This window comes from Seriola aureovittata, chromosome 12 (genome assembly GCF_021018895.1).
Source record: "Seriola aureovittata isolate HTS-2021-v1 ecotype China chromosome 12, ASM2101889v1, whole genome shotgun sequence".
NCBI lineage: Eukaryota > Metazoa > Chordata > Actinopteri > Carangiformes > Carangidae > Seriola > Seriola aureovittata.
The window spans coordinates 22,977,668-23,049,756 of NC_079375.1; the positions used below are offsets into that span (position 1 = coordinate 22,977,668).

Genomic DNA, 72,089 nt, shown 5'->3' on the forward strand with positions numbered 1-72,089 from the left:
AGGCTAATGGGGTCCACTTCAGATAACTGTTGTTTGACCAAGTCTGCCTCCAACCTTTAATAGTCTGTTTCTACAAGCAAAACACCGAAAACAAACTTGAGCAAAGAGGTAATATGCGCTGCACTATCCCCGTGGCTGCACACACTCGGAGGGAAGTCCACACAGAAACACATACACACATATTTATCGACACATTTTCACCTCTCTCTCATGATAGCAGATACCATGGCCTGGCGTTGACTTAAACATTTTTTCACACGAAGCTTTGAATGTGCCAAATTAATGATTCATGTAAATGCTGATTATTTTTTGGTTTCTGGGTCATTCAGGGGTTTCACTCATCCTCTCTAACTGTTCACCTGACTGACAACATAACCCACAACAAATGGATTAACTCTGATCCATTTTTAATAGTTTTCCATACCACTGATACATGTTGTGGTGGTTCAATCCCCGGCTCCTTCTGTCTATGTGTTGAAGAACCCTGTCTTCTCCTCCCTTGCCCTCCCTTGTCAGTATTTGAGTTTTGCCCCTTGTGCGTATGGGTATCCGTCTACCTCTTTCCAGGGCTTCATGGTAGAGAGGAAGTCATGTGACTCACACTGTGTCGACACAGAAGGCATAGTGAGAGTAAAAAATGGTGAAACATTGTTAATCAAAGAAGAAGAGAGTGCTCATTACTCTCTATAAGTGAAACATTTGTGTAGCTTATCGGTCAATCGGACTCTCTCCTGTCAGGCTCTTGGAAACAAAGCCTAAATATTTTTATCAGACAGCATTTTTCAGACCGTTGTTTTGAGCTCATCATCCTGTAGCTGTTATTATTGGCTATTTTATTGGCTTGTTCATTTCTGCAGTAAAGACGTCGGGAAATCCTATAAACTAGTTTTTTTGTCTTTTTTCATCTGTGGCAGCAAAACATTTAAGACCTTTTAGAAAACTGACTGACTTACTACAGCGGTTTTCATATATACACACAACCGGGGATCATCCGTGTCAGGCCTGTTCTCACTTACTGGAAACACTTTTAGTTTAGACGTTGGGTGGTGTCTGGATAGAAACATCTCATCAAAACGTGTACTCGCTTGCTTCCAATGCTCGAACATCAGCATCTATAACACTACGCACAAACGAGGGTTGCAGCATTATCATCTCATATGCAGACTAATACGGCAAATTAAAAAATAAATACTCGACTGACTGAATTTAACCATGCTCCCACAGTGTGTGTATGTGTTAGTATCTGCCTAATAATAATGATATGCTGTTGCTGCTTTGTCTGTGTGTGTGCATGAATGTGTGCCGTTTCAAATTAATTAATGTGAATGTGTTACCGGTGTGTGGAAAGTCCCACATTAGTAGTAGATTGTTTTCCTTAATCAGTTTGGAAATAGGAAGATGGGTTGATTGACTGATTTCTTACTGTTTCTGTGAATGATGCATGACATGCATTTCCAAACATAGAAGATCTGTGCAAATGAATTTGAGAGAGAAAATTCTTTTTTACAATGTCTTTTTTGGATGTAGTTGTAGTTCATTTCTATGGAGAAATGATCATTCCCATGCTAAATTCCTCTTTCATCTGTCTGTACATGTCCCTGATCAGTTCTCTGTTAAGTTCCTATAGAAAATTGCAAATAATGATAGTAATGATTGATTAGGGTCCTATAGGTGAGAAGGTTTCTGCTCATCAGCACAATATGCTTTGTCATGTCTTCTAAGAATCCTGTGTGTTGATCTGTGTTATCACCTCATCCACTTAGTACATGCAGAGGGATGGACAGTTCTTCATAGCTCTTATCAGACCTTGGCCTCTTGGATTTCGGTTAGAGAGAAGGCGTTATCTCACCTAGCCTTTCTAAGCTGCCTGGCCTGTCCGCTTCAGATTAGCAGAGATGTCATTCAGTTACAGTCTACTTATTGCTTTTGTTCCTTTGCCTTCAATTGCTCATTTGGTTATTGTTGAAGTGGTAGTTTTATTCATGTACATTTTGTTTCTGTTTCTTTTTGCTCAGCAGTTTCTTTACTTTCACATTGAATATGTAATTTGCTTTCATCTCTCTGTTTGGAGCTGGATTGTTGCAGCCAGAGCTTGCTGTTGCTTCTCTGATGAGCAGTTATGTAACATAAACATGTCGTAATTTTTCCACAGAACGTGTTTGGAAAGATAGTGACAGTGATAAAGTTGACTATTACAAGAGTTGAAAAGAAAAGTGAGTATTATCTCTCTCAGATGCAAATCTTTTTCCAAGGCTCACATAAACTGCATTAAACAACAAACAGGGCCGGGGGTCGTTATCTTTTCATCTTCTCGCACAGGTTCTGTAATGCTTTGAGGAAATATTTTCTGTCTCTCTGTTGCTTCCTTAAATGCACATTTTGTTACTTTTACTTTCGATTTACAATTTGAAACACTGGTGAATGAAATGTGGTCATGAGTTTAAAGTTTCTATGTGGGACCATGATGAAAAATGTTTGGACGAAATCTCAAAGTTTGAACATTCCTTCATTAATTTTTATGGGAACAAGAGTATTAAAAAGTTTTATATTTGTAAAAATTATTTCACACCATGTGAGTGTGGTGGTGGTCTCAAATTGAATACCAAACTAACCAACAGATTTTCCTTTGTGTATATTGATCGAAATATTCAGATAATTAATGCATCATCACAAGTGAGATTATGAGGAAAGAGCGGCTGGCGTGGCTCGTGATTATGTTTTCTTCTTTGATGAATAAAGTGTGTTTGTGATGTGAAAAGGTAAAATAAGCTGTATACAGGTATCATGTCTAAAGTAGGCAGCACATAATTTTCCATCAAATGTTCACACAGTCAGGAAATCATGTGTCTTTTTTTAAACAAGGCTTTTGATGTGAAGCCTCATTAGACGACATCATGTGCTTGAGTTGTTTTGTCATGTACCCGTTGCTTTGATGGAACCTGCAGAGCAGTTATATAATACAGAATCTGCTGTGACTAGTTTTAATTGTTTTGGCTACACCTTTCCACAGTGGAATCAACACTTTGGCATGTTTATGATGATGTTGCATGGCTACATGTTCATAGGTGTAGCTGCATAATGATCTTCCAAATTAAGCTATGTTATATAACTGATCTGGTGTGTTCTCACTTCAAAACTAAGCTTGGTGTTTAATCAACAACAACATCCAACCATCAAAATGGACACGCACCAGTAACAGTATCAAAATAGAGCCGACACAAGACTAACACCTTACAAGATCCACAAAGAAAGCTTTTTCTTCATTGTCAATAGATAGTATCTGATACCATTTATTTTTGGGAACTGTAAAAATGTAAGGTTTTTAAAATGTGACTTAAATTTCAGTCAGGTTCTGATAGGAATGCCATTAGAGAAACCAAATGCTCCCTTTTTATTTGTATCAACTATAGACTATAAATAAAAATGGACGCAGCCTCCGTGACATCACCCATAGGCTGTTGAAGAGCGGTTTTAAAGCTCAGAGTGAACCGCTTCGCCGTCGCCATCTTGGCAGCTCACCTTCAATACAGTTGTCATTAAGGAGGAAATTAGCTATAGCGACCAAATCTTTTTTTGTACCAGGCTGTAAACATGTTTATTTCTGCTGTACAGTTGGGCATTTTAACATGGGAGGCTATGAGGATTGACTCACTGTTGGAGCCAGACCCCACTGGTCATTCAAAGAGCTGCAGTTTTTGTCACTTCCGTGTTGGCTTCAACCCTGGAGGTTGCCTCTTGGTATCAATAAGGCCTCCAACTAACTATTTATTACCAGTTTCATATGCTTATTATTTTCTTGACTGACACATTAATTGTTTTAACCATAAAATGTCTGACAATAGAGAAAATGCCCGTCACAGTTTCCCAGAGCACAAAGCAACTTTATCTTCAGATGTTTTGTCCGAACAACAATCAAAAATCCAAAGATATTTAATTTATGATAATGTTAAACAAAGAAAAAAATAAACTTCTTACATTCAAGAAGCCATGTGTTAAAGACATATACACTGAATCCAAAGGAAGCAATGTACTGTAGCTCTGTTACACACCCACTCATTAACAGCAAAAGCAACCACTGCAGTCCAGTACGTCACAACTGCTTTATTGCCAGACCACACATTTTGCCAGAGAGGAGATTGGCAGTTGTTGTTGTTTTTTTCTATTTTGTTTTCTTCCTTTCTATTGGTTGGGTCCAGAAATGGCGCCTGTGGTTTGCAGATAGCATCTCTTGCTGCAGCCACATGAAGAGAAAAACCAACAGTCAATTACACCATTAGTACTGATGGAGCAGGAGCAGGGCAGATGACAGATGACAGTGATGAAGTTCAGTCTGCTGTGTCATTGCTGGCTAGCACACACACACACACACACACACACACACACACACACACACGGATATCAGCATGCTCACACACATTTTCATGTTCCGGCACAAAGTTCTCACGAGGTGGATTCATGCATTTAAAGACATTTATCTGATATTCAGACACAAATTATACGACTAAAATCACCTATTATGCAACTAAAATTATATTGATCATATTTAAGTGTTGAACAAATGATGCTATGAGTTTTGCTGGAATAGCTTTCCAATGCCAACGCAGCAAAAATAAGGTGCAAATAAAAAAGTCAGTTTGTTGGTCTCTATCATGACATCATAACAGACGAGTGCAGAACGTGCAGCAGTAACACAATAGTCCCTTTGTTTTAATGGACTCTTGGGTGGCGCAAGCATCAGAGAGAAATCGTGATGGACAAAAGAGAAAAATCTCTCCCATTAAAGGTGAGTCACCTCGGCATGATGAGCATTGCTGTTTTCAAAGAACAGTATTTTGTCCATCCCTCCCTCCGTCAAATTCACTTTTGTAATATCCATCTCTTTCAAAAGAACTAAGAGGGACGTGAAAACAAATGTTCTGTATAAACAACGGCAGCAGTTTAATATTATTTGTCTCATCCTGTTCCATCTGTCAGTAATGAATCACTGCAGTCGTGGAAAATCAACAGTGGAGGCGACTATTTAAAAAGAAGAAAGAAACATTACGAAACAAATGAGTATAACATGACTTTCTAGTAAGATGTTGCCATGGTAATTCTACCTGAGAATCATAAAGACAAAGCAAAACAAGTTGGAAATGTTCAAGATGGATAAAATAAACCACTGTCACATGACATCATTGAAGGTGCTGTATACCTACGGGAAAAGGTGGGAATATCATATCAGTGTTAGTGTCTGAATGAATCTACCTGTGAAATCTTTGTTTATGAAAATACAGTCAGCAGTTACCAGAAAAGAGGCTTTTGATCAAAATCTTGATAATAATACAATAGAAATAACAGAGATTTTCAGTTATTTATTTTGTGCAGCCTACATGATGCATTTGTGTTCTGTTGTCCTAGGCAACAATCTAATCAAGTAAATCAATCAAGTCTCCAATCTTAGGGCCCATTTACACTTAAGGTTATGGTTTCATTTAATTTTTACTGTGTTTTTCCTTACTGGCAAGCCACAGTGTTCATTATGTTATTATGTTAAAACCATAATAGCCTAAAGAGATTTATTCATTTCTGTTTTACAAAACTGAAAATAAGATTGTGATATTGAAAGTAAATCCAAGCCCTGCGTAAAGTCGAAACAGCTGATTGCTGAAGATAAGCTGTGTTTTACAGTAAGTGTGATTCATCAGTTAGTAATGTTTATCTGTTTATGTCTGTTTATGTTTTCTATGCTTTATGGATCCATCTTTCATGCAAATTTTTAAACTGTAAAATGATTGTGGGCATGAATGTGAGTGTGACAGTTTTAATTGATGCGTTAGCTTGTGGCTAGCAACCAGTCAAGTGTTTTCCCACATGCATACTATACAGGCTTAATCATGAGCATTCCATGTAGGTAGAGAAATAAAACATGGACAGGTGTTACAGTACAAGTGAGAGTAATTCAGATGGTTGTCATCACGAGACATGCCGTGACAAATCTGGGTATAGTCACTCGGAAAAGCTTGACTGATGCGGTTTCTGCTTGTCGAAAATGATCCAATAGTAGTAACCATAACACAGTTGCCACGCACAAATAATCATTCAACATCGACATTCTTGTCTGGCAATAAAGTGGACGCAGTACATACTGTTGTATTAAACTATGACATTGTATTTACAGTACAAATGTGACTGGGCCGCTGTTTCACTGTTCATTTGAAAAGTGACTTGTATGTAGTGGCATGTTTAAGGATGTAGAAACACTATTCAGTGAAATGAATGAATGAATGAAGAAATAACACAAACATTAAAGCTGCAAAAAACAATATTGACTGTATATATCAAAATTAGATCAAATTAGATAAAAAAAATTAGAGTGTTTAGCATCTTTTTTTTTCACTTTCCAGTTTTATCACAAGGAAACATCCCAAACAGAAAGTAATTCAGTCAGACAGAGAGACAGGTAAAAGTGATGACCAAGATACCACAGATGTGATATGCGCCTTATGCTGGTGCAACCTCATTAATCCTCCCCAGAGGCAGAACAGCTAACTGTTGTGGCTGGAACCTTTCTTTGGTTTAACGCCTCAGGCTCTCCCCAGACAGATGGCTCATTGGTTTCTTACGGGAGCTCATCCACTCTGGAAACCATATACCCTCTACCCCCCCCACCCCCCTACCCCACTAGCACGCGCACACACACACACACACACACACACACACACACACACACTCACACACACTCACATACACTCACACACACACAGTAACAGAAACCTGTTACCTTTCACTGCTGTTGTTTTGTAAGTTTGTCACAGTTTGTAAAATGAGCTAATTTTGGATTATTTCCAAGGGAAATTATGTGTGTGTGTGTGTGTGTGTGTGTGTGTGTGTGTGTGTGTACAGGACTGCGAGAAACAGAGTGTACCTGTTGTGCGTATGTTTACTGGCTGTTGGGATTGTTTCTGACTAAGTTTACGAGTTGTGCTGCTGACGTTCCCTCAGGAGATCTTCTACTTGACAATATGTTTTTGTCTCATCCAAAAGGACACCAGTTTCCTCTCCTACATGCACATCGTCACTCATCGGTTTCAGAAATGCTTCGGTGACAGAACTGTAATGTGAATATTGACACTTGTACGCATTTGTAAGTAGTTGTACGTGTACAAGCCAAACCAGATCAGGAATGTCTCACTAATGATTGACTGACAATCAATGAATGAGCCTTTGTTTTAAAAGCTCTGCTGCAAATCCAGAATAATCACCTCAAAGCTTCTGATGGTCTGATGTAGTAAAGTTAATGTGTGCAGTTTGGTTGTGTAAATATCCTGTATTAACAGTGTCTCCAATTAGAGAATGTGTGTCTTCAATACAACTACACCCTTTCGTAGAACTGCTAAGAATCTGACCTCCAACTAAAATGGTCACATCTTAGTTGACTGTATGAGATGAACAAACTTTTAATCTCCATGTAATTAAACGCTTATAGTCATTCTCAGAAAGCATTAAAAGGTTGTAAAATTAACCCTGGTATCGATGTGAATCACTGCACAGCGAGGTTTACCGAGACAGGTGAATGAGTTTCACCCGAGCCTGACGGATAGCCTTGACCTTTGCCCTCTCGACACCTCGTTTGCCCCGAGGACAGGAGGAGTTAAGTCAGAGGACACCTCACATAGTCCAGCAACACGTCCTTTACACTCCTCGTCCTGCTTCAAGGTGTCGTCTCTACTTTTCCTTTTATCCTCTATACTCTAAAACTTGGGTGTCTCAGGACGTATATATTGCAACTAGGACAGTTTTACTTAACTTTATACTTTTTTTTGTGTACAGAAATACAGAAGACAAATTAATACTATATTACACTGTTAAAGATGTTTTATTTGGAAAAAAATATTGAAAAAATGTATTTCCATGTAAGTGGAGAAACAAAAAAACCTTTTGTGTGCTGAATTTAGGCTTGTTTTGGTGTTTAGACAGTAAAAAAAGAACATATTAGTGGTCAAAACCTCAAATGAGCAAAAATTATATGGAAAACGTGATGAAATTTGGTCTCTATGTTTGGGCCAATTTTTTTTTTTTTTTTTTTTTTTTTACAGCTTCTGAGAAATGGCAGTCACACTCAGCTATAATAACACTTTTTTTTTTTAAGTTATGCTATTCAAATTTGTTTGGGTTTAATGTCTAAATGTCAGGCAGCTTTTCAACACAAGAGCTTAGCACTGTTAAAAACCGTACAGAGTAAAACTAAGATTACTAAGATTTACCTTGATGGATCTTGTTTTTTTATCCCATGTTAATCCCATGGGATTTACATGATCATGACCGTCATTGCTTTGGACGACACAAATAACAACGTTGCCATGGATTAGTGAATTAACTATGGGCTACACCTGTTTTTGTTGAACGGTACTACTTTTGATGAATCAGCACCTGAGCTTTCTGTTGACGCCGTCACCATGGACCAACGGGCAACAGCTGGACTACTCAAGATGCGTCTTTCTCATATGGACATTTATCCTTGATGAACACGAACAAAGATATTGTTACCACTGTAAAGAGAAAGCCGTGATTCCAACACGTCATGTCTCTGGGTTGACTGAGGAGAAATGGTATAATTTCCGATGTCAAATGAGATAAAATAATATATATATTTATTTATAAAATATGATTAAAAGTTTTATATTATTAAGACTAAATGTGTACATGTGTATATGAGTGCTACTGTGTAAATACTGTATCTGGAGATTTGATATCATTTCTCATTATTACATCTTTCATTGGAAAAATCATGTGACCAGGAAATTATGCAGTTTATAGCAAAACTATAGAGCAGAACTGAAACTTGTGTTACAACAAGTATTTGAAGCTAAAATGTAAGATCATTTTCCGTCTTGTCAGTGAGGAAGTGGTCCTTTGAGCAAAGGTACTGACCTTACATTGTTTTTGTTAGAGTACAGCCCCTCAGTGACATGTTATCCTCTGCCTGTGTTACACCCCTTTATAACTCCTGGGCCCTCTCACCTGTCACCCTGTGACAGTGAAATGCAGCTCTTTGGATGGAGTGACCTCTCCATCCTTTTTTTTTTTTTCTTGACACTTTGTATTCTCTACCTACGTAACCAAAGCCCTCCAGAGTAACCTCTCACTTCCTTCATCTCTCCCCCCTCCCTCTCTTCTTCATTTTTCTCTTTCACCACTATGATCTGTCCAACTCTCTCTCTCTTACTCTACTTCCCTTTGTTTCTCCCTCTCATTCTCCAGCGCACTGCTCTCTCCGTAGGTGTCATCACCTGCTCTGCTGTATTCTCAGGGCTGAGCCTCGGGATCAAAGAGAATGCCTTCACATGTCAAGCCAATCGGAAGTGGAGGAATCCTAAAGCCCTTAAGTAGTCTGGTTACTTCCTTGAAAGTCCTAGGAAGCATGTGTTCTCTCTCTCTCTCTCTCTCTCTCTCTCTCTCTCTCTCTCTCTCTCTCTCACACACACACACACAAGCTCCTTTCATTCATGGAAGGGCTGGATTCAGTTAGTGGTTTTTATTGTTTACATAAAGGACTCCCAAATAGAAAAAAAAAAAAAATCATAAAAAGTTTCCTTCCTCCAGGACATGACAGTTTAAGATACAGCAGATTAAACATTGTCAGTGATTGCTAACAGCACGGCTCTATAGATAGCAATGTCGTTGGCCAGTCAGTCCACCACTTATCTGTTCCACTCTGAAATATCTCAACTACCATAGGACAGACTGTCATCAAATTTGGCACAGAGATTCATGATCTGCAGAGGATGGATCCCCCTGACTTTCCCTGCAGAGCCACCAGCCCATCAAAGCTTACACTTATCCTGTGAAATATCTCAGTTTGCACTTTTTAGATTTAGTAAAATATCTTTAGAGCTATTGGACATGAAATTCGGTCCAGACTTTCATGGTCTTCAGAGGACAAACGATCCTCTGAACTGACACTGTTTTGTACAGACATTCTAGGTGACCAGACATTTGTGATTTTGAGTGAAATGTCTAAAGAAAAATTGGATGGATTGCTATGAAATTCTGCATGGACATTCATGTTCCCCACAGGATGGAGTAATAAATTTGGTAATCCCCTGACACTTCATCTAAATGCATTATCAGGAGAAAATTTCAATTCATCCAGTACCTTGGTTTAATACCAAATACTTGAAAAGGTAGTATAAAATGTCTAATACAGTTATTGAAAGTCATAAAAGATAACTAATAAAATGTGTGTTAGCATGCTAACACAGTAAACATATCAGAGAAACCAGGTTATGCAGGTAATTGGAGATCAACATTAAATGCATGATAACCCAATCCTGTAAATCAATACATACAAGCAGCGTCAGTATTCAGCTTTCTCACATACTGCTGGAGTTATTTTAAATACAAGGGCACATCGCTACGTGAAGTGATCTCTCTTTCCATTCTGCTCTTTCACTGGTACTTTGCTAATGTTACGTAATACACATGTAAAAGGATGATTAGAAACCCAGTTATACATATATATATATATATATAATATATATATATATATATATATATATATATATATATATATGTATATGTATACACTACCGTTCAAAAGTTCGGGGTCACCCAGACAATTTTGTGTTTTCCATGAAAACTCACACTTTTATTTATCAAATGAGTTTCAGCATTGCAGACCTTTGGCATTCTAGCTGTTAATTTGTTGAGGTCATCTGGAGAAATTTCACCCCACGCTTCCAGAAGCCCCTCCCACAAGTCGGATTGGCTTGATGGGCACTTCTTGCGTACCATACGGTCAAGCTGCTCCCACAACAGCTCAATGGGGTTGAGATCTGATGACTGCGCTGGCCACTCCATTACAGATAGTAATTGTTGTAGGAGGAAATTGGCTCCAATTAAGCGCTGTCCACAGGGTATGGCATGGTGTTGCAAAATGGAGTGATAGCCTTCCTTATTCAAAATCCCTTTTACCTTGTGCAAATCTCCCACTTTACCAGCACCAAAGCAACACCAGACCATCACATTACCTCCACCATGCTTGACAGATGGCGTCAGGCACGCCGGCATCTTTTCAGTTGTTCTGCGTCTCACAAATGTTCTTCTGTGTGATCCAAACACCTCAAACTTCGATTCGTCTGTCCATAACACTTTTTTCCAATCTTCCTCTGTCCAATGTCTGTGTTCTTTTGCCCATATTAATCTTTTCCTTTTATTGGCCAGTCTCAGATATGGCTTTTTCTTTGCCACTCTGCCCTGAAGGCCAGCATCCCGGAGTCGCCTCTTCACTGCAGACGTTGACACTGGCGTTTTGCGGGTACTATTTAATGAAGCTGCCAGTTGAGGACCTGTGAGGCGTCTATTTCTCAAACTAGAGACTCTAATGTACTTGTCTTCTTGCTCAGTTGTGCAGCGGGGCGTCCCACTTCTCTTTCTACTCTGGTTAGAGCCTGTTTGTGCTGTTCTCTGAAGGGAGTAGTACACACCGTTGTAGGAAATCTTCAGTTTCTTGGCAATTTCTCACATGGAATAGCCTTCATTTCTAAGAACAAGAATAGACTGTCGAGTTTCACATGAAAGTTCTCTTTTTGTGGCCATTTTGAGAGTTTAAATCGAACCCACAAATGTGATGCTCCAGATTCTCAACTAGCTCAAAGGAAGGTCAGTTTTATAGCTTCTCTAACCAGCAAAACTGTTTTCAGCTGTGCTAACATAATTGCACAAGGGTTTTCTAATCATCCATTAGCCTTCTAACGCATTTAGCAAACACAATGTACCATTAGAACACTGGAGTGATGGTTGCTGGAAATGGGCCTCTATACACCTATGTAGATATTGCATTAAAAACCAGACGTTTGCAGCTAGAATAGTCATTTACCACATTAACAATGTATAGAGTGTATTTCTGATTAGTTTAATGTTTTCTTCATTGAAAAAACTGTGCTTTTCTTTCAAAAATAAGGAAATTTCTAAGTGACCCCAAACTTTTGAACGGCAGTGTGTGTGTATATATATATATACACACACACATATACACGTACATGGCCAAGAAATGAGTTCCCCGGAGATATCTACATGGGGAAATCAGGTTTCTCTAATCCCCTGATTACAGAAAATGGGTAAACAGAAAAAAAGAACATTCAATAAACCAGTTCACTGGTGAAATCCAGTGCCGGTAAGGGGTCACACACAGTTTACACTTTTCAACCTCTGAGTCACTGCTAACCCTAATGCTGGATGTCTGTCCTGCCATTGACAAACTGCAGAATCTGAGTCAGCTGACTGACTCGGTTGAATTAAGACATTTATACTGACCAGTAGCTGCTATAAAGTCTCATGAAAAGGATATGCTCGTTTCTGTTCTGGTAACATTGTACAAGTGACCACACCTCCAAAATGTGATTAAGTAGATAAGCTTCAGTATATTGTTCATGTTATGGAAGAAGAGACTCTCTCCGATTCCTGTCCAAACCTTCCTGTTACAACTGACCCCACAGCAAAACATTAAAGGGAATTGTGATACAAGATATATTCTCATAATATATTTTACATTTTTATTCTAGTTGGAAGTTTAGTTGTTTTTTACTCCATATTTCCAAAATTTGCAGCCCGATAAATTAATACAACTGCTTGTCTTATGAATGATGAATGGAAGAGCAGGCTAGGCAAAAGGTTTCATAACCAATCACAAAGTACTCTTCTGCAATCCTGGTTGAAAAAGAATCAGCAGCCTGAAATTGTATCAACAATGTATGAACAATATCAAAATGTTAAAAACAGCCTGTGAGAATAATTACAAGGATTCTCACATAAAATCTTTTGTTGCGATGAGACAGTCGGATAACTGTTGTCTCTGTAATTGGACCTCTTGTCCTTCACAGGACAATTTTCCACACAAAACGTATGCTTTACATTCTCCTGTCCAGCTGCAGTCTGGATGAAAACAAGCCCGACAAAATCCATTCAGTTTTCAGGCCGTAATTTCCCTGAGAGTTTTGTACCCAGATACATTTGCTACAAGTGCTTCACTCTCCTGTAAATCAAATGATGGATGGAAACACTTCATGATTAATGGGGACGCTGCACGCTAACAAAACAAACGGTGATACATATGAATAGTGCCATGAGAAGGACAGAATAAAACAGTCATTAAATCTCATTGATTAAAAGGGCAAATGTGAGTCGTCGTTTGTGTCATTGTGTGTTTAGAAGGTTGTACAGCTGAGGCGGCTTGTTATATAATTTTACATCAACACTAACTGCTCGTGTTAATGAGTTTAACCAAATTACCTCTGTACATCCAACATGTATTTTTTGTGGAAAATCATCAGACACAAGATACTTGCCTTCATTTTGTCTGTAAAACAAAAATACAGTTTTGTTTTTAAGTAAAGTTATATCAACTAATAAAACTGTTAATGAGCCATGATATGATTCCCCCTAAAGCATCGGTGGAACAACCACTCAGACCCATTACTGAGATAAATGCAGTTATGCCTCTATGTAAAAATAATGTTACTATAATGATTATAATAATGTTCCTGCATTATTGCAGTATTACCAGAGGAATATACTACAGTATCAGTATCAGTACACTACAGTATAAAACGTAAAAATAGTCTCTTTCAGTGATTTTATCAATATTGATGTCTATATGTTTGAGCAGCAATTTAATGGTGTAGCTGGTCGATGGAGCTAAAAATTACTTTATACACTATTGGGTTTTAATCTATAATTGTGCATCAGTTTATTAGATAATCATGTGTATTGCTTGTAAAAATTACAACATTTCCCTGTGTAATGTAGTGGAGTCAAATCTAGCTTTTATGTTACGTTTGATAAATACCAGGCCCTGAAAAACAACCTTCTCATTGTGCTTCTCACTATGAGCGACGGGGTCTTGTGTTTATTCCAAATTCTGTGTCTGTATTTTTGTCTGTACTTTGCTCTTCTCTGTGGTTTGAAGTGGGCAGAGCTTATTGATTGATAAAATGGTGTCTTCCCTGCAGCAATCACTATTTAGCAATATTCAAATTAAAATGTGATTCAAATATTGTTTTTTGGATTGTTTGCTTTATTACCAGGCCACACCAACACCGCTGCTGTCATAGACAACCATATAAGATTTAAAATCAGGCCTTAAGGCGTTTAAAGTAATTTCTTTTCACTGAAAAATTACATCAAAATTATCATTTATATTATCATCCAGACTTAATGGAAAAAATAAGTATTGACTGAATACATGAGTGGTGAATGCCCTCTTTTTCTTTTTTTCCCCCAAAACGGAGCTTTTTCAAAAACGAGTGGCTACATTAATTGATCTTACAAAAAACCTGTAAGAGTAAAGTAGTAAAGTAACCTCGCCTGGTTAAGCTAAAATGACAGTTTTCTGTCCCCTCTAAACCTCCCTGTGATCATTCATTCTGAATGTCACTACAGCCAATCACGGGCCATCTGTTGTTCATAAGCTGCATTTTTGTCTGACAATTAAAATATAATGTTTCTCTGACAGGTGCGGCAGTGAAGGAGTGACTGTTTGGCACAGAGGAATATTGTTTGGTGCGTGCGTGCATGCATGTGTGTCAGTGTGTGTGTTCCATGGAAAATCATTTCAGCTGACTGATGAGAGATAATCACCATCACTCCAAACCTGCAACTCTCACTGAAAAGAGGAAGTTGCCAGAGTTCACAACAAGTCAGGAGTTCTAGGTGCAGGGTCATCTCACAGCTCTGTCTGATGATATAAACAACCACTCAAACATGGCTAGTACACCTGCAACAGGGTTCAAAGGTCAGTCTGCACACGCTAAGCGAGGCCCAGAATAGATTTAACTACTGGTCAAACTGCAGGGTGGGGCGGTGTGTGACATAAATGAAAAGTTATCGACATGGACATCATTTAAGTAGTTTGATGACTGTTAGCAGTCATTGATGTTGATTTGTTAATTACTCTTTGTAAATAGTCTTCAACATGATATCTGTATAATCAGTTCAAAGGAAACTACTCTGCATGTAACCGACCTCTACACAACAAACTGATGACTGCATGTGACTCACCAAGTATCTGTACAACGCTGCATGCAGGCCTTGCACTACCCTAACCTTACATGATGGGTCAAGCACAAGTTGAAGTTGTATTATCAGTGACGCGTGGGTCGATTGCACATGTGGAAATATCAATTGCCAGTAACTGCCAAAATCATTTCTAGTAGTCTATTCAAAATCTAGAAAAATAAAAATATAGTAACTTCTCCTTTATCTACCTCAACAGCAGAGAAAACTGGACCTTTATTTCAAATAGTTTTATATTAGAGACAAAATTTCCCTGTATGTAAGTATATTGTATCTCACTGTAATTTAGTGAGGAGGTGCCCTGCTTTGATTCTGTTAATGCAAAATCAAAACATGTTACAACTTGTAAAACTTGTCATCTTGATAAATTCAATTTACACCCTTGCCATTAAGAATTATCGGCTGGCAAGGTTTACTTTTAATAACCAGACACCTTTGATGACATTTGATTGCCACGCTTAACTCTTGGCAATGACAGTAAAGGTGAGGTTTGGTTAAAGAGCTCAGAGTCAGAGTTTAGCTAAGATTCAAAATAACCACATAGTCTCTCGCTGAGAACCCTGCAAAGTTAATTCCAGATGTGTTCGATATTTGTGTGAATCTGGACGTCTAAAACAACAAATAGGCCGGAGGAAGAAGGAGAGAAAATAATGCTGTCTCCAGTGAAGCTGATAGCCGGTTAAGTTTCTCCAAGATTTTCACTTTTGTACATTGTGCTAAATTCATCTGTGAGATATTAGACTATGGTTCATTCTACCCCTCTTCTGGGTTTTTTACTTGGCCTTTTTTATTTCTACATGTTAGCCATGCGCCTGCTGCTTTATATATGATGTCACTGCCTTTGATTTGTGCATTTTCGGTTTATTTATTAGTTACTCTGCAGTTTGAGAATGTGCCTGTGCAGAGAACATATGAGTCATAGTAAACTTGTATCCCTCTGTGTGGGACATCTACGCCGTGAGCCTCCTCTGATGAATCCTATGCATCAGTGTTTGCCTTGCAATAAGACAAACCACCCTGGAGACTTCTCCCACTCAAACTGACGAATAGTTCCAGAGTACGGGCTTCCTTTTTCTTACAGTAAACAAGGATGAACAGCAGGGGATGTACAGTTGGAGGATGAGTCAGTGTGTTAAAAGGAAAATGTATGTCATCACTTTAACGTTTACCCTCCAATCTATTTTTTTAATCTAGTTTGATAAACAGGTTTATCTAACTAACATTTCACCTCTTTTGCTTTATGCTGAGTCTGAATTGGTCAGACAATCATCTTTCATTGGCAAAACAAAGCTAAAATTAAATAGTAGGATTGTCTGATAAACTAAGTGTCACACCCAACACTGATCTCATCTGACCCTAACTATCTGCTATAACCCAAAATCTGATGCAGCTGTCAGGACTATGCGACGCTGGCTTTCGGACATCTTGCAAGGCTGAAATCATGGCATTCAGAATATGCAGTGACAGTGCACCTCGCAAAAACACACACTCTCTACTTCACATAGTTAGTGGCTTCCATTGGTCATGCCGTCCACCCATCCTGGACACACCTGAACTCAGCAAGGGAGCCAGGACCACACCTCCTCTCACGTGTTAAGTAGAGGGTCGACTCCACCAAAAAACAGTGGGATGCTAATTTACAGCTCTACTCTTTCTGCGCCTAGAGGCAAAATTCCTTGCTTATTACTACCTGTCCCGTCAATTGATTATGCATGCTCACACAGAGAACAGACTGATTTCTCAAAAGTATATTATTCCCATAATACATACCCAAAACATTTTTTTTTCAACCTCTGCCAATGAGGTTTATGAGTTTGGTTGTGTTTTGTTTGTTTGTTTGTTTGTTTGTTTGTTAGCAGGATATCTTGCATCAGTAACCCTGGTAACTAGCCATGCAAACATTTTTGGTTTCATGTGCTCACCTTTTGAGATATTCATGGTCGTATTAGACCACACCAATGAGGAGGGTAATAAGAAAATCTTTTTAAATATAATTAGTCTCAAATATTATATTGTTTTGATACCATTTTTCAATCACAATATTGATTACGATACCTGAACTTGTGTATTGGCCGAGTACCAAAGATTGATGCAATACTACTATTCAATAGCTGTAAAGGAAACTACTAACCCTAAATGGATATGATATGATTGTTATCATTGTTGTATGGCATGGCTCTGGGTAAACCCCTTGTAAAACATGAACAAATACATTAATGCCATAGACTCTTTCTTTAATTATCTACTTTGACTGTCAATCATAAAATACAAATCTTGGAATAAATAACAGTTCCCACACTAGTGCCATCCGTTGAAATTAAAGCCTTGCATACTGTACATGTTGCCTTTTTACTGGAGGGACTCTCCAGTGTGGCATGTTGCCAAATTACAGACATTTTGCTAATGGCTAATGTTACATTACATACTGGAAATCAATTCTTCTTCAATGCTCTAAAACAGAAGTTTCCAGTCACAGCACAACTTCCTGTATAGATTACTGTTTCAGAGTGACAAAGAAACATTGATTTATGGGAAATCTGTCATTTTTTCCAGGTATGAAACTATAAAGTTTATCAATAGATTACATCGTATTGGATTAGTGAATAGACTTGCATACTCACCGATACCGAGCAGTATCGGGGCATCTGAACAAATCTAATATTCAGTGATGAATCTTCGACCAATCAGGGACAGATAGGAGGAGAAACTTCTCAAAGTTCACCTTTACACCTCCAGTCCTCCACATGGCAGGAGAATCTACAGTTTACAGCCAGGGTTGTTTCACTGTGATTGTGACATCCATAAACACAAATGAGCAGTTTACAATGGGAATTCTAGGGGGTTTATACACCTTGATTAGAGGGTTTTTTTCTTGTTTAAATGTGGTCAGCTCGCAGGATAAAGGTCAGCATGTTAGCAGTGTTGTGAAATTATGTTTTGAAACACTTGTAATGACTGTTTCCATGTACCCTAACATATTCCGAGATAAGGTTTAGTTTACACATCCCAGAATAATATCTCTTACAACAACAAACTGATGTTGTCTTACTTCATTTTGGTTTATTAGCACAATTAGTCCATAGCCTCATAAACACAGATCTGAGTTTCCCTTGACTGGCAAAGTAACTGTTGGTGTTTCTGCCACACCATAACCTGTATAATAATACCTCTGCACTCTTTCCATTTGTGACTCCACACACACACACACACACACACACACACACACACACACACACACACACACACACAGTCGTGTTTGTGCCTGTGATAAGACATCAGAGAGTTTTTGTTAATTGCTCCGCTGAATTCCTGGCAGAGAGGAAGTGCTTCTATAACTGCAGCTCAGATGCCAGAGGTCAGATGGCATTAAAAAAAAAAAAAAGGATCACAGGCAGATGATCCGTGGCCAAAACCAACAGTGGCTCTGTGGCCGAAGGAAAACAATAAGTACAGTTTCCCCCTTAGATGCCCCCTTTGCTACTAGCACTCTTGACACTGTGGGAGTTCCATTAGTCAGTGTTGTAGCAGAGACACATACAATGGATCAGCTGGTTTAGGATATGCTTAGCACGCAGAATAAGCTGCAGCCAAGCTTGAAGTTGCTGTCATGTAGAAGGGGATGTCAAAAAAAACACAAGACATTAATCTGATAAGTCGGCAAAAAGAAGAAGAAATGACACCGAAGGTTTTTTTACTTTCGGTGTCAAGTGACTGACATAAAAGTAGACTGTAATATTATTCCCACACTGACATGAGAACACTGGATTTGGAAGCAGCGAAAACAACAATAACAACTAAAACTTCGACTAAGTCAAAAGAGGAGAAGGTTTTACTGTGATGAATTATTTCTGCTATATGCACATACACAGAGGGAACGGCAAAGACTGCATCGTCAAGCGTTTACAGATATGCAACAGGCAGATTTTTTTTTTTTTTTTATAAATAAATTGAAACCTCCTGCTGTCAGAATAGAACAGAATATAAAATAATAAATAGAACAGAATAGAGAGACATTATATTCAGGTACAGTAAAATTTTAGCATGAAATCTCCTAAAGCCAATAAAAAGCTGTATCAGAAAGCAGCAGTAATAGCAGCATAATGTTTTTTTTAAAAGTGACGCTTGTGCAAATACAACTTTAAAATAAAAGGCAATAGTTAAATTTACTTTAAATAACTGTTTAACTGTATCGGTGGTAACAGGCTCTGAGGATGGAGGTGGGTGTGTAAGTGTGTGTGTGTGTGTGTGTGTGTGTGTGTGTGTGTGTGTGTGTGTGTCTTTGTAATCAGTCCTTTGGTTGGGCAGGGAGGGGTGTGATAGAGGCCACAGCTCTGGGAAAGAAACTCAACGTTCATTTATTGTTTAAATTATCATAATGAGTGGTTGAAATGGTTTAAACTGGGACGCAGCACTGTCACTCTCTGGGTGTGGACAAAGTCAGTCCATGAGTCAGATTGTCAGCTTGTTTGTGACCACCTGAGGCTACATCCGCATTGATGCGTTTTAGTTTTTAAAACTTGTCATGTATACAGGTCGAGCAGCACAACGGGCACGTGCACGCCCAGTGTATGTGATGCATTTTCAGGCGTGTTAGTATGGGCAGGGATTATTTCCGCTGCGCAGCTAAAGCGCTCATCTGAACGGAGATCATTTACATTTTAAAATGAAAACGTATTAGTGTGGCTGCAGCCTGACAGTGAGCTGCGACCGCTGTGCCTCACAGGGCCGCCCAGTGGGCTTCACCGCAGGGGCTACAATACCTGTCCAGGCCCTTTCCTGGGAACCCTCCTACCATAAAATCACATTTGTTATTCATGCAACGCCTGCAGCTCGAGTTACAGTTGGTTGTTTAGTACAGGAATGTTCTGTAAATATATGTTGGTTTAATTAAACCCACGCCTGACACATGGAGGGAGCTGGGCTGGGGTGCCATTAGGTTACACCATGGGGTTACACAGTGGGCTAGCAGCAGGGGCAATTATACCTGGACAACACCTTTCCTCTTTATCTGTTACTCCTAACTTCTCTCCTGTTTCCCTCACGTTCATTCATGAGGACGGACACATGGATGTTTAAAAAGATACAAAAACACCAATATATTTGCAGATTTATGAAATTTGATCTAAACTTTCATGGGGACTGTTTTGTTTTATTAAAGCTGCATTATTGTTAGAAAAATATACACACGTTTCCAGTCTACATCTACAGGGGGATAAAAATGATGGGGTCTTATGGGGTCTCTAATGGATAATACAATACATAGGAAGTGTGTGCAAAACAGAATAAATATTTTTATCTTGAATAAATTTTATCAACATTGTCATCAATGAAAAACTTTTTAAGTCGATCTGATTTTATGTGAAAAGGAACCGTACAAAACAAACAATCTCAGTAGCTCTAATTTACAACCGACTATCAGACGGTTTCACTGTGATGTGCTGCCACTGCTGTGCCTCATGGGGATGCCCAGTGGGCCTCACAGCAGGGGCTACAATACCTGTCCAGCCCCTTTCCTGAGAACCCTCCTACCATAAAATCACAATCATTATTTATGGATGGCCTACAGCTCAATTTACTATCTGATGTTTGGGTTAAACATACTGTAAAATGCTCCTGGAACAATGTGGTGATGGCACCGTTTCACCCACGCTGCCGAAGTGTGCTTCACACCAGATGTTATGATATGTGACCAAACCTTGCCCCTGGGCCTTATAGGTACCAGACCTCAACAAGGTAAAGGAGATAAAAATAAAAATGAGAGTGTGAGATATTCTCCCTTTCAGATAGCAATGCTTCTTTACTGACTGAAATGTGTCTTTATGTAGTTAATCCCTACAGGTATATTTGCTGTTGCTGATGTAGCAACAAGCTACAACAAGTCCTTTATAATCATCTTTACATATAAACTTTAAAATGGTTTCCTACATATGTTTAATTGTTCTTTTCAATAAACATGAATATATTTGTAATTCTGGACTGGGCTTTGGCTATTATAAATGATGACTGGCCCAAAGACGTGTGTGTGTGTGTGTGTGTGTGTATATGCCACTACTTGCACATGTTTTGGTGTGACTGTGTTCACGTGTGCCTGTGCGTGAACCCTCTCGGTGGCTGTGCCGTCCATCCCTCACCTGTCGCCATATCTGTCTCCTGCAGTGGGAGAGGCCTCACACTGTGGAATGCCTGTTGCCATTTAAGCTCCATTACTACCTGCTGCTGCCCTATTCTCCCTGCCCTCTATTGCCTGGGGTTCATATTGGATAAGAGCCGTAAAGCCCTGCGTTTCATGGGGCTGGGTTTGGTGTAATTGGAGGGAGGCAGGCCCCTCATTCCCAGCACTGTAGGGGGCTACAATCACAGGCTTGCCCTAGCCTTTGGGCCTCCCCACCAGGCGCTAAAGAGGGTCTAAAGAGGGCACCGCAGGGGATGATATCAAACACCCCCAGAGTCCCGGCATAACAGCAAATAACACTGCAGGAGAGGGAACACTCACACCGGCAGAACACACTCACAGTCTGTCTGTCAGGACTTGTTTATTGCGGTGAATAAAGCATTGTGCTCAGTAAAGCGGCGTGCAAAAACGGGGGATTTATAAATTAAAGGATCCCTCCTAAGAATACTTGCTTTTGTGAATGTTTGTTTATGCTGTTGATTTATGGTTCTGTAAAGGAAGAAATGCCAGAGCAAATTTAAAAAAAAAAAACAAAAAAAACAAAAAAAGGCTTTTTATTAGATTAAATGTGCAGAAATTGCAGAAAAATGCTAATCTGTTTCACATTCAGAAAACACAAAGCATAAATAAATAATTTGCATGTTCCTGGAATAAATAATATCTCTGTCCTAGGTTTCATTCAGAGCGACTGCTTTGAGTATTTCAGTCAATTTTATTTTACTATTATACTATTTCATTTTTTATTGTAAAGCTGTTACTTCTCCTGTATGAAAAGTGTTTTATAAATAAAGCTTATTATACTATATTACAAGATAGCACAAGAATTACAAGAATAGTTTTGATTTTTTTTCACTGTTTTTAAACAATAATGGTAATTTTCACATTAACCTTTAAAAAAATGAGTTAGACATTTTGAGAAATACATTTATTTGCCTTCTTGCCACACTAAAGCCAGTAGAAAAAGCTGGGAACAGGTGGCTGGGCTCTGTCCACAGGTAACATAATCCACCAATAAACAACTCTGAAGCTCACTAACTAACATGTTGCATTTACAGTCTTAATGCTAAGCTATATTTAGCATACAAATAGAGCAATAATCTAATCTATCTCTGTGCAAGAAAGAGAATAAGCACATTTCCCAAAATAAATGTTAATAACTATTCCTTTAAAGATTATGTACTATTAAAATAAGTGAATTGACCTCTGGGCCACACAAATAAGCACGCACACACACACACACACACACACACACACACACACACACACACACACACACACACACACACACACACACACACACACACACACACACACACACACACTACCTGAATCCATGACCTGCATGGGCCCGATGGGCTTCTACAGTATAACTTAAGCCCAAACTTGTCCCTCCACATTTGCCCAAAGAGGGCCTGACTTACTTACACACCCAAAAATAACAAAGAGGTTACGACTCAGGATGTGTCAGCTAACTTGTCAATAGCGAGAAGGACAGCGCAAAATCAACAGAAAACACTGGCAGTAATCTCTCATGCGGGGATCAAGGTGTGTAAAGAAGTGCTAAAGTAACAGTGAGGTTAAAAGAGAAACAATATACAATAAGTAGTGTCAATATGAGAGGGCAGGGTCCTCTCTGTGTGTTCTTACCAAAGCCTGTGTGAGTGTGTGAATGTGTGAGAGAGAATGTACTGTATGTGCATGTAGGTTTGTGTGTCCATATTTATTTACATTTTAAACCTATGTGTGTGGTTGTGATAGATGCGTGTGGTATTTGCCTGTTTTCCCAGCTAGTGTTTGAGTGTATGGGTGCAAATGTGTACCTGTGTTTTGGTACACATCTAGGTGTGTGTACATGGCCTACAGTACATGGACATTTTACAGGGGAACAATTGTGTGTGTGTGTGTGTGTGTGTGTGTGTGTGTGTGTGTGTGTGTGTCTGTTCGGTGTGTGTGTGTGCGTGTGTGTATGTGTGTGTAAGCAAATCGGTCTGTATTTGTGAGTATTTTAGATGTGTATGTACAGCAGATTTCAGTGTAAGTGTGACACGTCACATGTGTGTGTGTTAAGGTGTGGATGGATGTTAATCCTCCACGGAAGCCGCAGTGTGACAGAACAAAGCTCAGCTCAGGTGTCCAGCAGGTCATGTTGAGTTAGCACTAATAGCCCGATGAAACTCACTGTGTCAGTTATCTGTATTGTCACGAACATACAGTTTGAGTCAGGGGGCACAGGTGGGACGAAGCACCGTCACTGTCCAATCGCAAGACCTGCATTCAAGCTCTCATTAGCGTCCAGCGTGCTCACCTGCCTTTAAGACAAATCAACAACAGCTGCAGGGCTGCTGCTCTGCAGCTGACCCTGACCTTTGACCTCATTGTAGACTGGAGAAGAGAATTACCCTAAAGGGATTTGTCAAGTACTACGTTATTTCTTGCTACTGAGTGTCAGTTTTGATACAGTTAAGCAAAGTATAATTATCATGAGATCAGAGGCAATATTTAAATATTAGTCATTACTTCAAATCACCATTAGCCAATAAAACCCAAGCATAGTGCATACAGTGCATAACCCTAAAATGACAGTTTTACTCTGTATTATTTTAAAACTTGTTACTTGTTACTTTTATACTATATTGTACTTCTTATCTACTACAATAATTCAGATCATACTGGGAATTTTACTCCATCCCAGGCCACCCTGTTCACACGTAGAGTTAGTTATAGAGATTAGAAAATATAAAAAAATTGTGACTGATGAGCAAATATGAAACAAATTATATTCAATTATAATTTTCATTATTCTAGCAATTGCACATTATTACAGCAGAAAGTGGAGGCTGTATGTGTAATATATACTCATAGCAGAAACCCCATATTTTATCATGTCAAGAAGTTAATAAAACATTATGTGTTGGCAGTAGCAGCACTGCAGCATTGAAGGTGTGGAAACACGGTGTGAGTCAAAGCAGTTCAGCGAGCTAGCCGTCACACACGGGAGGTGATGCAAGAAGTTGCATTACCTCATTCCTGCTTGTTAAATTACTACTTGTCAAGTTCAATGTTCATGGCGTAGACCAAATGTCCCTGTGCTGCCACTGGCTGCATCCACTGTGGCAGCTTTGGTAATATGCATAAAATAATGTGCTAAATTATATATAATAATATAATTGTGGATGGTCTACCATCTAAGTACATTTTGTTGAAAATACCTCTGTACTTGAGTAACATTATGAGTGGGCTTTTATTCATAATGAATTGTACTTCCCATTTTTACTTAAGCAAAGGATCCAAACATGTCTTCCATCACTTGATACTATTAAGTAGCTAAAATCAGAGTAAAAAAAAAGTTCAAATAAAAATAAAGGTGGTTAAACTCCTTCTCAGGCCCTCAAAGGTCTGATCCAAAAGCAGTCTAAAATGAATACTTTCATCCCTCCGCTTCACCCTCGCTTTGCAGTCACTTTAACCTGGCAAACACAGCCTCTTTTTTTTCTCCATTTCCTGACTTTGCTCCAGTCCTCATCTTTCCCTCTCTCTCTCTCCCCACATCTTTCCTTCTTCCTTCCTCTAGCTCTTTTCCCTGTCATCCCTTGTTACTGTGAATGATGACAGTGGACTGACACAACCAAAGTACAGCCAGCTGTGAAAACACACAGAAATCCAGCAGAGAGAAAGAGACACGAGAGGACAAAAGTGTGGATTATTTGTTACCGTCTGATTAATAACTCAATTGCAAACTGCATTCGTCCTATGACATCCTGAGGATTTGCGCAGGACATGTTTCCTGAATAAATTCAGCTTTGGGAACAGTGTATAGAAGCAGGTATAGCTCTTAATGGCTGGAAATACTTAGCACAGAGATGAGCTGAAGTTCAACTCTGGTGTGGTTTTTTCAGTTTCCTGAGTTTTGTGGCTCTTGGCTGAAGCTAAAAGATCATACCAGCGTCACAAACATTTTTCTCTCTTCACCATGCATGACTTTATTGCCTTCACCCTTCCTGCTTTTCGTCACTGTTATTGTACGTAATGACTGTCATTCACCAGAGAGAATCACAAGTCAAAATCGAGTCTCAAGTGTTTGAGGGGCAAGTACCGTGCTGCTTAGAACACTACATTGCCATCTAAGGAATGAAAAGCATGTACTGCATCATCATCACACCTTCATCCCTCAGGTTACACATGATTCTAATGGAGGGAAAGACATTCAGACATTTATTTAATGTTAATGCACCAAAAACATAAAAAACTAGAACTTGCTCAGTAGAGCTCCGTTAAGACCAGCGTCAAACTACGTACACCAGGGAAAGAGTAGGAATAAAAATCATCCCAGGACTTTTGACTGGGAGTGTCCCACCAAAACCCATCTTCAGAGTTCAGACTGGACAGTACAGCAGCCAATACAACACCAGACGTGTCTGAATGTTGGTGGCTTTTCTCCCTTCATTGGATCTTTCTGTGATAAAAACGCTGTAGATGTGAGAAGCTATAGGGACTTTAATTAGAATTTCTGATAAAACAAGAGCAGAAAACGAAGCTACACACCATTAAGCTGCTAAATAAACTTGACTCCTGCTGTCTCCTGCCTTCTGCTTCCTCTGTAAAACCTGACTCACTGACATCTGTGGTCCTGAACTCACTCTGCTGCGGAGAGACGGCCGTGAGGAAGATGGCGGCTACACAGAGCCAGAGCGGGCTGCGCTATCCATCTCTCTCCCTCTCGCTCTCTCTCGCCCTCACGGCCCAACAACCAGCCCGGACCAACAGGAATCTCCCAGTTATCCACTCCGTGCCTGACATACACCAGGCTTCATAGAAAGTCATAGTAAATTATCCGGATCTGCCCCCCAAACTTGCTGGGTTCTGCCCTGCTCCGAGCCCCAATCCTTCCACCAAATTCAGTACAACAAACAAACATGAGCCTGAGCCGAGGTAATAAATTAAAGATTGTTCTCAAGTCGGAATTGAGTGTCAAGTCAACTCCTTGTTATTTCAAACTATAATCTTTAGCACAACCGTAGGAATATACCACACTGCATCAGTACACAGACAGTGTGGTCCAAAAGTCTTTCCCACTGTACATCTGTCTGTGACAAATAAACCACTCACATACAAACAAACCTGATTAAAGATGTCAGCATACCGCTATATTTCATTCTTTGTATGACTAGTAGGACAGGCCCTACCTGGCACCTCATGATTTGGTGTAGTTTTCTGTTCCTATTGAGAAATTATTCTTTTACTTCTCAGTCACTCGTTGAAGCAGATACCAGGTGAGTAAACACCCTTCGTTCTAAGCTATAATTACTCTGCTATTTCAATTTAAATACCTCTTCATCACCCAGTCAATTAAAATTCCTGCTCCTCTGACCATTAATTATTACACGCATTAATCTGAATTGTATTAGTACACAAATTAAGGTTGAAGCAGATACAAATATGGCTGCTGGTTCAACACTACATTCAGAGAAGGAGGCTTAAAAATAGAAAACATTAATGTACACATTGTAATAACATGTAATTAACATATTGTTCCTGTACAAAGAATCATGATGACCCTTATTAGCTTGGAAACATCGTCGTTATGAGTCGTTAAATAGAGCCAAGTTCTTTTTTTTCTTTTCGATGAGCTGCACCTCTCTTCATCTGGCTATTAACAGGCTGGCTTGAGTCCTGCCAACACCCATCCCCTGCTGTGCCAAATTACCTCTGGCGTTCCCACTGGCATTCGCACCCGAACACACACACACACGCGCACACACACGCGCACACACACGTGAATGTGCTCCCAGTCCACTCTAACTCCTTGATCATGTCCTAGGAAGACAGTAATGACAGTGTTTAGTTCAAGAGAGTCGCCATCGCTCTGTCTTAGTTTCCACCTCTCAGGTATTTGTCCAGAGGGGAAATGGTCCGTCAAACTGACAGTCTGAGCAATTAATGACTCAGAGAGAAAGCACTCGTTCTGCTTTTCTAAGACACATGAAGAAAATGTTTCTCCATTTTAAAAGATTTTCCATTTATCTTTGTTTTTATTGAAGATGAATAAAAGTCAACAAACCTGTTCTTAACTGAGTATTAACCAGTATTAGAGCCTGTTGTCACAAGTGTCTAACTGAAAAAGAAAGCTGTGGAAGCAGAATCTCACGCCAAAGTAAGCATTCATAACACTTTAGTATCAGCTTTCAGTAACCAAGTCACAAGGGAAAGTGATTGTCTTTCATCAGACCGTGACATGTTAAACAGTAATTTGGTAACTAAACTGTTGAATATAAGTCAGCTCACCATAAATTAACAATGCCAATGACTAACATGTACCTCATTTACTAATCCGCTGACAATAACAAATTGTACTGCTACTTCTGAAACCATAATTACCACTTACATTTAATGAGAGCTGAAGTCTTGTTCCACGAGCAGCTGTAACTGTAATGCAACCATTCATTTAGCATATGCTGAAACAAGGCTAGGTCAAAACCCACTTTATGTCCGGACCACCTGAGGTCAAACCCTGATTTTATAACTGCGACCTTGTCTGACAAAATCACAAAACACTTATATTAAAAAGACCATTTTTCTTTTTCTTTTGTTATTTTTTCAGGCTTTTTTATTACAGTCAAAGTGAGAGAGAGACAGGAAACTTGGGGAGGGAGAGAGAGAGAGAGGATGGGGCGCTGTAGCAAGGACTAAGCCCAAATGGCACACGATCCACCAGGTGGATCGAGGTCTTATTTAGACTCTCACAGCTCACAGCCTCCGTCTGGGATCCACAGTAGTTTAGTCTTTATTTACCTCGTAACAGACTTTTGTTAGAGGCAGTTCTTTATGTCTAACTCCTTCTTTTTGATATGTACAGTTGGTCACAGCGGTTAGTACGAAGCTGTCGTTACCGATGACAACCCTCTCTCCTCTGCTCTCTCTGCTCGGTGGGTCTTATGTTTAGTTATTCCTCTGTCTCCTTTAGTAATAATAATACATGTAATGAAAGTAGTTTATTTGCTGTAATGGAGGCGGGGGACTGCCCGCAACAAGAGGTGTAGTCCTAAGCCCCCAGTCGGCATCCGTACACGGTCCAGTCATGTACCAGGTTTATACCCAGTCTGTTCGTGCTAAATTGGCAACACTGCAGGCTGTTAAAATCCCCCTAATAGAACCTGTTTGCCAGAAACTCCAACTCAGTGACGAGGCACTTGGCTGATCAGTGATCAGTGGGTCGGTCAGTCAGTCAGTGACATTCCAGATTATACGGCTGGCCCTCCTGTTGCGGTCCAGCCAATAATAAAGTGTGTTTCTGGGGATTTAATTTCCATATTATAAAACAAATCAGCATCCACTACAGCAGTTGCCATTCTAAACTGTACTTTACACTTTAAACTTGGTTTCGTTATGGAAATTAGCGCCGATATGAAACTGAGAGGTGTTAAATAGATCTATCATATTATGTGTTCGGTGGTTTTGGAGGGAGATACCAAAGGTTTGAAAATGAGCCAAGATGATGTCATCGGTGTGGGCTCTGATGCATTACAAACAAACTGAAGGTGTGGGCTTTGAAGTAAGACGGCATTTAGGAGATGGTGGGATGATAATGATAAAATACTACCCACTCGTATTGAATGTAGGGTCCTGTGTTTTTTAGTGAAGACTAAAAGTTGGGATATTTTGGGCACAAACCTTATGTAGATAGTTGCATTGCAGAATATGGGCAATACTGTCAGTATATTTGCTCCATCTCTGGTCTTCACTGTAATGTTGCTCTTAGTAAACCCACACCACAAGTTAACCAGCTAAAAACAACAAATCTGACAGAGGAGTCCTTCCTGGAAATACATGTATCACCTCCACCAGGTTGCGGTTTCATTAAGAGAGCACTCCACTGATTTAGCGCTGATCATCATCACACCCACGATGGATGGATTTCTCACAGCTCCCTCTAGTCACAAAAGATTTTAAATTATGTTTTTTCAAACCTGGAATAGGACAACTCAAAATCCATAAAGAGACCTGGGTGTGTAAAATCTGTGGAGCTCTCCTGCACATTGTAACGGCCATATCATTTTTTGCCATCCTAGTGAAAATAGGCATGGACAGCTAAGTGCTATCTTGGTGTGACATCAGTTCGGGGCCAATCACTCCAGCTCTTCTCAATTCTCCTTAAAGCAGCAGATAGTTTAGAAAATATACTTATTAGCATATTCAGGATGTCATTAATGCTACATGTTAACCAGCAGTCACCTCCAAGCAATTCGCAGGGCGATACCTGTGACTCTTCAGTGGAAAGTCACCAAGGTTTGTTCAAAAAGTCACTATTTTTCCGCAAGGTGCAGTCAGCCTGAAACGCATGCTTTCAAAAGACTCATGAGGGACAGGTGCTTCCATACGTGGGTTGAATGGGTGTGCTAGATTTCCGTTGAAGGTTTATGAAAGTATTAACAAATATCTCAGACAGACAAAGAAAACATTGCAAAGAGTGTGTGAAGATTGAAGTCATCATCTAAAGGCCTGTGTGAAGGAGCAAGCTGTAAATCTCTCCAACAGGTCTTTCTCTTTTAAAGCTCTGGTAACATTATTCATTGTGCATTATGACAAATCACAGTTCGTAAATGTTCGGCCTGATGTTATTGCTTGGCGAGATGACAATTTAAATTTGACTTATATGTGGATAGATGAAATACACAAAAGGTCCGGCAGTAAATAAAATATACTTGTAACTTTGAAACCAAGCCAAAGTTGATCTGTCTCAATATCAACACCTGTCCTCATATGAAGGACAGGTGTTGATCATTTCCTGTAATTGTAATTATTAGACCCCGGTCCTGCTCCCAGTCTCTTTGTCACATTTATCACTCATCCAGACACTTGTTGCACACTGTTATTGATATTCTAACATTTCCACTCCTCACAAAGTCTAAGACAGTATTATATTATAATATTTATTTCAATGCTGTTGATTTATTGCTTCTAACATTATATAACCTACGGTGAACATTTAGCTACAATAGCATTAAAATGAATGAAGCAGTTCAGATATGTTTGACAACAGAGGATATAGTACTAATACATTGTAGATCTGCTGTGGCAGGAAGGACTGGGTGGGATTTAGACAGACTATTTAACATAAGGACAAATAATGACTGAAGTGTTCGGCCAGCAAAAGTTGTAGTTTGCCTGCAAATTGTCACTGAGATATTGGCTATGCAAAATTCCCTTTGTCCCTGTGACTGTTGAATGTCACATGATTATCAGGTCTCTCACTCACAATGCATTTCTGTGTATTGTTTTTACAATGGAAAACAGTTTAAGTGCAGCAGAGCATGACATCCTTACTCAGTCTAACTGAAGGGTGTGACTGAAGATTTTTAGCTGACAATATACACTCTTACATTGCAACTATCTTGCTGGCTACAGAACAGGAACACGACTAGGTCAAAACCTAGTGTTGACTGGACTGTGTGTAATCAATGTGCAAAATTGAAGAGGCAGTTGGAAAGTGTTTCAGAATCGCTTTGTTTCAATGGAAAGAAATTGAAGCCTGCTCGAACAACTACATTATGTAATATGCTTATTAGCATATTAAGGATGTCATTAATGCTACATGTTAACCAGCAGTTACCTCCAAGCAATTCGCAGGGCGATACCTGTGACTCTTCGGTGGAAAGTCACCAAGGTTTGTTCAAAAAGTCACAATTTTTCCGCAAGGTGCAGTCAGCCTGAAACGCATGCTTTCAAAAGACTCATGACGGACAGGTGCCGCCATACGTGGGTTGAATGGGTGTGCTAGATTTCCGTGGAAGGTTTATGTTAAAGTATTAACAAATCAAATATCTCAGAATAAGACTATAATTTGCTTCCTAACATACATCATGATTCACATGATTATCAGGTCTCTCACTCACAATGCATTTCCATGTATTATTTTTTCATTGGAAAACAGTTTACATGCAGCAGAGCATGACATCCTTACTCAGTCTAACTGAAGGGTGTAGATCACTTTTCATCATTATATCTTTTGTTTAAAATGAAAAAGTGCTCATGCCTCAACCTGTAGACACTCCTACACACACATACAGTATATGCACAGGTAATGAGTCTTATGTTCCAAGCAACTCGAGTTAGTCAGAGATTAATCAAATGCAGGAGTGAGAACATGAACCGTAGGATCACAAAATAAGCAGAAGCCTGAAGTTTCAATTCAGGGTATCACAGCAAGCACCAGCCTCTATTAGCGTGCCCTCGTGGGACTCTTAACAGTGAAAGGCGAGCATTAGACGTCAGTATGACTGACTTAAGAACAGACTGGACATCCTTAAATTAATTACAAAAAACATCTTCTTATGATATAATTATATCTTATAATATGTGTTTTCCCCATAGATAGATGAGGACGGCCTCATTTGTTTATTTTATACATATATGGAGTTCTTTTCCTATGTTTACTCAAAAGTGTGGTCTTTCATTTTGAGAGTATTATGCTTTGTTTCACTTTCAGATTTTGAGATCCTGAGCTTCAATTTGAATATTTGAATCCACCTTACGCTCAGGCTGCTTCTGCGCACTTGCAAAACCTCTGCTCTCAGATTTGTGCTCTCTTCAACACATTGGGGCTATAACGTTCTGCACGTGTCCATTAGGAAGCAGTGGACAGATTAAGCAAACCAACATTTACAGAAAACAAAGTGTTGTCGCATCATAAAACTAAGCTTTGGAAGACACAGACAGATTACACTGTTCTTTTGAATAGTAAGAATATATGTGGTTCTAGATGGAGAAATAATGCAATGTAATAATGTAATAATTTCATTTGTAAGACCTGCACAGTTACAAAAAGGTTTGTCAGAACACTTTGTGCCTGTCCCTGAATATAAACTACATTTGATGATGTTATGAAGACAAACCGCTTTCACCGATTTTCCTTAACTGAGTCACAACTGACACGTGGGTTCCTTTGGTCTGAGTTCCCAAGAACTTGACAGAAAAAAAACATAACACACTATGAGGAAATCATTATTGTCAGTGTTGCTGAGTAGACGGGAACTTTATCTCCATAGGATCTCACTTACTGGCTGAAGGTGCTGTCAGACTGGATTCTGAGCCCCATTCGTTAAATTGAGAAACGGGCAGATACCCATTTGTTTCCAGTCAGAGAGTTAGCATATCATTTAGCCTATACTTATCCTATTCTGTTTAATTTTATTATGACTCTCACAATCTCTATATAGTGTGACCCCCCATTTTGTCTGACCCACCGTTGCTTACTTTCTTATATCCTATATGTCCGAAAGCTGCTCTGTAGCCTACGTACAAATCAAGGACATAATTCGCCAAACTGCAGACTTAGCAGGAACTCAACCATTTACTCTTCATGTGATCATGTTAACGATATGATCTCGGATTCATGAGCTCCATCGTATACCACCCATAACTTGCTCTGTTGCTCTGAACGAGATAAATATTTCCCACACACTCCTGTCTCCACTGTTCACCTCAACCGTGGAGGTAGAAAGTGGAGGGGAAAAAACCCCTGGAATCCCCGCTTCCTGTGTGGCCTGTGAACCCCAGTTCAAAAGGTCCCACATGACGTTTTTGAATCTCAATGCAAAGCAGCATTTCCTATTTAAAATCAGTCTGTGTGTAAGAGGCTGCGTAATGACTCACATTTTGTTTGTGCTATACGCCCATAACCACAACGGAAAGTACATTTTTTACGCTTCAGTTTTATTCTCCCATGTTTAACCATTATGACTGTGTCTTGGCTTATGAGCAATCCCAAAATGCACACTGTACCTGAACGTATCCCCCCCCTCCCCCATAATTCCTTTAGCTACACTGTATGAATGTCGATGTCACGAGACAAGAAATGGCCAGACTAGACGACTAACTAGCCCCCACTGGCCCTTCTTAATAATCTGGGGCTAACTGATGGAGACAAGCCAAAATGAGGGAAGGAGACGGGATCCCATTGTGGGCCACCGGAACCACTCTGGCTCTTTGTGAGTGTGTGTGCATTTCCCCCCAGTGGAGGAAATGCTACCCCTCTGGAGACTATTACCCAGTAGCACCATTAGCCCTGGAAGACGGAAACTGAGCTGCTTTGTTTTCCCAACTTCCCACTGGTGGGGAAATGGCACACATAAACTCTGCAAGTCAGACAGACAGAAGGAGAGAATGAGCGGGCGAATGAAGTGTGTGAATGTGTGGTTTGTGGTTGGAGACGTTTTGCTACACATACCACTCAGCTGATCAACATCCAACCATTTGGTCTTTTTCTTTGATTTAAAAAAACAAAATTGCCAATTGCAGCTTATTTACAAGGGCTTTTATGACCTAAAGGTGAACTCGCATTATGTTCATGATTATATTTGAAGGATGCAAATCATAAATGCAGATTATACATGCAAGAGTACACACTTTACTTCAGTATCAACACTTTTTTAGTGTTGCTGCACAAATCTGCCAAGCTCTGTTTCACTGAGCAGGAGATCTTATCTGTCACAAGGTATCATGCCAAGGTGTGGTTACCTAAACTGAAAATTTGGTTTCCACCAAATTAGTCACCGAGATGCAAGCTGTGTGTTGTATATGCACATGTAAAGACAAGAAAAAGCAGCATTCATTCTAGCTGATAAATGTTTTGATATTTAAAGCTCCAGAGCTGCGTCTTTCCCATTTCATGCAGTTTTATTGAATAATACTGCAGTGATTATCAATGGGAGTTGACTTAATCAGATTCCACAAAAGCTGTTTCTACTTCTACTTCTGTCTACTTCATATGTATGACAGCTATACGTCTGTACTTCCTCTATTCCTCTCACAGAACCACGCACGCACGCACGCACGCACGCACGCACGCACGCACGCACGCACGCACGCACGCCTGTCTCATGTTTAAGATTAATTAGCCAGATAGATAATTAATGTAACCTAGCAATTTACACAAAGTATGACAGCTATTAGTCATTATTTCAAAAGAATGAGTGACAGATACTGAGGTATTGGGAGTTTCGACTGAACAGGTGGAGATACCAGTTCACCCTCTACTGCCTTCAGGAAAAAACATTTTAACCACAATTATTAATCAAATACATTTTGAAGCAGAAACAATTAAAAACCTTGTGTGTTCTTTTGAATTCAAATCATTCTGCTTGTAATTGTTTCCTCTTGTCCCTTTAGGAAAAAAATACCTTATTTGGTAGCACTTTACAATAAGACTACCTTTATTAAAGGATTTATGAATTACAATACATTTACAAACATTACAAACTGTTATAACACCTTAAAAGGCAACAGTGACCTGTTGCTTGCCAAATAGTGAGCCCACATTTTTGTGTACTGTTAAGCCTCATATCTCATTAGTTACTAAGCGCTCTTTGTTTTCTCCATCATCCAGCATTTGTACCTGCTGATTCAGCACATATTTGTTAAGTTACTAGCTGTTATTAACTAACTATATTATTAACTATTAACTACCGTCAGCATATTAATGGTCTAAATGTTTCGTTTGGCAGATTAAATTATCATATCAAATGAGCAGATTCATCTTCTTAAGGACTTTAGCAGTCCAGGTATAACACAGTTGGTAACCTTCCTTTACCTGGTGTACTGCTCACCTGTTCTGTGCCTCACTGTTCACATACCTGTGGCCTGTTGTTGACTCAGCTAATTCTCCCCCCCATCCATCTTCATGTTCCTTCATCTCATATTTTACAGCCATTTATTTATTAGTTACAAACATTTGTAACTGGCAAAGGGGAGCCTTATTGTAAAGTGTCAAAAACATCAACATTTATTAATAAGTTACTATAAGGCTCCCTTTATCAGTTATCAATACTAGTAAGTCATTAATAAATGATGATGGGTTTTAAACTTTACAATAAGACTTCCTTTTACCAGTTATAAATGGTAGTAAGTCATTAGTAAGATTAATGAGTAGTAAGCATTAACTTGACCTTGCCAAATAGTGAGCCTGTATCAATGTATAAAAACTGTGTTATAGCTTGTTTATAATTGTTTATTTGTGATTTTTAAAGTTTTACCAACCAAGTGTGTTGTGTGTTCATAGCATAAAGCTCTCTGAGACAAATCTGTGATTCTGAGATAAATAAAATTCACTTGGCTGAAATATCTTTCATTTTATGGATGGTTTTTTCACTCTAATTAAAATTTACCCTGCACAAATAAATACTGGAACACATTTTGCGTTATTTAAATATTAAAAAATTTCATAACAGTAGATATTGATATAATTTGGTTCCATTACTTTCAAAATGATCAGTATAGGTAGTAGTAGTAGTAGTAGTAGTAGTAGTACAAGGATGAAACTCATCCAATGTGTATGCTATTGAAATCAGTCTGTGTCTCTTTCTGCATGCTTCTCCAAGCTGTTAGATTAGATCAGTAATTGTGTTTGTGACTAACCATACAAGTAGTCTGCGTGACAGCGAAGACTTGAAACAATGAGTCATCATATCCGTTTTCAAGTTCAGGAAGCTCACAGCCTGGAGTATTAATCTATTAAACTAAATATAGTGTATCCAGCAAACCTTCAGTCAGTTACTCAAACCTGCTTCTCGGTTTCAGGAAGGGGGTTAGGGTTGATTCATTGACCTGATTCAGAACTGAACTAACTTCCAGCTAAACCATAAGAGCAACAGCTGACAGCCTGTGACAAAAATTTTTTATTGAATCGGAAGAATAAGGAGTGGAGATGTTATTACGCAATCATTTCAGTTTTCCAGGCTACACACCAGATGAGCCATTACTGTTGGAAAAGCCTCCAAGTGCTGCATTAGCTCTGTTACTCTTAGCGATAACTTTACCTCTTATTAATGCTGACTTGATTATCCATTGTATATACTCACCAAAGCAATGTGGGATGACTTGCCAAACCCTTTTATAGTACGTTATCTCCTACACTGTTATGGTTCAACATTCAAACACACAGTCTGTAATTTCTAACAGGTGCTGGATGAAGTTTGAATGCTATCTGGTATAAAATAACATAAGAGAGATATGAGCTTGGGCTAAAAGCCAAGAATGATTATAGATTTCTTGATAGTGTTTGCTGGTGCACCTGCACAGTGTGGAGAGCAGAGCAAACAAAGAGCGCCGAGTCCTGTTGGCGAGCAGACACAGAGCCACATGTGGATAACTTCAATCCTGAAAGGTTGGCTGGTGGGTCCAGGTGGGCGGGGCTTGTGGGGCATGGCTTTGTTGTGACATCACAAAGTTACAGAAGTCCTGATGGGTTATTTTAAGGCTCAGTTCCAGAATGAAAGCTGTGTACATATCTCCGTGGGCTAATATAGTTTCACTATTAATATTCAGGCTATCATGTCCATAAGAAACAGGAACAAGGCATTCACCGAGTATCATTTCTCCCTTTCTTGGAGTGTAACACCTGAATGGTCAGATTGCTTCATAATCAAAAGAGAAACATCCCACTTTCTACAACATGACAATGTGACAAAAGTGTGCCAAACGGCCACACTAACATCTTCCTGCACACCTCAGTCTCAACATTCAAAAAGAGACAACTTCAGCTTCTAGATGATGATGAAACCCGGCTCTACACAGATGAACCCGTGACCATCAGCTTCCATTTACTGGAGCTTCCCAAGACTGTGTATTTAAATGCGGTGTTGTGGTTTCCACATCATAGCAAAGTAAACTACTTTGCACTGCACTGGAACATCACTTGTAAAGGATAAGTCTGGTTATACTGTATATTTTTCGAATTGTTAACAAATCCCACGCAAAGACCAAAAGCAACAATGAACTAAACCTACTAACATCTACTGGCTGCGTTGCCAACGCCTGATATAATCTTCTTCCTCTGAGGCACACCGCTCCATTGTTGTCCAACAACTGTTAAAACCACATCAACAAGCCACACTGTTGCACTGGGTGACATGTTCCATTGTTTTCCTATAAACATGGCTGTAGTGTTTTTTGCTTTGTTTTTGTCATCCAGTTAATATCACACACACTGTCCCGCTTCCAAAAACAGTACATCACCGCATGTGTAAAAATTCTGATACCGTCTTCAACAAATGCACGATTTATTCCAGTTTTAGAAACAAAAAAAACGAAGTGCTCAGCTGTTTTAGGGGATTATCTAAACTTTTTTTTATTGAGCTGTCGTAATAGATTTATGTCGTTAGTATGAACTGGTAGGTTCATGGCTGAGTGTCACAGACAAGGCAGAGAACTCAGAAGGTATTGAGGTAGTCGGACCAATCTCTTGTTTACCTGACAATAACAAAACATAGACCAGAGGTCACTAAAAGGGGACTGCAGTCTGGAATCCAGACCCACATGTATAACCTATAATTTATTGAGAATTACTACATTTTGACGGAGCGTCTCGCTGCAACCTGAGTCAGCGAGCGAGATACACAGACACGGTGAGAGATGATGTGGGAGAAATAAGTGAGGAAAGAACTTGTTGCAGCTATTCAGTTGTTGTGAAATGAGACTGTTCGAGTTAACTATAAAGAAGAGAGATGGAGAGTCAAGCTACACTTCTTATTTCATTTTGTAAAATTAAGCACTTTATTAAATGGTAAAGTATACATAATACAGTTATTATTATGTTATAATATATATATATATATATATATATAAAGAGGGTATCGTTGTTTTATTATAATAATAATAATAATTATATATAATTATTTATTATGAATACAAGGCAGAAAAGTGTATTATACTGCAGGAAGAAGTTTCTCTTTATCTTTTACTTGAAATCCACCGATACCTCCGTGAATCCAAACTTCCCAGAGCCATCTTTCAAGTCTGGGTATTTGCTATTGGATGTCCCTTTAATTTAAAACTGCAACTCACGTCTGACCGGTGCAACAGTTAGGCACCAGTGATGCACAGCACACACTAACTGATGAGTCTGATGATAAATGAAAGTCGTACAGAGACATAACTGACTTAATTTAACAAGAATGTAAATGGAATCCTATCTGCGCGGTGCTCAGTTTTCTCTCTTATCAGGTATTCAATTGTCGTTAAGCTACATTACACACCAGAGCAAATTAGCATCAAAGTCATTATGTGTTTTACTGTATCTTTATATCAAGTTTTTGTGAATGCATCACTCGCATTATGTGTGTTTGCAGTGTTTGTGCGTCAATGTGAGAAAAAAAAAGAAGAAGAGAGACAAGTCGAGATGTGCAATAACTTTACAGTTTAGAACAGTGTGGCACCAGGCCGGTGTTGTCTGGCTCTCAGGATTATGATAAACGCACACACATATAAACACACACACACACACACACAGGCACGCATGGATCAAGGCACGTATTGTTAATTCCCTTGAGAAACCGACCACAAACTGGCTCTGTAATGCAAAGAGGAAGTGTTGGGTCTCGCTGCCGAGGAACTTCAAAGGCCCCAGATGGGACACTCATTTGCTGAAGGAGATTTTCTATTTAGATGCTATTGCAGCAGTGGCACCACGGCAGCACTATCAAACATCTAGGAAACCCAGCATTTGGAATTCTGTTATTGCTTTTTCCCTTTTTTTTTTTTTTTTTTTTTGAACTCTCTCATTTGACCTCATTCTCTCCATCCCTGTCCTCCCTTAATTTTTCCACTGTTGTTTTGAAGTCTTAAACTTGAGTGGGAAAAGTATACAGTCTGTGCATGCTTGACATAGCTCTCCACATCAAACAGCATAAATACTGATGATAACTTCAACAGCCAATTTGTTTGTCTAACACTTTGATATGTATCTCCATGTCATGTGTTGTTTTAGTTAAAGCTTTCAAGTGTCCCAGTGATTCATGTCCTGTCAGATGGTCGCCCTCCCTCTGCCACTGTTTCCCTCAGTGCCCTTCATCAACAAGGTGAATCAGTTTAGGCAAAAATATTCATACACACCTCCTAGAAATAAAATAATCATATAAACCTCATAAACCTACTTTCATGACTGTTGTACTGCCTGGTACAGAAGATGTCTGTGTGTGTACTTGCCTGGTTCCACAAAGTCATTACCTCCATACAGACAACTCATAAACATAATTGACTGATAAGGAAGAGGAGACGTGATGAGTTAACCTCAGCAAACACACACACACACACACACAACCACACACACACACACACACACACACACACACACACACACACACACACACTTACTCAGACATGAGTAGCCTCTCTTGGAGGACTGTGATAGGTTATCACAGGCCATGCCATACACAAACAAAGAGGCAGACGAGTCTCTGGACAGAAAGTAAAACGTGCTCAAACACTCACACGCAAATACATAAATAGCATACCTGTGTATCCGGGTAATTATCTGTATGAATACACAGACACTGTGTGTGTGGTAGGGGAAATTTAAATAAAACGGAAGAAAGTAACAATGTTATAAAGGAGGGTGTAAACTAGAGGCCGCAGCAGTGTAGTAGTTTTACTGGCTGGATGAATGAAGCCAACCTAGTTAGTAAGTTTCAGCAGATTTGAGTTCCTTCTCATTATAATAAAGTTGAATTAAGGATGAAAAAGCACTTTCATAGGAAGATTGTGCTAACACTGGGTAGTTCCTCTCTTTGCTTTCAAACAGCCCCAGTTGTTCCTGTCATGGGTTTCACAAGACTTTGGAAACTTTCCTTTGAGATTCTTCTCCATGTTAACATGATTGCATCACATCTTTTCTGCAGATTTGTCAGCTGCACATTCATGTTGCCAATCTCCTTCCCTGCCCAGTATGCAGCCTGAGACAAACACCTGCAGACAGCACTCTGGGCTTAGTGAAGGCCCAATATTGTTGGTCGCTCTCTTCGACCACACAGACCTTTCTACAATGCAATGTGAATAGGATCAAATTCTCTCAATTAACACTGAAACACACTGCCCTCAGATGGTCAATGTCAGAAATGCACATTATTCCTGCACATCAGGAGCCCTTTGTGACTGGAGTTATGAATCAAATCCTAATATACTAATGTATAAAATCATGTAAATAAAAAATGTATTTTAAATTCATGCAAGTCATTCATTCAAGAGGCATTTAACACTGAGAAAATACGATTTCCACCAAGTCAGAGATAAGTGAATTAATTCAAAACTGCACATGTTCACATGCCTGTTTTCTAGCGCATTTGTGCAATGGTTAGAAATATGAGTGTGTACAAATACACACGCGCACACACACACACACACACACACACACACACACACACACATACCACCCCACACACATGCACACAATTCCTGCACAAGGTAGGCAAGTTTCCAAGCATTACGTAACTCTGTTGCTGCTTGCTCCTGTATATCAGTCCAGTTCAGATTACTATCTGTACTGAGTGACCAAATTATGATAAAAGACTTGTTTGTTTGGGAACACTAACCTCCATCTGTGAAACACTCCCCAGCTCTGAATGGCGAATTGTCAGTGAATGTTGTTACCCAGGATGAAGTCATCATATAAAACTAACAGAAATGGACATAAAAGAAAAACAAAAGGTCATGAATAAGGGCAGTTGTCTTCCATCAGTCAACACAAGATATTAAAGTGTTTCATGAAGCATTGCAATGATCGCCGACACATGGGGGTGACTTTAGCGTCCATGTCGTAATTGCTTGATGTGAAAGGTGACTGAAAAAGTCAACAAAATCTAGTTGAAAATAACAAAACCTTTAGATAAAAACATATAAATCACACCTACACTTTTGCTGCCTGGGGGTATCTTTAAAGCCAGAGCAACAATGGTATACCAAATCATAAAAGCACGGTGCAATAAAAACATGAGAGCACACATCCTGATGTTTCACCTGCATTCATGTCGGTATGATAAGATCGAGCTCATAAATGAGGCTGAATGCGTAGTAAAAAACAAGACTCTTTAATTACTGTCTCGCTTTCTCAACTGCTCTGTGTAAGTTGTGCAATATTGTGTATTTCAACAGGGGAGGGGCAGAGGATGTGTGTTTCATTACATGCACGATAAAGACCTGTGCAAAATAGTGCATGTGCAGTTAGACTAATAGTAGCAGTATTACAAGTATGGCTTACGTGCAAAATAATCAGCTAAAAAAAAACAATGTAAAAACAAAAGAGACTGGTGTGTCCAGTCAACTCACCACTCGCTGAATCTTCTCCAGATGTCTTTCATCAAAAGGATTTTCTATAATATGGAAAAAAATACGGTTCGTTTTAGACATTTCTGTTTTGGAACATTAACATGCAGTATAATCTTTCTTGGTTATATCAAGAGCACAGAGAAAGCTTCAGAAATGCAGCATTTCTCCATCATACAAACGTATCGGGTCATCACTTTCATCTTCAGTTAAAGTTTAATATTTCAGAATATCAGGTTTTCTTATGACAGAGACGATACGTGGCCCAAGTTCAGGCACGTCTCATGTAACGCAGCTATGCAACACCAGCAACACTAGCTGGATGCTGGTCAAATTGTCTTCCCTGACTTTCAACAATATGCTACTGGTCTAGCTTTAATGTTTCAGACGGCACCGTCTGTATTCCTGGCTTTATGTAACTATAATATAAACTGCACCGGCGTTTCAACAAAGATAAAAAACCACCAATGTCAAGTGATAATCCAAGCATGTGATAGAAAAGGTGAGTTGTACAAACATAACCAGGCCATCATGAAATGCACTGAAACATACTTGGTTTCATTAGTTAGTTGGTTTATATCTTGTGGTTAAGTCTCTTCACCACAGTATTTTGTTATTACATAATGGTTGTAATAGGGAAAAGCAGCAGCTACAAATTTTCTATGGTCCATCACAGAGCCGGTGATGCTTTGACCGTTACTAGAAGAACATTTATGGTCCCTTTGACAAAGGGTGTGTCTGTAGCAGGTGTCAGTAAACAGCCAGAGCCTTGCTGTTTTATCACTTGTTAAGTTCTGAACGTAGCGCAGTCATCGCAGGCCCGCGTGTTGTGTTCACTGCCAGAGATCTTGTTCATGAACGTCATCTTTCTACCGGTGTTTGTCAGGCTCGCTGATGTTACTGACACTACCAGCAGATATATGCGACAGGCACAAACTGGTGGAAGTGAATTTTCAAATCCAAGCGGAGAGAAAAAAAAAAGTTGATGGAAAGATCACCTGTATTAACATCATATACCAACAAGGATCTTGGTGATTACATGTACGGCAAAAAAAAAACATAGTTAGTGTGTAGTTCCTCTTTAAAGACAGATAAGATCTGCTTTGTTTCACGGTCTCAAAACACACACACACACACACACTCACTCTTTCACTCTCTCTCCTCTCTTATTTCACACCCCATCTTGGTTTTACAGTATCAGCAGGTTTGATCATTTTACATTTCAATCACACACACACACACACACACACACACACACACACACACACACACACACACATACACACACACACACACAATAAATGTACACATGGCTTTTGTTATGAGCATAACCTAATGGTGCTTATCTTTATATGTGTGTGTGTGTATGTGTGTGTGTGTGTGTGTGTGGTGCACACTGTGAAAGAACAAGTGTGTGATCAAAGCCAACAGGTCTGTGTTTGCTGGAGGTCACAGGAGGTGACAGACGGAGCTGCAGAAACACAGAGGAAATGTTCAGGTAAAAAGAAAGAACTAGATATCTTTCTGTTTATGTTTGTTTTTAGTTCAGTTCCTGGTCTTTCATCATAACTCTTTGCCGAGCATTAAAAACACATCAAATAAAGCCAAGAACATGGTGTGTTTTGGCATCTCCTTGGTGACACGTCCAGCAAAAACCCTCTTTTCTTCTTTGTTTGACTTTCTGCAGTGAGGACTGACACGTTGGTTAAACCTGTCCATCAGGGTTGCCACTTTCCACGGCAGGACCTTTTCAAGGAAGCCAGGAAATTTGTATGGGAATGCAGGAACTTTAAAACAGGGGGACCTAGTTGATGTTTTGGTTCCTGGTGCCGAGTTACTTTCTCCTAAAATTCCCTGCTACTGCAGCAGTGCTTTTCAAAACAGGATCTGTAAAGTTTGCCGCGCTGCATGTCACTGGCCAAATAATCAAAAGCAAAGAGGATGTAACACCTAGTGTGCATCTGCAAGTAACCTCTGGTTGCTTCCAGTATAAATATTAGGATTTGTTATTTACTCTTCCGTTCCAGGTCTGCATATCATGGCCGGCATCCTTTCAAGCAACACATAGTCAGGCAATAGAAATGACCAAGGTCTCAAACTCTTAAGTAAGCAAATCATTCACATAGTATTTTGAATTGAGTCAGCAACCGAATACCAAACTTCGAAATGTAATCACTACTGGATACAAATTGCTAGTTTCAAGTTGTGCAATTTCAAAAACTTTATTTCCAGCATACTGTATATATTTATTTCCAGCTTGATCAAACGCACATGGTCTAATTCAGACTCAGAAATTCAAGATGTAAAACTCAGATCTGAACATGCTGATGTCTATGTGTCACAGACTTAACCTTATAGTCATGGTGCTGAAGCACAGAGCTGGTGAGAAGTTAGCATACTTATGTGGCTGTAGGTATTGGAGAGTTTTGCCTGTATGTTTTCGAGCTCTTCTTCTTGGCACCACCACAAACAGCCCCCTCACAACTTGTCCACCTGTCCCAGGCTGGCAAGATACCAGCAATCAAGCCATAGGGGCACAGAGGAATATGCACTAAAAGTTTAGTAAAAACAGATTCACACTGGAGTTACCAACATACTAAGACGTTTAACTTGACCCAATTCTGTCGTGAAAGAAAAGACATTTTCTTAATCTTCATATTTGTTTGTGAGATGTGGTGAAAGCACAAACAAGAATGGGGTCAATTAAGGTCAATTAAAGCCCTCAGTGTGCTCAAAAGGAAGCGGGCAGACAGTAGCTTGGCAGGACTCTGGCGAGATCATCCAACACAGAAGCTACACTTGGATTAACTTTCACCTACCAGGGCACATTCCTGATAGATGCCTTTGTAATGTGGCTTTTACAGCACGAGCATTGCACTTGCACTTGCACTTGCGACCTTCAGTATATGTTCAGTGTTCATGATGACATAATCATCAGATAAATACAGAATAAAATAATTAAAAACCTAGGGCTGAGCGTAATTTTAGTATTCAAATAAATTAAATAATTTTTCTTGTTAATGTCTCCTCACTTCCCTTTATTGAGTATTTGATGAAATTTTCATTGCACCCATGAATTTCTTAAAAATTTTTAAACGGCAAAACAACTGATCATAGAGTTGTCAGATTTGAGTTGAGATACCTCGTCACGATTTGATTGCATCAACTGATAACTTTCCAGGGTAGTCTAAGCCTTCCTCATAATACTGTCAAGGTTTTGGCATCTCATAAGCGTTCAAACTCTTTCATGTATTATTTAAACTGGAATTCTTAGTTTGTGTCTCATTGTTTGTCTGTAGGAGACACAACACTGTTCCACTCGGACGGAACACCTGCCGACACCGTGTGAAACACTTCTGAACCCACTTTCTCAAGAATCACACTATCTTTGTAACTGGCAGGCGAAGGCAACTCAACTTAGTGTGACAATAAAAGGTCATGTTAAAAGCTTATTAAAAGGCCTCAGAAACTATCATAATGTGAAGTGTGTAGTTAGTTGATATTGTGAATTTTCAATGCATACTGCACGTTTCTATCACACACTAACCCTAACCTAACCCCACAATTCGGGGTTCAGTATCTTGCTCAACGTCATATCTGATTAGTGGATGACCTGCTAACTCCTGAGGCACAGCCGCCCAACTTTGAACTGATGAAAATAACTTGAATCAGCACAATGAATAGTTTCTACCTTAATTCCACATACACATTTTATGTAATTTAAGGATCTGAATTATACGGTAGAGTATAGCCCTTTACCAGAAAACAAATATTCATCAGCTTCCCCGTTTCTCTCCTATGACAGGCTTCAGACATCTACCCCTGGTTACTTTTCTCACGTGTTCTTGTCCACTCTTTATCCATTTTCCTCTCTCCACATTTTCCCTTGCTCACCCAAATCCTGACCCTGAATGAGTTTGAGTTGTGACTACAGGTTCAGATGACAACCAGGGGTTGGATTGACATTGGTCAACATCTTACAAACATATTTGGAGACAGCACCTGTTTCTTGACCTTTTGTCTATTATTAGTCACTGGTTAATATTTTTTTCATTTGGGGGACAAGTTACTCACTTTAAGCTTCTATCTATATTTATAATGAAGCTGCACCATCTCACTCCACTTGCCTCGTTCCGCCTCTCGCAGTCACACCGCCTCTAACCAGTCTACCTGAATGGAGCGCATAAGTTGGAATTTGAGGCCAAGTTCTCACATTTGTAACATACTGATGCCTCTTGTATATCCTCAGGACAGGAGCATGCTAGGACAGAAATAATCCCTATATTAAGGCTGACATTTCCTGATTAAGATCATTTCAACCATCTGTGTCAGTCCAGGCCATCACCTGGCATTTCACTCACACAGTTACACACACATTTCCGCTTGTTAATTACACCACCTCAGTTCTGCTTAGCTGCTCGACATGTCACGTCCACACAGGCATCCTCCTCGAAAATTAGTCACAATAGGCAAATCATGTTGCGTGAATTACACGCTTGTAAATATGATATAATCGACTTCGACTGGTTGAAATCCAAAAGCTCGTCTGAGATGAACTTTGAGGGAGGAAAAAATAGTGACAGCGAGGACGTCATTGAAGTCAAAGAGAGGATTATCGTCATTTTTAATGCAACTTAAACATTAAAACCATCTAATCACCACAGGAACATGAATACCCTTTCTAAAACCATATCTATTATCCAACGCAACAAAAGCTATTGTTTCCCACAATGCACAAGTCTTTCCTATGTGGAGAGACTATCCCTGTGAAAGACCTGGCTGGTAGTATCAAATACACAGTTAACACTGCACGTCAAACCCTCAGTCATTGGATCCAGTGGATAAATCACTAAATCACGCCACAATAGCCGTAGACTCAGCTCTTTCACACAGGCCACATGAAAAGGGAAGGAGAGAAAGAGGGAAGTCTGACTTCCATGGCTCAGGCCAGCCAGACAAAAGCCTCTGGAACAGCGCTGCCTCGGGACAAAATCATATGACACTGGCGCACAGGAAATCAGCCAAATTGTCCATTGTCTGGGACAACATCAAAATCCCTCTGCCTCCACGCAGGGGCAGGGAGAAGGCTGAGGGAGGATGGATAGAGAGGAGAAAGAAAGTGCAGGAGTGAGAGGTGAAAGAGGATGGGAGAGTATGTTTTGGTGTGTTCACGGCATGTTTAGGGGATAGAAAATAGGAAAATATATTCCAGTTGTGGAGCAGTTGTTGGAAAGGCACTTCTTGCAGTTTAAAAAAGGTATTGCGATGTGTATCTGTAAATGTGCAGTCTGAAACTAGATAGTAACAGTTAAAACAGCGTCATTCAACCTGAAAAAATGAAGCGTAATATTTGCAAAGCAAACAATTTCAAAGAGCATCCGTCTCACTGCTTTGTATTGACAGTGGCATGTTCTTTCGCCCGTTTCCTATCAAAGGGAAACGTCCACAGGGCTTTTTATTCCTAAGAAAACGGTCATGTTAATGCAGCCAGCATCATGTCAGGAATACTTTTCACAATACTGTTGGCATTCGCAAGTCCACCAGTCATGAATCAACAGACATGTCAAATTTGGCCCTATCGTTGCTTCAGGCTTTCAGTGCAGCCTCTTTAACATAATGTGAGTTTTTGTGTTTTGTGAGTGAATTAATGGAAACCTGTTAAAACTGTAGATGAAAAAATGCTGTTAAAATTGAGATTTTTTTCATGGGGGGCAAAGACAAAAGGGGAGGTCGACTACAGTAGTCTCCAATTTAATAATAAAGTAGGGCCGTCCATTGAGGTTTGAGGACCACTTGTGCCGTAGTTTCATTTTTGTCTGTACTGTATGTGGGATTAACTCAAAACTAACTGCAGTCCCTCGATCATGATCATGAAGGAGTCTGTCACCCAGTACAACAGCGCGTCTCACCTGTTGCTCTGTTTCTTAGTCTGCCACCAGAAAGAAAGAGCGACCTTAGCAACAGCCTGAGCTGCTAGAAAAGCTTAGTGTGGTCATTATCACACTATCAATAATCAAAATTATTTTATCTTCTGGTCACAGTTAAAACTTCAGCTTGCCATTCTACTCCTCACTTGATAATAATGAATATTTCCTCCGGCATTTGTTCGGCTCAGGCTGAAAACATAAATCATTACAACCACTGAGCTTGGAGAATCAGAAACGCTCTGTTATTTATACTAAAACATAAACTTCAGGTTTTGCATTCATCACAATTCAGACAAAACAAGTATAAATGGATATGGCAAAGATGCAGTAATCCCTTTATCTAATTTAATTTAGTTGTTATGGAAACAGGCCAAAACAGTAGCATAAAAAGGATTTCACTGAATAAGAAAGCCATAGACACACTGGGAAATTGTGAGGACAGTGCAGGCATTCAAAACAAACACAAAACAAGATGATCTGTAAACCAGCGTGCAACACCCCCCCCCCCCCCCCCCCCTTCCTCCTCCTCCCCCGCTGTTCAAAGATGTATTTGAACAGGTGAGTACAGTCAACCTAAGAGTGATTTGCAGGTAGGCAGTCAGCCAGCCTGTCAGGTAGAGCCTGAGGCAACAGTGGCTCTCATCTATTCAGCTACACAACTCATATAGACAGACTGCCCTGCTATGGCCCCATTCATCCCTCACCTCACCCCCGACTCTGGGAACAACCCCCCACCCGCCGCCTCTCCCACCCCCTCCCCGCTTACACACACACACACACACACACACACACACACACACACACACACACACACACACACACACATAATCTTCCTAGTGTTTTTCTCCCCTTTTTGTGGTTGTCTCTCTAATGACTATCTGCATTGTTTTTGGTCGTTTTTTCTTGCTGTAATTTAACACACAGGCTCCGGTAAGGACAAAATGGGACCAGATGTGTGACCAAACACATGAAAATATTATGTAATGTTAAATCTTAAACAATGTTAAAGAAAAAACAAAAACATTTTTTTAAATTTTTTATGAAGTTACATTAAACAATACAGACACCATAAACAAAGTTGACACGGCTCCTTTGTTCGCAAAACTGACAGAAGAAAATGGGCAAAAAAGATGAAAAGTAAACATCAGCAACACACGGATGTTAACATCCCACAAATATGACTTGGAAAAAAATGACTTTGTGACACAGATGGATGATGGCCTCTGTTGCTCTGTACACTGTACAAAAACCTGTGGTTAGCTTGATTTTATGCTGCATTACAGTGAGCAAACAGCAGTAATCCTGCACAAACACTTGATTGTGCAGGTATCACTTGTCAAAGGTTGTACGTCTTTCTCTGGCCTTCAGGATCCTACCAGGTCATTATGCAAATGACTGCAAATACAACAACGGCTAGATCAAAAAACCTTTAAATTAAACTCAAACTGATATTCAAATTTATTTTCTCTAAGAAATCAGGATCATCTGAATGTGCTTGTTTCTTTCCACTTATGGACGTATATGATCAAAAGTACCATATATAATGGTGTGAGTTCTTGGTTGTGACAGAACAATGTCAGCACTAGTAATTTGATTAATATCTGTTTGGGTGGACACTGAAAAAAGTTGGATAAAATTGAGGTGGGTACTTGTTGCGGTGAGTTTTGAGTGTTTGATCACAACTGGACCCATGAAAAAGAGACAGTTAACACAAGCTAGACTTTGTTCTCTCTGTAACACTGGACGGACAAAACACCGAGTGCAGCAGCTGCCAATTACTCAGTAGATGATTAAATAACATGAACAAGAAGTAAAGTCTAGTGGGAACCCGTGCTAACATTAGCAATGTCTACATTTCAGTAATTAGCCTAGTTCACTAGCTTCCACTTTCTGAGTGAAATAACAAACATAGCACACCAATGGGTCACTCTAAAGGTTTATTGTTGTAAAGGGGCAGATATCTTAAACAACAGTGCATTACCACTACCATGTGGTGTGTCGAAACGTGGTAACCTGCTCCAGTCATTAGCACACATGTGGAAGTTTACAACACGTCTCTTTGCAGATATCACATATCAGTCAGTCGCTGCCATACCACCCATAACACCCACTCAGAAACTTCTAGAAGTTACACACTTTCATCAAGTATTTCCAGAAATAGTTCTATCCTGTTTTTAAAAAAATGGAAATAGCTGCTTCATCATTAGCCTACAGTTTATGTTTCCTTACATGAAAAAGAGAGAAGAATGAAAATTCAATCAGATCAAATATAATCTAATTTTAAAGCATTCAGAAAGAGGAGTCTGGCTTTACTCCTCTGAATGGTAAGCATGGTGAGGTGCCTTTGAGCAGGACACTGAATTTAACCAAGCCCCAGTCGGGGGGGTCACAGGCCTTCCTGTGAAGCATGGTGGCGGTGGGGTGGGGGTGGGGGTGTGTAAGTTTTGACATTTATCTTTAAATGATTATGAGTATTTCGAACAATCCACCATGACTGCTGCTACGATTCTCCTCCTTAAACACTTAATGGGCCTCTGCGTGTCGGTGGGGGTGTGCACATGCATGTGTACAAATGTTAAAGCAGCAGGACTATAATCCCCGTCTGTGTTAAGCTTCCTCTAACCGAGCATTGTTTCACTGTTTGCTTGAGTAAGAGCATCAAGTCAACCCATCTGCTTGTAAAAATCTTGACAACAATAACAGCCACTCTGGACTCTTCCCCTTTGACAAACTAACATCACAGTTCTGGGATCAGGACATGGACTTGCCTCTGTCAGTTGTAAGTGTTACCATGTGATTACTGAAGGATAATCCACAGGGGAGTTAGGAAGGGGCTCAGCAGGAGACTGTGTAAACAGACTGTGTCTATCATGAGTTTATCTGGGGCATCTGAGTGTTTAGGCAGGAACTGTAAAATGAACAATAATGCTTCATTCACGAACACCAACTGAATGTTGAAGGATATCCTGGAGCAAAGTGTGCAACATCCTCATTCTTCATAAGGATGAATATCAGGTCATATCAGGTCTGTTTGTTGAGGTCTGATTCAAGGCTGTGGTCCTACTGCACTCTATTACATTAGGATGGTAACATATATATACACACACACACACACATATATATATATATACACACGTTTGATGTGAGAGTGTGTGTGTGTGTGTGTGTGTGTGTGTGTTGTCTATCACCTCCTGTTGGTCTTTACTTGAGCTCTTTGGAGATTACATAAAGTGCCATGCAAACAAAACCTATCATTATTTCACCGTCGGGCTTTGGAAAGATTAGTTGCACCTTTAAACAGGCCTTGTTGTTACCTGAAATCCTTTTGGTCAACTTTGAACTGTTTACATAGCAAAATATAATAAATATTGAAATCAAGATCACTCACTGAGCTTAAAGGTGTGGTTGGTGCACTATTCTGGCATGTATTTCTCTCTTCAGTGGAATCTTTGTTTCCTTTTTATGTGAAATTAAAGGCTCAGGAATGAAAGCTTTTTTTTTTTAGGCCGTGTGACAATCTAATTCATAGTCCATTATGAAGCTTTGTATAAGCGTGGAGTCTGACTGGCCGACATAATAAGATATGTTCCTATCTGTCACCCCACCTAATATGTCAACAGTTTGTCTTTGCTTCACAACACACAGTCAGGATCAACATGTGGTTACGAGCTCAGGATCAACCAGTGAACACAGGTCATGCATCACTTTGCTTGTTTTGCTTTGCATACACCAAGTCGAAGTAGTGCTTTGAACACTGTCAGGAATGACAAAAAATAAAGAGTATCCATGTCTATTCCTGTAAAGAGCTGCAACATCATGTAAATGTGTCAGTCCCTGTGTGCTTGTCTAATGTCTTGTAGGCGTTGTACTTTTTTGGTCTCTTCTTTGGACCGGTATTTTTTCTCCCTTCAAGGTGGGCAAACATTATTAAGTCCACCAAGTGCTTGCTGGGAGATCTTATTGAACTGGTAGTTTCAGTTCAGTTGGTCTCACTTGGTATAAAAAAAAAAGTGTTGCACACATGCATAATCCCAAAAGGAAGAAACCTTTTGATTTTGGAGGCTCTTTGATGAGCGCCACCAAACTTTAAATGTTGCAGTAAGTGTATCTCATGACGCATACAAAGACTCATTTTGCATGCATGTGTCATAACTAATGTTACTGTCATATGAAGCTTAGCTTGGTTCAATCAAGACTTTTTTTCATGCTTACACTATTTATTTACTTTTTGTCCTTTCCTACTTCTAACTCAGACAGCGGCTGTTCATAATTTTCACTTCAACCAATCAGATTTTGCCATGACCCCTGAGAGCCAATCATTTTGTTGCTGTAAAACGGACTTTCTCTGCTGCTCTCAGCTGTTGTTTCAGTGTCCAGTTAACACAACCCATCTCCACCCCGTTCACCTCCACAACCACCTGTGCAATGGCTCCTTCCAGCTTCTACCAACGCCAGTGTCTATATTCATCATTTACCCATGTAAAATGATGACATCACAGTAGGGTGTAATCCCCAAAGACTCCAGACATACCTCTTTAAATTTCCCAATTGTTCACAATATCTCAAATATGTTCAATAGATAACTCTTAAAGTCCGTCTTTTCAATTGCACATTATGTCACAGAGTAATGGTTGTCATATTATCATGTGTAATAATACACAGTGGTGGGGCGAGTGGTTAAGGTGCGTACCATATGGGCATAATGAGCCCTGGGGAACAGGTCCCTGGTTCGACTCCCGGCTGCCTGGATCCTTTACTGCACGTCTCTCCCCCACTTCTGTATCTCCTCTTTCCTGTCAAACAAAAAGTAAATAAATGAATAATAAGTAATACACATGGTAAAACTGTGACTGTGCAGTTAGATGACACAATAAGTCCTTTATATTACTACCAGATCAAGTGAGAGAGGAAAGGGAGCAGGTTAGCCTCTGCCTCTTTGTGTGTGTGTGTGTGTGTGTGTGTGTGTGTGTGTGTTGTGTGTGTGTGTGTGTGTGTGTGTGTGTGTGTGGGGGGGGGGGGTTTAAAGACAAGCAGGTAGAATATCACAGGTCCCGTCCCCCCCCCGACACACACACGTTCCATAAACCCCTGTTAGTCCTTTTCACCATTATCTCATGTTGTCATCTCCCCCTTTCAAGATATGGGGATCCTGTGGCAAGACCCCAAACCCCCCTCGTTCCCCAACACACACACACACAGAGGGCCAGTGTTCTCCCCTGGGGGGCTGACCGAGATCAAAGGAGGAGTGGTGAAGGGGACTAAAGGAGCAGATAAAACGGGTGAGATGACCTCGCTCATCATCGTCTCTCGCAGCTCTCTGTGCTTTTCCCACATCGGCTTCTAGTGTTCCTACTTTCTTTAAACACAAACTTTAGTGTACGTATCCATGTCCCCGCTATATTTTTATGTTTGGTATGTTCTGAAAATTTGATTAACAGTATCTTCAAATACTTGATGTCTTGTGTCTTTTCTAGGTCTGTTTTTGAAAAATATGCTCATTGAGGTAAAATGTGTAAATTTGTAGATCAAGGGTCATATGTGACCTCACAAATGTAGTTGGGGATTTGTATTTTTCTGGTCATATATACCAGTTACAGGTTTGCAGCAAACAAGCAAGTGAACGCATCACTGATTTTGACATATCTGTGTGAGAGAAACAATCCTGTGTGAGATATTTTAGTAAAAACACAAACATATAAATAGAAAAAATTGCATGAATTAATGTGTTAAGGAGATTCTGCAAGGTCTTGCATGACAAACTGGTGGGGCTATCGCTGTCCAACACTGCCACCATGTGGACAGTTAGATTAATTGCAGGAGGACATGGTTGGTGCAGGTGTGAACACAATATTGTAAGCTATTACTGACATTAATAATAATAATAAATAACAACAACAATAATAATAATAATAATAATAATAATTCATTTGTATAGTACCTTTCATACAAGAAATGCACCAAGACATTACATGCACAAAGTGCCTCACATGAAAAGACATAAAATTAACATGGTAAAAATGTTAAAAATTGTGAAATGGGAATGAATAAAATAAAATAAAAAATAAATCTATATAAATAATTAAAATAAGTTAAAAATGGAAAACTAACAAATAGAAACTTTTTCTTTAAAACAAAAAACTTTTCTTTGTACAGTATACTTTACTAACCTCTTTTCCCCACGGACACAAATGCACCACAGGTTTTGATTACACCACGTTAAGCATCTTTCATCTGCCCCAGAATATTCTGTGGGTTTTATGTGCGCCTGGCACAACCCAAAATTGCCCCAGAAAAACGACCTTCTTCAATGGTGACACCACAGTCTTTTTCTTGCATATTCATCAACCAACCACTGCCATCAATACTTATAACAGCATTTAAAAGAAGTTCTGTGGTGCATAAGTGTGGACCTTAGAACTAAGTCATCTCTAAACATGTGACTGAGTGAACAAAGACACTGGGAAATTTACTCATTGTTGCAAAAAACTAAATTAGCTGAAAAATGTCAGACCCCAGCCCTTACCAAACTGCCCTAAACTATCTAATCTTATGATCTTATAAATGTATAATTACTATGTAAAATCTTAATATTGTTTTACAGCTGTAAAATAAATGTAATGGAGTAAAAAGTACTAGGCCTATATTTCCCTCTGAAATATAGTGTGGTAGACGTATCCTATACAGTAGTAGTAAAGAAGTTAAGTACCTACAAATTACTTGTACTTTACTCTTACAAAAGGAGAATAGGAAAACTCTAAATAAATAAATGAAAAACAAACAAACACAGCACATCATACATAACAACAGTAGCAACAGTCACAATTAAATTAAGTAAGGTAGTGTTTCTTTAAAAAGAACAAAATTATCTATACATATAACAATAACCTTTGAGAGAAAAGCAGGAAACAGAATACACAGCATGGTGCTTTATATTGGACTCAACACATTCATTCTTACCCTGAATGAAATTTAGCACAGGATCCTATATCTTATCAAACACACCTCCTCTATCTTCACTGTAAAATCTCACTCTCTCCAGGTGTAGCATGTTTGCTATTTCTCCAAACCACAAATCATGTGAGTACAGAGTCCAGCTTTCACATTGTAGAATTATCTCTTCTATTTAAGTTTTTAACATGTTTTCATATTCATTTTAGCTCTTTTCATGTGACACACTTGGTGCATGTAATTTATTTGTTGTGAAACACTTTGTGCTGCATTTCTTGTATGAAAGTTGCTATACAAATGAAGTTCATTATTATCATCATTGTCAGTAACACCTACAGCTACCCGGTTCTAACGCAGTGAATCTAACTTTCCAAATGGTGGCAGTGTTTGACAGTAAATGCCCCTCCAGTTTGTCATGCAAGACCTTGTAGAATCTCCTTGGTATTTAACTCAATACAATCCCAAACAGTCCAACCACCCGTCGACGGGCCTTACCTTGGCCTACACAACTCCAGTGTGTACACAACTCCAGTGTGTACACAACTCCAGTGAGTAAGTGTGCACTCACGTGAGGTATCTTTGGAAAGCTATAGTTATAGCGATTCGATTGATAAAAATCATTTAAAGATACTGTCATAACAGCAGGTACAATCAATGCCTCTGTCAGACCAACAACTAACAAACAAACAATTAAAAATTAATGCCACTCACCTACGAAGTCTCATAGTCCTCTGCCAGTCGATGAAACTCTGACAAAAAGGGTCTTGTAATATCGGCAAAGGTCCAGTTAATCCAGTCCAGTAAAGTATTTAGTCCAAAACAAGAACCGCGTCATCATGTCAAATTACCCAGCATACGTGCATAGTTTCCCGCCATTACTTGAGTTAGCACGTAAACATAAGCCGGAAATCGCGGCTGCACGTTGACCTTTTGATTGACACCTCCCTTGACCAATAGGAGCTTCCATCTCCTGCCCACATCCTGAAACAACCAACCCGAGTCCGGATTGAAAGGAGGGGCCTGCCCCTCTTCTCTCTGGTGTAAAGATTGAGCCAATAGAAACTGACTGTGCTGATGACTGACGGTTTACACAGCCAATGAAACTCTGACAAGGACGATCTGCTGATTCAGAGGTTATATAAAGCCACAGCACAAGACGTCGGCACAAATCATCTGCAAGCTCGCAAGCAAGGTGTATTGCAATTTTTGTTTGAAAAAGTAAATAGTATGTAAAATAGTTTTCTGTGATGTCACTGATAATAACAGTTTATGGGCGATCATTATTTATACGGTTCATCTGTTTTAATTTTTTTCTTCATGTCAAGTAACATGTAGAAAAGCGATGTTTTTGTTGTTATGTTACAGACAGATATTTACCTGCCAAAGTACTAAAAATGTAAGATATGAATAGTTTGCTGTGTTCTGTTTTGTATAAATAATATTTTCCACCACACCACTTATTTTTACTCTTTTTATATCCTTGTTGGTAAAAAGCATTACCATTACGTTTTTTTTCTCTAAACCTTTATTCTACTAAAACTTCTGTGGAGACAAGACAAGTGAACAGACGATTGAACGCTACGATTCATTCACTTCGCACTCATCTATCAAAGGTAAGACACCTTGTTTGTGATGAACGTGAAACTGTAGGATGGATTTACAGTCATATCATATCACCAGGTGTCTGTTCAAAACACTTTGCTACGCTCGTGCTAACGTTACTGCTAGCTAGCTTTGCTCGCTAGGTAATTTAAGAGATACCGACTTGAGGTTAAACGACACCCTGAATAACGACTGGACGTGATGGTTTTATTTATTTATTCGTGTTTACAGTTTTTATATTATGGCGCCAAAAACATCTTGTCAGTAAGTTTTCTGACGTGTTGTGTCGACGTTAGCTAAGCCTCGCTAGTTTGGTCAGTGACCGATGCTACAGCTAGAAGCATATGTCTGTAGCTTGTGGTGAATTTACGCGTTAAATCATGAATGGACATGAAGCTTTTTTACACTTATCTGAATAGTATTGGTGTTTAGACGTCATATAATCTTACATACAGCTTGTATGATAACATGCCGGCTACGCTCGTTTGGTACCGTCTGTCTAACCAACTACAGTCTACATGCACAGTCCAAAAGAACTTGACTATAAGCTATTGATAGCATCTCACACTGAACCATGAATGTTTTTTGTTCCAGCTGCACCCATTTTTCATCTGGAAGCCTGAGAGTGACATCATGGTCAGGTCGAGGAACACTTACATCCGGCCATGTCCCCATGACTGTCTTCAGCCTCAGGTGGTCTCGGCTGGTGTGGGCAGGCCTCGGGTGATTGTTGGCACCAGTGGGAAATATTACATCTTTTCCTCGCGTCTCTGCTGCCTGTTGGAGGAACTGGTTTGTTGACAGTCCCCCGACTTGAGAAAATCATCTTGGAGAGGCAACAGCTGCAGCCAGAGCAGAAGAAAAGGCAGACAAAGACCTGTCTTGCCTGTGGACGTGAGACTGATGGATCATCCGTGAACTTTTTTTTCCAGAGAGGACCTGTGCGCTACTTCTATTGCTCAAAGAGGGTGTAGAGGTGGAGGAATGAAAAAAATGATTGACATATACATAGTGGTATCATGTTTAAAGTCACTTGGACAACAAGGATATATATGTTTGTCATTTTCATTCAGTTTTTGTAAAAAAAGTTATAGTTGCAAGCTGACCTTAAATATTCCATATTATTACTTCAGTTTGTGTGACACGCTGCACAAAGTCCTCATGCTATCATGTTTTTCAAGCTTTTATTTCTATGGCACTTCTAGCATGTGAGAGAATCATTTGTAAATAACAAGTAGTTGTCTTTCTTATACGCATGCTCGTGTCTAACTTGTAAGTATTTGTAGAAATCCTTATTTGATATGTGATACTGAGCTTTTAAAGGTTCAAATGTTTTAAATCCTACATTCTCAAAGAAATCATAGATTCTGTGATAACTACTGGTTATCCATCAATGTTGTAAAAATGTTAAATGGGTGAGTGAGATTTTGGATATTTCCCTCACTTTTCCTCGTGTCTATAATACATTGTTTATCAAATAACTGCTCTTAGCAATGTGTGGCAGTTCATTCAGATGTTTACCCAACAAGTTCACAGGAGGAAGTATTTACAAATCACCGACTGTATGAAGCCAAGGAGAATCTGATTGTTTATTCGCCAAAGAAGAAAGAATTCTGGCTGCTATGAACAGTAAATAAGTTTAGTATACCCCACAGACCTTGTTCTTTTGGCAGCTGTATATACAGACTATGGCTGTAATATATTTGTTCAAAGTAGCAGGATTCACACCATCCAATAAATGTAATAATTGTAGTTCTACAAAAAATAATTATACATTTGCAGCTGCAGAGGATTTTCAGTTCCACTCATTTTATCTCACATTTGCTATTACCTCAGTGTGGATTTGAACCCTGTCCTTTGTGGAATTTAAAATAAAAAAATAAAAAAATTCCTATTGTTGTCCCATAAATAAATCATCATAATAAGACTTAGAAAATAGTACAATAAGGCATAAAGATGTCAAAAAACATCATAGTATTGTAAGGCATAATAAATCATTGTATCGCAACGCATAAAAATTGTCGAAAAAAGTCATAGTATAGTATAAAGTATAATATTGTATAGTACAGTCTAGTATATGTCATAGGGTATAAGGTATAAAAAAAAAAAACAAGGCATAATACATTATTATTATTAGAGATCAAAACACTGCCTGTACTCCAAATTGTTCAAGAACAACTTTCAGATCTTTTTGTCTATAGCTTGAACAGGCTCATTTTACAGGGATGAAAAGGGTTGCTTCATTTCTATTGTACTTACTAAAAAAAAAAATCTACTGGTGTTGAGTATTTGAGTGTTTTTGCAATTTTACTATTTATGTTATTTCATTCATTATTTAAATTACCTAATTATTTTTTATTTAAAGCTCAGCCATACAACAGAATTTGAAAAGGAAACAGAAACCATGGGAACTCGTTAGTGGTTTAGGGTGGAGCTAATTAATGAGCTAATGGCTCTGATCTAGCCTTGAGGGGGTTCTCCTGTCAACTGGTTCCATTTCCTGCCTCTTTCTGCAGGCGCCTCCTGGATAGATTTCCTGGTACTTCTGGCACCCAACATGGAGGTAAACACACACACACACACACACACACACACACACACTGTCCTGTTGACCTGGCCAATACTATTTTCTTCATCCACCCATAGTAAGTCAGTGATTGAATCAATATGCAGTTTGTGTTAAACTGTGTGTGTGTGTGTGTGTGTGTGTGTGTGTGTGTGTGTGTGTTACTTGGAGTGGGTATTTAAGGGTCTTTGCACGTGCACTGTAAATGTATCATGTGTGGTTGTATTTGTGAGGAGTGGGGTGGAAGATGGGGCAGGAAGAATACTGTTATATAGATTAGTCAGTGTGAGTGTGTGTGTGTTTGTAAAATGCCAATAATGACATACATACCACACTGTACATCCACATAGGACACACACTGTCTGACCTCCAAAAGACATTTCCACTGACCTGACATCAGTGGGATTCTTCAATGTTTTATACAAGAAAATCCCACATCACGCAGTCTGACTGTCATTCATAAAACGTTGTTGAATTTACTTTTTTAAGCCCATATGATGTACTGTATATTATCTATTAGATTATTAGAAATGATTACTGCATGTTTCAGAAATGGCTGGCGTTAAATCCTTGAGCTGCACTGACAACTTGGATGGCGTGATTGTGTTGAAGGCGAAGCTTTTATCAACAAAAGGCATCCAGATCAACATGTCCACCATGAACTGAGTGGAACATAGTGAAGCATTTAACAGCTGAAGAGCCTTGTAACTTTTTTGTTAGTCTTGGTGCTCTTTGCATCTGCGAACCTTCGAGTGCATTTGTTTTGCTGTTGTGTCACGCAGAGTCACTGAACTCCCTTTGAAATAGTGACAGTTTTGTTATTTGTATTTAATTCAGAGCTCTTTATTTGTATGTCAGCTCTTTGGAGAACTGGAGCCCGTCTTGAGACTCCACTCAGACTCAGCCTTGATGACTCAGACTCAGACTCAGACTCAACTGTCCACTAACAGGTTTTTCCATATCAACTGAAAAAGGTGATGATATGTTGTTTTCTCACTGGCTGAAAAAATCGGCGCAGTTTTAACCATCAAATTCCAAATTACTTATTTATTATGTACTTATTAGACAATACTGTATTTTCATATTCCCTCAGATTATTGCATTCGTCATGTCCAGAAGCTCAACACAAATCCAAAGATTATCTCCTGCTGTGGCTGCCTCTCGTTCAGTACAACTTTATTAGCATCTGACAGCACTTACAGGAGCGCTTACTGGGCAGGGCTCAGTCTAAGGCCTTACCTTGGTCGGGGGAAAAACCCCCCCCAAAAAAACCCCCAAAAAACAGGCAAATACTGCTTTTGTTTAAGGCTTGGACACAGATCTGAGCGGCTGCGAGAGAGATCATACTGTTGTAATTCTTGCTAATTAATGTTACAGTTAAATGAGCTCTGATGTTTGGCAGGATCAGTTTCTATAACACTGTTTAACAAGAGTATGTAGGAGCGCACGCACGCACACACACACACACACACACACACACCTTTTCACCAAGCATGCTGACACCATCTGCTCATTGCTGCCTGATAGCAGTGGTGGGTTTATGTGGAGTTTTATGGAGAGAACAGCGACTGTGTGTTCAAGTCCTCTAGATGGCAATGCCGCCCTCTCGGTCCACTTCACTAACCGGTGAAATGGGAGCAGCCCTGATCACTACAAGCCACTTTAACAGCTTACCAGCCCCACAGCAGCAAACAGTAACACTCACCTGAGTAATTACTCCTGGAGGTCTGTGTGGTGTGTGAGGAGTGATAATGTGTCAGGTGTTGTTGAGTGTCCCGGCATCTGTCTATCATCTCATAGTACCGGATCCTAACCAGGACAGGCTGAGCCGTTCAATGTAAATGTACTGATCACTAGTCAGTTATATAACGTCCTCTGTGGCTCTAGATGAGCATTTTAAAGTTTGAGAATATATCCCTGACGATGACGTCAGAGGAATCTCAGTTTGAGCTCAGAAGTTTCCAACAGGAAGCTTCGAACGGCTGGAGTCATGGCTTACTTGTCCTTGAATATTCATATTGTGGATTTTGTTAAGACTCCTCAGGGAAAGTCTAACAAAAGATTTCAGTAATGGGATTGCAGGATCTAATGTTTCTGGAGCTTGACCTGTACTAAGAAATAAAAGTATCACAGTAGTATCCAATACAAAATCAAACGCAGTTGTTCAGAAACAAGTCATAAAGTTAACGTTTGCTCCTTCCTAAATTGTTACACTCTCTGTTTCCAATAGGCTGAAGAATAAGGCTGATCTCAAACATGAATCGAGACGAAGTGAAAAATTAATACGGTTTTCAGTCGTAAAAATGACAAAATGTTTAAAAACTCTGGAGGATCACTTGTCGAGTTACTGGATCAGCTCAGCTCACATTAAAGCTTTTTTCTGATCTGACGCCTACATCACCGGGACGACATCGTTTCATCGGTTGGGCCTTCCAAAACCGTGTTTTCATCTTACACCACCATGTTTACTGTGTGGTGACACTTAGGTTTGGTGCATAATTTCAAAGAATGTGCATAAAATAAAATACTTAAGAAATGTTTATGAGTCAGTTGGGTTTGCTCTTGCTCTGCAGCGCTACACTATTGGAGCATATTTAACGACAACATTCACATTATACGGAGGTTTGCGGTGGTCGGGATGGATGTAGTCACATTGTGGTTTAGAGATCAGTGATGCCGCCCTGCCGTCCACAACTGATCACAAAACAGTCGGATTTGAAGTAAGACTCACCTCCTGCTGTGGTTTCCTCCCCTGCAGTAAAACTTTATTAACATCTGACAGCACTTGTCTTAATGATTCACTCAAACAATGATCTAACACATATACATGTGGTTATTTCACCTTATGGAAAACAGGCTTTTAGCATGGCAGCATCTTCTCGCTGCGTTTCAGCCGGCCTGTCTGAGCAGCGGTAGGAACTCGTATCTCACCTTCTACTTGGATAATCTTATACTTTATTTGGGAATAAGAACCATGAGAGCACAGTCAAGTAAAATAACAGTAATGAAGATACTAATAAAGATAAGACCCTGTTGGTAATCTTGCCTCGGCCTCCAGGCTGGAGAGCATGCTAATGTTTTGGCACATTGATAGTTACAGTGGTAACCAATCAGGACTGTCTGCTGCCACCAGTCTACAGCTTCATTCATTCAACCAGAAAAAGAAAGTTACCCTTATTAGATATGGACCTTCTGAAGAATATGCATATGCATACATGGGTATCCTGTCAAAGATTTCACAGTAGCTCAACCGATTTGATTAAAAACATATATCCACATATTTAGACTGAACACTAAACATCATGACTGAGAGTACATGGAAACTAGTTTAGTAATCGAGCTAAAAGTAAAGTAGTGAAAAGCTTCATGTAATGGATAGGTTGAAATTCCTATAAGGCATGGAAACATTTGAAATAGAACAGACATCTAAAAGTACTGCATTAACAGCTGATATAGTATAAACAGGTTGGTAAATGGTGAAAAGATAAAAGTAGCGGATCAACAGCTACAACTTCCAGCTTCTGCCACTCACACATGCCCAAATGTTGTTAACAATATCCACTTTCACCTAATTAAGTGTGTTAAATTAAATCCTGGCATTTGGACATATTTCGGTGAGGGGTTACTAGAGTTCACCTGGCCGGTTTGTGAGGCCACGAGACAAATGGGTTGGTAGCCACAAGATAAATGATAACTCAGTCGACTGTGACCGATTTCAGGAATCCTAGTTACAATACGGAGTTGCATCAGGATTATAATGTTCAGCAATAATTAAGAATAATAAAACATTAGCTCAGACTCTCAAGGACTAAACAAAAAGAAAAAAACAGACTTTCTTCCTTGGCGTACATGCACTGGCAGCAGTGAGGGGAACTGAAACAAGAAAAGCCGAGGGGAGTAATTGAGATTTACAATCATTTAATTAATGTCAAATGTAGTTTACAAACGGGAAAGACATGTACCATTTCCAAGAATATACAAGACACAAATTAGTTCCGACACAATCCTCTTGTGCAATTTGTCATCTTTGGGGCAGGTTCGAATCAAAGGAAGATCAGAGGAATCACAGCGTGAACGCGACAGCGCAGCATCACATCCCTTTTTCTTTTTCTTTTTTTTTTCCTATTCAGCGTTTACCTACCAGGATGTGTTGACTACATGATGAGCTAAACCCAAAGGGAACAGAGCAGAACTCGGCTATCAACTCATGCTTTTCTCACCCCACAATTATTCGTCTCGCTGTAAAGAAGGATCCCAGACCCCATTTATTTCTTTCTGAAAACAAACCTTTAAACAGTGGGGCTTTTACATTATTTCACAGTGGATGGAGATGATCAACTTCAGATGCAAACAAGTCCAATGAGAGCGGCGTGAACACTGACACTTGAGATGACGCACAGTCTATTAAAAATGCACATGAACAGAACAAGTGTGTTTTTTGCAGTTAAGGCCATCTTCCTCACCTGTTTTCAGTGAACACAGCAACGTTTTTCTTCACTTATGTCTTATTTTACCACCTGCAGGGGTGGGGGATGGGGGTGGGGTGGGGGGTGGGGTGGGGTGGGTTGTGTCAACGGGACCACTCGAGATATTTGAGAAGTTTTATTTTTTTTTTTTCAGCATTTCTTACAACAATACAGACGTCACAGAATACATAGTTTTACAAACACAAAGCACACCACCACCTTGGCTGCTGCTGCCGTGGAGAGGGGAGGGGAGGGGAGGGGAGGGGAGGAAATGTTGTTGTTGAGGTTGCCAGTTTAGCCTTGACCATCCTTCTTTCCCCCCTCATCTGTTATAACTTAGAAAGAACCTGCCCTTAAGGGTTGCCATTTTGGGACCTCTGTTGTTGTTGTTGTTGTTGTTGTTGTTGTTGCAGCGCAGCAGTATGAGAACGATGGAAAAAGCTTCCTCTTGAGACGTGAACGGGTAAAACTGAACGTGTCTAGACTATGATCTGAGCATGTTGTTACTCCAACCGAGAGGAAGCAGAAATGGAGGTTTAAAGAAAAAAAAGAATAATAAAATAAAGAGGCTCAGCTGGACATTGTTGCAACTAAGGAGCAGTTCCATCTTTCTGCTTGTTTGCAGAAAAACCTTGGGCAGCAGGAATCTCTCCGGTCCTCTGCAGAACAATTACACCACCTACATCCTGACCATCTAATCTCGAGTAGTTTATTATTACTTAAATTTTTTATTCCTGTACAGTGAAATAAAACTTTAACGGCTCTTCAAATTATCTTTTTTTTTCTTAAAAATACAGAAGGCTTTTTTTTTTCTTTTTTTTCTCTTTTTTTAAATTTCAGCCATTTTTTTTTTAACCCCCCCAAACATCATTCCCAAACCCTTCCAACTAAAAACAGGACTTTGATATTATATATTCTGTGTGTGTCTGATGGTAACATGTGCCTGTGTTTGCATCTGTGTGTGTGTGTGTGTGTGTGCATGTGTGTGTATGTGAGTGAACTCTATGTCATTTACATCCAACATTGTAAACATACATAGAACTATTTTACATGTGCTTGCACTGCATCTTGGAGGGGGGGAGAAATTTTGGTTTACTTCACTAGAACACCACAAAAGAGGGAAGAGGGGAGGGAAGGGCCCGCTTGGAGAAGAGGAAGAAGAAGAAGAAGGAGAAGAGGTGGAAGAGGAGAGAGTGTCTAACTCCTTTTCAAGGTTGTGAGGTTATTCTCAGTTTGGTTGAAAGCTCAGTTTTTAGTGGCCCTTTTTTAATTCTCTTAAGCAACAGGGGCGTGAAGGTAAGAGTTTCTCTCTGGAATTAGAGAAGAGGAAACAAAAAGAAGCTTTCTGTCCAGTCTTCAGGGTAGAGTCCATTGTCCAGCACCGCTGAGATGTCGAAGAAGAGCGAGAGGAAAGAAAAAAAAGAAGTCTTTATATTCTGTATTAAGTTCCTTTCAGGTCCAGCTGCAGCGGCGTGAAGCCACCATGTCTCAGTAGGGCCGAGCTGCACGCCTCCACTGACTTAAAAGTCCGTCAGTGGGCGATACCCGGCGTCATGTCAGTGAGGCAGAGGAAACGAGCCCATTGGCCGCTGAGATTGCAGGTCTCTGTATTTTCATTTTTTTTTCCATGGGTGGCCAGGCAGCCAGAGAGTCGGTGAGCGCTGCTCAGTCGTTCAGTCAAACCAGTTTCCTCAAAGTTTCAGCGGAGTCCCAGAGACGGCCGCCTCGTCTCTGGACGCTCCTGGAGGCTTTCTGAGCTCTGATCCAGGCCACGAGAGAGAGAGGGAGAGAGAGAGAGGAAACGAACGGTGATCGATGGGGAGGGTCGATGAAATCCAAGATGGAGGGAGGAATGGATTGGAAGGACGAAGAGGCGGTTGGGGTGTGTGTGTGTGTGTGCTCTTTACAAGTAGACACGCCTCAGGTCTCCGGGTGAGGTGATGGTGTTGCACTGTGGACACAGCTTCTTGTTCCCCTGTGACGGACAGAGAAACAACAGTCAGCTCGGATGTTCAGAGAACGAGTTCAGGTCATTATATGGTGATATCTACACCACACACAAGACTCAGGGTTACACTGCTGAAATAATGAATGAGTCAAAGAACAGAAAATGCATCAACAACATATTTGATATTTTCTTATTGTGTAAATTTAAGGATTTGCTGCTTTTTCTCTCCGAGTTGTGGAGAAGAGTTCGGTGACATCACGACACTGCGAGTTTTCTTGCAATAACTTTTCTTTAATGATGATGTATCATCCGTCTACAGTTACATTATTCCAGTATAATTGCACAGAGGAGCTGTGGCTCTGCGCTCTCCTTCACAATAACACTGACCAGACTCACTGATGCAAACAGACCTGCTGTACTGAACTCAGCTGGATCCAGCTCTTCAATATCAAACTCCAAACCAGCTTCAACTCAGACCACATTTAGTAAAATATGTCCAGCTGGTGGTGAACAAACAAACTTGTGCTTGTGTGGTAACACATCTCCGCATTGTGAACGACCGAGACATTTGTCTCCATTTTTCCCAACTGGCGAAACTTGAGAAAGTTTTATTTTATTTTTTGTGCTTTCTCTGATTTATCACCAAACCAAACGAAACGTACAATGTAACTAATAAATCACAACACATCTTGCAGGCAGTGTACTGTGCGGTCCAGAGGTCGGAGACCACTTTCTGCTGGTAAAAGACTTTTGGGCGCCACTCGTTCTGCATTGGACCGAATGTGTGTCCTTTGTTGTGTGATGTTATTGCGTCTGATAAAAAACAAGAAAATGTTGTTAAACCAAGTCGAAAAACTCTCCAAGTTGTTGCTTTTTGGAACCAACTCCTCCACAGTGAAGCGGAAAGCAACACCACCTGTCCGTGGTGCTGCTGTACTGATATCATGATAGGACCAGCTTCTACGACAGTAAGACTTATTATTTTTTATTATTATTATTATTATTATTATGAACAATATTATCTGAACAAAACAAGCGATTTGAAGATGTTATCGTCAGAGTTCTTCAAACTTGTGATGGATGTTTTTTAATAAACAACACACTTAACTAGAAAAATAGATCAACGGAAAAAATGAAAGTCATAGTTAGTGGTCGACCTGCAGGTTCGGTGTGTGTTGGTGGTGATACAAGTCATTCCCTCCCCTCTGCAATAAAAAGGCTGCACGTTAACAACACGATGCGTCTTCAGTGCCTGACGGTGAGCGACACTACGACCACCTCCTCCCTCGATGCGAGTCTAAACCTGCCTGTTCGCAGCACAGTACCACCTCTCAGTCTCCCCCTCTCTGCCCTCACCCTCTCCCCCCTCTGCGCCGCTTTGAGTGTGTGCCATCTGCAGTAAAGCAGCAGGTGATAATATGCAACACAGGGCTGACGGTGTAACAACACTCTGACTGGGTGGTCTCCGCCGCTGTCCTCCACCTCTCCCGACTCTTTTCCCACTGCTTCGGCTCTTGCGCTGGCTGCAGGCGCATTCCTGCCGACAGCTTTCATTGTTCTGGTTCTGCATTGGTTGCAGATGTATGAATACATATAAATGTCAAATCAGATTATGTAAATGACTTGAGTATAGTGGCACATCTGGAGCTAACTAGCAGAGGAAGCAGCAACTGGATCTTTTAAGTCATGGCAGAATCGGTGCTAATCGCTACGACTCTTTGCTTCCCACACTCATAATTTCACATTGTTCTTTATTATACCCTCCCGAAAAGTGGCATGCGCTATATATTTAGCCCACAAATATTACCACCAGACGACCATCTGTGTGGTATGTGAGGCCTTTGCTCAGTCAACTGGTATCTGTGTAGAAGGTGTGCAAAATGTCAAGGCTGCGAGTTGAGTAATGGAGTCTTTAAGGAAGGACATGCTGTATGTGTGATATCTAACACAGGTACAACAGAACGCAGAGGTCGCATAACTGGAGCGCCGGCACCTTCCCAACCCTCTGTGGTCACTACCAATGTTCAGGCTCCTCTGACCCCAAAGATTTATAGGCTGCTTCTTCCTGCAAGCCACTGAATAAACTCTTTGGAGTTGGGTGCACGGGCGAAGGTGGTCTGAAGGGTGAACACACACACACACACACACAGACACACACACACACTCGGGATGAGATTGAGGTGGTGCGAGAGTCTGGCAGATCTCACACGCTCCTGCTAAGAGGATTTGTGGCTCCAGAGTACTCAAAACAGTCTCTTATTGTCTACAGGAGAGAATGAAGGAGGAGGAAGAGGAAGAGAGTGGAGGTGAAGAAAGGGAAGGGAGGAGAGAGGAGGAAGGGTGGAGGTTGTTAAGTCTGGGATCCTACACATGGTTTAAAATGGACGCATACAGGTTCCTGGTTGAGATTCTTGTCATACTAGCGTCTATATCTTCATCACAGGTGTTGCTATGGTGATGCTATGCACACATGGCACCAGAAGGGATGAGGATCAATACCCACCCTTATAGTACAGTATGTTAAAAAATGTTTCCTGTTTTCTGTTAGTGTGTATATTTTTTTTGCTGTGGCCTGGAAGTTGGCATGACGTGTGAAAGAGTGCGTGTGTGCAAACAGGTGTGTGGCAGGACGAGGAGGTGATTGGTGGACAACCCTGAATCTGGCAGCTGATTGGCTCCTGTCGGATGTCGATGGCGAGCTGCAAGGGGAGAAACTCATCTACCTCCTGTCCCAACCGGCCACACCATGTTCTGCATTAACTTTTGTCAAATCAAATACTTATTTTAGTTATTTTTTAAAAAACAAAACAAAAAAATTCCTGGTTCATCTTTTACAGACAAAATAAATTATTGATCGATCAAGAAAATAACCAGTCACAGCCCTTGCACTTGTGAATGAACTGTATCAGTGCTCTTATTAAATTATAAAGTCGTTTCAGGCTGATGTGTTGTGTCAGGGTTTCCTCATGTAAATATCATTTTCTACAGTCGAGCCACTTAATGTTTCCTGGTGTCTTATAATTAACATGTGTACGTCATTATTAACAGATGAGATGTCTGGCCTGAAAGCCACGTGAATGTGTGAAACAACGACTGATAGATTCACGTGAAGAGACTTATTTATAAAACATGATCTTCTCTGACGTGTCCGGAGAATTCCCTGACAGAGAAACACCTGTCACGCTCCCAGGACACTAAAATATACAAGAGGAGTAACAGTGTTTTTCACTCCTACACCGTGTGAGGGAGACCTCCTCTTGTTTGTTTGCACGCCTGTCGAAGTTTCTGTACCCCTGTTTGGTGTGGGCTGTGTGTGTGTGTGCGCGCGTGTGTGCGTGCGCCCGTCACGCTGCGCTCCAGCTGCCTTGCTCATTAAAGCGGTAAGGGGCTGGGCTGACGTTAACTAGATTCCCAGGCATTTACTTTGATCAGGTTGGCTCTCCCATTTTTATAGCTGTCTCCAGGCTAAGAGTTTTATGCCCTGTATATTAGACTAGTGACGGCAGCACACACACACACACACACACACACACACACACACACACACCGTATACAGGTAACTAAAAGATGGAAACAATGGGTCTCATTCAAGAAGCTTTTCTCACCGTTTCTCTTAAAAACTGAGTAAAAGAAAAAAAAAAAAAAAAACACCCTACAATAAATGTAGAAAACGTGCTGCTGATTTATTTGTCGCCAAATGAAGTTCTTCATGAATCAGTACTGATCTGAAATTGGACATCAGATCCTATTTTGTGTCAAATTAAGCCACAATCCAAATGATAACCGTAATTTGCTGGAAAGATTGTTAATAAAATGCCAGAATGAGGGATGTTTTTATGCATTATACTATCAAATATCAATCAAATCACTGGGTCATTTTAGTATCACACTGTTTGGTATTACAACGGCACAAACCATTTCAAAACCACATCGAGCCGAGGTCAGAAACCTACAGTGACACAGGTGGAGATTAAGGCTGCATGAAAGTTGGGAGACAGCTTTGATGTTCTTAGATCTTTACCTGTAGTGGGGGAAGATCTCTTCATGTTCACAGGCTTACAGTTGGCACTCTGTCACGCTACATTAGCTGTGTCACAGAGGCTGATGGGAATTCCCTCGTTAAGTTTTCTGGGGTTCCCTGTCATGAACAGAAATTCTGAGCTACTGACGGTGTTTCATGAAAAGATTTTCAGGGTCTGAGTTCGTCCCCTTGGGAGCACGAATGTCATGAATGATGCTCAATAACCGCAAACAATCGTTCAATCCACAAATTTCCACCCTTGTCTTTGTGTCTGGTCCTTGAATTACGTTAAGAGTGTGACGTAAATTGAAAGTCTGACATCAAATGGAGCTAACGGTGGGGAACAGGTGAGCAGGACGAGGCTTGAGGGAGAAAAGGAGAAGGTGAACTGGAAAATTAGGAAAAATACAATGAGGTGAGACGAGAAAACTGTTGAGAGAAAAGAGGAAGAAACGGCCACGAAATGAGAGAAAGCGAGTGTGTTTATCCTCCTCCAACAGGAACTCTGGTTTTCTCTGCGCTCCATTTACCACATTAGCACCAGCTAATTACACACTACTGAATACATTAGGCTAACTAATAACCAACAAGACCACTGTGGTTGGTGTGTGTGTGTGTGTGTGTGTGTGTGTGTGTGTGTGTGTGTGTGTGTGTGTGTGTGTGTGTGTAGACCCGAAGCACTATGTAGAACTCATCAGAGGTTTGCGTTGACCACTTTATTCCAACATTTTAACAAGCCTTTTGGGGACCATTCCATCTAAGCTTTCCCCCACTGAGAACTGGAAGTGTTTGTATTGGCTGGATTGTGTGTGTGTGTGTGTGTGTGTGTGTGTGTGTGTGTGTGTGTGTGTGCAGTGAGAGAACAGGTCATTTGGGGAATATTCCATTTTAGTTCCCCCCTATGGGGCACGGACACAGAGAGAAACTCACTGACTAGGAAATGAGGCTGCAATAACTGCACGTCACGAGAAGCTGCCCTGCAGGAGAGTGTGAGTGTGTGTGTGTGGGTGTGTGTGTGTGTGTGCGTACCAGAGTCCTGAGCCAGCATTCTTCACAATGGACATGCCAGCACTGGATGGAGGTGAGTGGCATCGTGTAGGAGTCCTAAGAAAAAGAAATAAGGGAAAGAAGAAATTAAACCAAATTGACGACACACACACGCACACACACACACGCCAGTCAGCAACAGCCAGAACAACACTGTACACTCCCTGACCAACCAACAGCATCAAACCACTAACCATCAAACGACACAGCCAGCAGCCACAGAACCACTGAGCAAGGCAGCATGGGGGGGCAATGAACCGGAAACCTGCAGGTCGCACAGACACACATAAACACACACACACACACTCACACACACACATACACACAGACACGATACCTGGCAAGCAACGAGCAGAGACGGAGGGGAGCAGGCAGAGGAGGGGAGAAGATGTGGGGTGGGGCAGCCATGAGTGAACCCAATCTGATGGGCGCTCTTTTCTTTTCCTCACGAAAAGAACGGAGAGATGAGGGAGTAGGAGGGGAGTGGGGGAGGGAGTGCCTTACCCTCCGTAGGGGCTGTGGGAGGAGCCTCTTTATGCCGCTGCCGTAGCCACCAATCACAAGGCCCCTGTACAGGCAGTACAGGCCGAGGGGGAGGGACTTAGGCTGCCTCTCTCCGACCTCACTGGCCAGTGGCCGGGGCCCTGGCCACGCCCCTAGGCTCTTGAACTCTGCGCCTGACTGGATAGCAGGCTTCCTCTGCGGAAGGGAGGGGGTGGGGGGTGGGAGAGGAGAGGGGGGAGGGAGGGAGGGGCGAAAGGGGGCAGCTAATCATAGTGCCGGGCTTGTGTTGGTCGCGCGCGCACACACACACACACACACACACTCACCACAGTGCAATATGAAAACGTGTGTAGACAAGTACACCGACCCCCAAACATGCACACACACACGCACACAGACACATACACACACACACACACGTAAGAGCGAGCGCCAGCGACAGCCAGACAGACAGCCAATGAGCAAAGAGCAATGAAGCTTTGACTTTGAGCAACTTTGAGGAGTGTGATGGCTGATGACTCGACCGAGCCGCTTCATGCCAGCGGAAAGCTCTACAGGTCGGATACTGCAACTACAGTCAGTGACACCTGAACGCTGAAACCATCCATTGACTTCCGTCCACGTTGCTAACACAGGAATACACTGAGGTGGGCGTGGCGAGTGTTGAAGGCGCTCGCCGGGCTCACGCTGTCGTGTGAATCTTAATAATGCTGGGAGAGTAAAGTTGGGATATCGGCAGCTTTAAATTGTACCATTTTTTTTAACTGTCTCCTGTGAGCTTTGGAAGTGCAATATTAAGGACTGACGTATAATAATATAAATAACTTGGCTACTTCTAATGGAAAACGTGCTGATAGCCTCAGATTGGAGGTTTCTGGCATGTTTAAAATAGCTGTTGTTATTATTATTATTACTGTACAGATATGTGGTATAGCCAAGTATTAGTCTTCCAACATTATCCCGGTTTTCTGTGCTTTTCATCTACAACACTGTTCTGTTCCATTCACAGACTTTGTCTCGTGGACCTCCATGAAAATAACCAATACTACATTTCTTTTCATACATTTCTCTTATTATGGGAATAAAGGCAGCAGCAGATCCTCTTTCACACGTCTCAACAGGACAAAGTTGAATGTTCCTTCTATAAAGCACCAGTAGATGGGGGTAGAAACCCACTCACCGGACTGAAGCCCAGCTCTGAGCTCGCCTCAGAACCGGGAGAGGATAACGCACAACTTGAGCCAACTTGGCTGCAGCAGGAGAGCACTTGTTTCCCCACTTACAGACAACCACCTGAGCACGGGGAGGTTGTGATGCGTAAAGAAGCATTCTGAGGGAACACGTGTAAAGACTTGAGTCACTGAGTCATAACTCAGGTCGCAGGGGAAATCTCCGGCTTCTCTGACCCACCTTCCATGTTTTTAACTACTTGCCAACTAGTGAGAGTGACCTGACTTTAAGATCAGACACAGTGACGGGTTAAAGACAGACAGAGACGGATTAGATGGAAGATGTGTGTGTGTGTGTGTGTGTGTGTGAGATGTGGGACAGTGACAGATGAGCAGAGAAGAGCCTTGTGTCTATGGGGCAGTGAGTGATCGATCGCTGTGCCTTGCCCTCCGTGTCACCTCGGGCACCCAGCGACCTTTAGGAAGCGCAGGCGTCGGTAATTACCCACTTCTCTCTCTCACACACACACACACACACACGCACACACAGGATGCCGACGCTGCACTGTCCACAAGC

At 40.3% G+C, this 72,089-nt stretch overlaps 1 protein-coding gene and 1 long non-coding RNA gene across 9 annotated transcripts in view; both read right to left on the bottom strand.

Moving 5' to 3' along the window:
- Nucleotides 1-4,086: 4,086 nt before the first annotated feature.
- LOC130178429 (uncharacterized) lies at nt 4,087-55,114 on the bottom strand. Its single transcript, XR_008829164.1, has 5 exons — nt 54,901-55,114; nt 51,932-52,034; nt 41,318-41,361; nt 40,585-40,666; nt 4,087-4,231 (listed from the first exon to the last, which is right to left on the bottom strand). It is a non-coding gene; the product is annotated as an uncharacterized LOC130178429 (long non-coding RNA).
- A 7,144-nt stretch (nt 55,115-62,258) lies between these two features.
- Nucleotides 62,259-72,089, bottom strand: part of rnf220a (ring finger protein 220a) — a 174,862-nt gene continuing 165,031 nt past the window's right edge. For 4 of the 8 annotated variants that reach the window (XM_056390760.1, XM_056390756.1, XM_056390758.1 and 1 more), the window contains 3 exons: nt 70,344-70,538; nt 69,822-69,896; nt 62,259-64,798 (listed from right to left, as the gene is read on the bottom strand). In XM_056390760.1, the coding sequence (XP_056246735.1) occupies nt 64,727-64,798; nt 69,822-69,896; nt 70,344-70,538 (342 nt within the window). In that variant the 3' untranslated portion in view covers nt 62,259-64,726. The remainder of the gene's footprint in view (nt 64,799-69,821; nt 69,897-70,343; nt 70,539-72,089) is intronic. The other 4 variants (XM_056390761.1, XM_056390763.1, XM_056390762.1 and 1 more) reach the window with 1 other exon arrangement.